Source organism: Meriones unguiculatus, chromosome 18 (assembly GCF_030254825.1).
Source record: "Meriones unguiculatus strain TT.TT164.6M chromosome 18, Bangor_MerUng_6.1, whole genome shotgun sequence".
Taxonomy (NCBI): Eukaryota; Metazoa; Chordata; class Mammalia; order Rodentia; family Muridae; genus Meriones; species Meriones unguiculatus.
The window spans coordinates 33,043,479-33,115,567 of record NC_083365.1 but is presented as its reverse complement, the minus strand read 5'-3'; the positions used below and the strand labels follow the sequence as shown (position 1 = coordinate 33,115,567).

General features: G+C 38.4%; 1 pseudogene; it reads right to left on the bottom strand.

Annotated features, from left to right (window-relative positions):
* Positions 1-19,985: 19,985 nt before the first annotated feature.
* LOC110544395 (large ribosomal subunit protein eL43-like) lies at positions 19,986-44,236 on the bottom strand (annotated as a pseudogene).
* Positions 44,237-72,089: the final 27,853 nt, after the last annotated feature.

Here is a 72,089-nt window from a genome sequence, read left to right as displayed (position 1 = left end):
TTCAACACTGACAAATAATGGTGCCAGTGTGAGTAGTGCTAACAATAAAAAGGATGGACTAGCATGTCTTTACATGAGATGTGCTATTATCCTGCCAGCTAAACTCAGAAGAACTTGTAAATCCTATATTTTTTCTTGGCAAACACATATACAACACTGTAGCTTTATGGAGGTCTCCATGAAGGATGTCTTTCTGTTTCTCTTGTCTATATGCTAATAGGATTTGGCAAAGTCTAGATGGTTAAAGGCCAGGAGAGAGCTGAATGTCTTTCTGCTTCTCCAAGAAATCTGTGCTATAACAAAAAGATCTCAGTTCTGATTAGCAACTTCTTCATGGAAAACCAAGTTACAGAAAATATACAGGAATCTCCAGAAACTGACCCTTGGTGATTAATGAAAATCTTGATGGCAGGCCACATAGATTAGTAAAAACTGTTTTTTTTTTTTGTTGTTGTTGTTGTTTTGTTTTGTTTTTTATCAAAGTCAGAGATTATCATGCAAAGTTATAGCACAAATGAATCAAGAATGCATGATCCAAATAGGGGCACAAAATATATCTCTTAAAAGCAACCTTAAAGCAATGATAGTACATGAATACAAATAAGGTAACAAGAAGAAACTGCATAAATATTATATTCAATGATTTCAGAAACAAAGATACAGAATGGGACCAAATGGAAAGTTCAGGATTTGAAAACATTAACTATATAACAATGTGTCTACGGAAGTAAACAGAATTCTGTACAAAGTAAAAAGTTACTGTCTTCTTAAAATAGATTGTCAAAATACACTTTCTCAACCTCATTGTAAATAAAAAGAAAAATATGTAGATGATAGAAAAATAGAAAGGACAAATAAATATAAATATATAATTACAAAAAGTTAATAAAACATGAAAGAAAATAACAAGAAAAGGAAAGGGTACAAAAGACTATGTTACAAAATAATTAAGAAATAGAAATAGTTTGTTCTACTATCAACAATTATACTAACAGTACATGAATTAAACTCCCTAGGCAAAACACAGAATTGCTGAATGAATTTTAAAAACATTAAACTGAATTGAATTGTTAGAAAGAATTTTTTTTAAATCACATATACTATAGGAGAAAAAATATAGAAAATATATCCAATGCAACTGATAATGAAGAGAAGGCAAGGATGATTATACTTAAATTGTCACAAGAGACAAAAGACATCAATAATATAACATTATAGTTCACACCCCTAAGAACATGTGTTAATAAGAATATATACATTTAACATTAAAGTGTCAGAATAAATAATGCAAATGTAACTGGAAAAATACACAGCAACAATCAGTGATGTCAATATTCTACTTATTATCAGAACAGATCATCAAAGAAAGAGCAAGTGAGCAATATTCTAGAGTAAATGAATCTCACAGACATTAAAAAAAAAACTCATTCAATAGATATTGGCATCCAGGTGTGGTGGCACACTTCTGTAATCCTGGAAAACAGGGAGACAGAAGCAGTCAGTTCTCTGTGAGTTCAAAACCAGCCTGGTCCAAAAAGCAAGTCCAGGAAAGCCAAAGCTACACAGAGAAACCCTGTCTTAAAATTCAAATAAGACTAGGAATAAGAGTAAGAATAAAAATAAGAACCAGAAAAGCATAAGAAAAACTACGTGATATATTATTTTATACAAGCGTAAATATTTCTTAAAATGAATAACACCAATTCATAAAACAATTTGTAACATATTTAAGAAAATAAAATCATGTGCAATATATTCTCCAACCCCAAAAGAATGAAAGTAGGGAAACACAGGGGCAAGATGGCGGCGCCGGGAGGACTCTCATTCTGAGCAGCAGCACAGCAAGATCAGCACAGTGAACAGCAATCAGAACTCTCAGCCATAAAACACAGTCATTGTGTTTCCCAGGTGAGAGGATACCCCACGGTGGGGGATTCAATCAGCTTTTAACTCACCCGGCTAAACCGCAGAAGAGATCCCGGTTCCGCCAGACGCTTGGCTGCCGGCCACCAGCCCCAGCCCCAGCCCAGAGCCACAAGCCAGTGTCTCTGGTCACGGTCCCAGACTGAACCTTGGGCACCACACTATCAGAGACTGGAATTTTCAGTCGAGAGATAACCCCAGGGTACAGGAAACGATTGGGACCGGCCTTAGGTCACCCAGACATCCCCTGAAAAAGACTCGGGCGGGTTCCACGGGCACCCCAGGAGCCAGCCCGGAGCCAGAGCCGGGGACCCAGGTTCCAGCACAGAGCCCTGCCTGCCTGCGCGCCTGATTCGCCGCCGGAGATAGAAACGGCGGGTCTGATCTCAGAGCACTCAGCTCACCCCCAACCTGAAAAGGTCCCCAGAAAATTACCCAGCTTAGGGAGCCACTCAGGCTCCCAAAGGCAGACACAGGCAGTTTCTGCACACCAGACAGCTGGCAGAGACTGAGCCGCCATCACACAGCTGTGCTCCAGGCACAGGCAAATTTCTGTGGCCAGCCAGCTGGTGGACACTGAGCAGTCTGCACCAGGGCAAAAAAAGACACTAGGAGTCCGTGTCTCCAGAGAATCCACGGGGAAGGAAGGAAACTGTACTGATCTAAATCACCCAATCCTTCCCTAGAAAAAGTCTAGCAGTCTAGTGGGGCCGAGGCGCCAGCACTCAGCTGTGCTCCAGACACAAACACAAACAGTTGAGGCGCGCCTGATGTCCAATTGGGTCACAGCAGCTGATCATTAAATTTGCAACAAGAAACCCAGAAACAGGGCAGCTGCCCTCAGGACTTCCCTGGGTGAGAGGAGAACCCTCTCGACTAACAAAGACCACAGTTACCACTCAGGTCTATATCCCTGAGGTGAGCAACTCCTGAAAAAACACCAGCCATCCAGGGACTATACCCAAAAAGCTGAGAAGACATCCTTCAGGAAAAACCAGCTTTCTGCAAAGGGGATTCTCTCCACCACAGGATCCCCAGGAACCACCAGAAAATAACCCCAAACTCCTAAGATAACACAATGGGTAGAGGCCAGCATAAAAGCTCAAGCAACAAAAGACAGAGCAATATGGCATCTCCAGAACCCAGTTACCCAGGGGCAAGTAGCCCTGGACACCCCACCATAACTGAAATCCAAGAAGATGACCTAACAAGTATGCTCATGAAGATGATAACAGAGGAAACAAATAAGATACGTAAAGACATAGAGGAAGATAAACTCAAACAGAATATTGCCATCCGAAAAGAAATAGAGGAATCTGCAGCCAAACAGTTTATGGCCTTTAGAAAGGAAATGCTTAAAACACTGAATGAAATGATAGAAACAGAGTTGAAGGAACTAAAAGAAAAACAGGAAAGTACAATCAGACAGGTGAAGGAAGTAAACAAAACAACTCAAGACCTGAAGATAGAATTGGAAAAATTAAAGAAAACACAAATGGAAGAAATAATGGAAAGGAAGAATCTAGGGAAGAAAACAGGAACTACAGAGGTAAGCATAACCAACAGACTACAAGAGATGGAAGAAAGAATCTCAGGTGTAGAAGATACAATGGAAGAAATCGATGTATCTGTCAAAGAAAATGTTAAATCCGAAAAATTCCTGACACAGACCGTCCAAGAAATGCAAGACAATATGAAAAGACAAAACCTAAGAATAATAGGTATAGAGGAAAAAGAAGACTCCCTTCTCCAAGGCCCAGAAAATATTTTCAACAAAATCATTGAAGAAAATTTCCCCAAGCTAAAGGAGAGGCCAATTAGAATACATGAGGCCTACAGAACACCCAACAAATTTGAACAGAAAAGAAAATCCTCCCGCCACATAATAATCAAAACAGTAAGTATACAGAACAAAGAAAAAATACTAAAAGCTGCAAGGGAAAAAGGCCAAGTAACATATAATGGCAAACCCATTAGAATCACACCTGACTTTTCAACAGAGACTATGAAAGCCAGAAGGGCCTGGACGGATATCATGCAGACCCTAAGAGAACACAGATGTCAGACCAGGCTACTATACCCAGCAAAACTCTCAGTCCTCATAGATGGAGAAAACAAGATATTCAATGACAAAAACAAATTTCAACAATACCTACAAACAAATCCAGCATTACAGAAGACACTGGAAGGGAAAATACAACCCAAGAAAGCTAGCTACATTCAAGAAAACACAGGAAATAAATAACCTCACTTCAGTAAAACAAAAAGCAACCAAGCACACAACCTGATGACCACAGCCAACATCAAAATCAAGAGATCTAACAGCCACTGGTCATTAATCTCTCTCAACATCAATGGACTCAACTCTACAATAAAAAGACACAGATTAACAGAATGGATACATAAACAAAACCCAGCAATCTGTTGCATACAAGAAACACACCTAAGACACAAAGATAGACATTACCTGAGGGTAAAGGGTTGGAAGACGACTTTCCAAGCAAACGGACCCAAGAAGCAAGCAGGAGTAGCCATTCTAATATCTGATAAAATAGACTTTCAACCAAAATTAATCAAAAGAGATGGGGAAGGACACTTCATACTCATCAAGGGAAAATTCCACCAGGAAGACATCACAATCCTGAACATCTATGCCCCAAATACAAGGGCACCCACATTTGTGAAAGAAACATTGATGAAATTTAAAGCACATATAGATCCACACACATTAATAGTGGGAGACTTCAACACCCCACTCTCAACAAAGGACAGGTCAACCAAACAGAAATTAAACAAAGAAACAATGTCTCTGACAGAGGTCATGAATCAAATGGACCTAACAGACATTTACAGAACTTTACACCCAAACACAAAAGAATTTACCTTCTTCTCAGCACCTCATGGAACCTTCTCCAAAATAGACCACATAGTGGGTCACAAAGCAAGCCTCAACAGATACAAGAAGATTGAAATAATCCCATGTATCTTGTCTGATCACCATGGAATAAAGCTGGACCTCAACAATAACAGAAATAACAAAAAGCCTACACACACATGGAAACTGAACAACTTGTTACTAAATGACAATTGGGTCAGGGAAGAAATAATGAAAGAAATTAAAGTCTTTCTAGAAATCAATGAAAATGAAGACACAATATACCCGAACTTGTGGGACACAATGAAAGTAGTGCTAAGAGGAAAGTTCATAGCACTAAGTGCCTTCAAGAAGAAATTCGAGACAGCTCATTCAAGCACCCTAATGGCTCACTTAAAAACCCTAGAAAAAGAAGAAGCAGACACACCAAGAAGGAGTAGACGGCTGGAAATAATCAAACTCAGGGCTGAAATCAATCAATTGGAAACAAATAAAACAATTCAAAGAATCAATGAAACCAAGAGCTGGTTCTTTGAGAAAATCAACAAGATTGACAAACCCTTAGCCAGGCTAACTAAAAGGCAGAGAGACACCACCCAAATCAACAAAATCAGAAATGAAAAGGGGGATATAACCACAGACACTGAGGAAATCCAAACAATCACTAGGACTTACTTCAAAAGTCTATATGCCACAAAATTTGAAAATCTAAATGAAATGGACAATTTTCTTGATCGATTTGACTTACCAAAGCTGAACCAGGACCAGGTAAATCAACTAAATAGACCTATATCCCCCAAAGAAATAGAAGCGGTCATCAAAAGTCTCCCATCCAAAAAAAGCCCAGGACCAGATGGCTTCAGCACAGAATTCTAATAGACCTTCAAAGAAGAGCTAACACCAATTCTCTTCAAACTATTCCACAAAATAGAAACAGAAGGAATATTACCAAATTCATTCTATGAAGCCACAGTCACCTTGGTACCTAAACCTCACAAAGACTCAACAAAGAAAGAGAATTTCCGGCCAATCTCCCTTATGAACATTGACGCAAAAATACTTAATAAAATACTTGCAAACCGAATCCAAGAACACATCAAAGATATTATCCACTATGACCAAGTAGGCTTCATCCCAGGTATGCAGGGGTGGTTCAATATACAGAAATCCATCAATGTGATCCACCATATTAACAAACTGAAAGAAAGAAAACCACATGATAATCTCCCTAGATGCTGAAAAAGCCTTTGACAAAATCCAACATCCATTCATGTTTAAAGTATTGGAGAGATCAGGGATAAAAGGCACATATCTAAACATAGTAAAGGCGATATACAGCAAGCCTATAGCCAACATCAAACTGATCGGAGAGAAACTTAAAGCAATCCCACTGAAATCAGGGACAAGACAAGGCTGCCCACACTCTCCATATCTCTTCAACATAGTGTTGGAAGTCCTTGCTAGAGCAATAAGACAGTTGAAGGAGATCAAGGGGATACAAATTGGAAAGGAAGAAGTCAAATTATCACTATTTGCAGATGATATGATAGTATACGTGAGTGACCCCAAAAACTCTACCAGGGAACTCCTACAGCTGATAAACACCTTCAGCAAAGTGGCAGGATACAAAATTAACTCAAAAAAATCAGTAGCCCTCCTGTATACAAAAGACAAAAGGGCTGAGAAAGAAATTAAGGAAACAACACCCTTCACAATAGCCACAAATGACATAAGGTACCTTGGAGTAACCCTAACCAAGGAAGTCAAAGACTTGTATGAAAAAAATTTCAAATCTCTGAAGAAAGAATTAGAAGAAGATATGAGAAGATGGAAAGATCTCCCATGCTCATGGCTTGGTAGGATTAACATAGTAAAAATGGCCATCTTACCAAAAGCAATCTACAGATTCAATGCAATGCCCATCAAATTACCAACACAATTCATTACAGACCTGGAAAGAAAAATTTTCAACTTCATATGGAATAACAAGAAACCCAGAATTGCTAAAACAATCCTCTACAATAAAAGATCTTCTGGAGGTATCTCCATCCCTGATCTTAAGTTGTACTATAGAGCAACAGTTTTAAAAACTGCATGGTACTGGCATAGAAACAGAATGGTGGATCAATGGAACCGAACAGAGGACCCAGAAATAAACCCACACACTTATGGACACCTGATCTTTGACAAAGACGCCAAAACCATACAATGGAAAAAAGATAGCATCTTCAACAAATGGTGCTGGTCTAACTGGATGTCTACATGTAGAAAAATGAAAATAGATCCATACTTGTCACCCTGCACAAAACTGAAGTCCAAGTGGATCAAAGACCTCAACATAAAACCAGACACATTAAATTGGCTTGAAAAAAAAAGTGGGAAATACCCTAGAACTCATTGGTACAGGGGAAAACTTCCTGAACAGAACACCAACAGCACAGGCTCTAAGAGCAACAACCAATAAATGGGACCTCATGAAACTGAAAAGCTTCTGTAAAGCAAAGGACACCGTCATCAAAACAAAGCGACCACCTACAGATTGGGAAAGAATCTTCACCAACCCTTTATCTGACAGAGGACTCATATCCAGTATATATAAAGAACTAAAGAAGCTGAAAAGCAGCAAACCAAGTAATCCACTTAAAAAATGGGGAACAGAGCTAAACAGAGAATTCTCTGTAGAGGAATACCGAATGGCAGAGAAGCACTTAAAGAAATGCTCAACCTCACTAGCCATTAGGGAAATGCAAATCAAAACAACCCTGAGATTTCACCTTACACCCATGAGAATAGCCAAGATCAAAAACTCAAGTGACAACACATGCTGGAGAGGTTGTGGAGAAAGGGGAACCCTTCTCCACTGCTGGTGGGAATGGAAACTTGTACAACCACTCTGGAAATCAATCTGGCGCTTTCTCAGACAACTAGGAATAGAGCTTCCTCAAGATCCAGCCATACCACTACTGGGCATATATCCAAAAGAGGCTCAAGTACACAAAAAGGACATTTGCTCAACCATGTTTGTAGCAGCTTTATTTGTAATAGCCAGAAGCTGGAAACAACCCAGATGCCCCTCAACTGAAGAATGGATGCAGAAATTGTGGTACATCTACACAATGGAATATTACTCAGCAATGAAAAATAAGGAAATCATGAAATTTGCAGGTAAATGGTGGGATCTGGAAAGGATCATCCTGAGTGAGTTGTCCCAGAAGCAAAAAGACACACATGGTATATACTCACTCATATAGACATACAACATAGGACAAACCCACTAAAACCTGTGCATCTAAAGAAACTAAGCAAGAGAGAGGACCCTAACTAAAACGTCCAATCCCCATCCAGAAAGGCAAAGAGGATGGACATCAGAAGAAGTAGAAAACAGGAAACAACCTAGGAACCTACTACAGAGGGCCTCTGAAAGCCTCTGCCCTACAGACTATCAAAGCAGATGCTGAGCCGGATGGGCAATTGTTGGGCAGGTGAACGGAATTCTAGGTAAGAACTGGGAAATAGTAAGAGCTGGAGAGGACAGGGTCTCCACAAGGAGAGCAACAGAACAAGAAAATTTGAACATAGGAAACTTCCCAGAGACTCATACTCCAACCAAGGACTATTCATGGAGATGACCTAGAACCCCTGCACAGATGTAGCCCAGGGCAGTTCAGAGTCCAATTGGGTTACATAGTAATGTGAAGAGGGACTGCCTCTGACATAATCTGATTGGCCTGCTCTTTGATCACCTCCCTCTGGGGGGGGGGGGAGCAGCCTTACCAGGCCATAGTAGAGGACAATACAGCCACTTTTGATGTGAACTGACAGACTAAGATCAGAAAGGAGAGGAGAACCTCCCCTATTAGTGGACTTGGGGAGTGGCATGCAAGCAGAGTGAGGAGGGAGGGTGGGATTGGGAGGAGAGGAGGGAGGGGCTTATGGGGGGATGCAGAATGAATAAAGTGTAATATATGAAAAATTAAAAAAAAATCAATACACAAATAAGCAAAAATGAAAAAAAAAGAATGAAAGTAGGTGTCAATAACAGAAGAAAACTTTGTAAATTCATGAATATGTAAAAATAAATTAGTTAAGAACTCAAAACAGGAACTAGAAAATACCTTAAAATTTACCAAGACTCATGAAATGTCACAGAAAAAGTCTTATACATAGAGTTTAGGAAATCATAAGCTTTCAAGTAATGAAAGATTCCAGATACATTATCTTTACAACTGGAATAACTAGAAAAAGAAGAATGAAATTAAACTTAGTATTAGGGAGGAGATAATAAACAGAATAGATTTTGAATGAAATAGAGAGGAAAAAAGGTAGAGAAAAATGATAAATGTAATAGTTGGTTATTTTGAAAGCATGAACAAGCTAACCCAGTGTTTAACTAGACTAAGAAGAGAGAGAGAGAGAGGAGTCGACCATTGAAAATCACTCACGGAAGAGAGCACATCACAGCTGATATCATGGAAATAAGATTACAAGCAGACACTGAAAACAGTAGCAGACTAACAGGTTGTGTAGTGTGGAAAAATAAATGAGTTCTCAAAATACATAACTATTAAAAACTTGATTATAATAAAATCTTAGACTTGAAACTGGTAAGCACATTAAAATCAGGGTGAAAAAAGAAAGAGAAAAGAAAAACAAAAATGAAAAGGAAAAGCTTTTGTAGCAAAACTCCAGAATCACATGGGTTGCCAATAAGTTAGCACAAAATTAACATCACTTTTTTCCCAAATGCTTCCAAAATTTTGAGGAGAGTGGAATATCACTAAACTCATGCAGGAACCTTAACCAAATTAAGATAAAGTCACTTCAAACAAACTGGAGCCTGATATCCCTAATGAACATTCATAAAAGCATTCTCAAATACTAGGAAACTGATTCTAAATGAACATTAAAAATATGCACAATAACAAAGTGGGATTTTTCCCAGGCATACCATGATAGCTACCTGCAAATACAGAGACTATTACTGGCCTTATCAAAAACAACAAGCAAAATATAACTCACAATTGGATTCAACATCTACCTGTAAGGAACAAATTCTAACGTTCTTAGAAGAAAACTTTTAAAGTGTTGGTCTTAAGAACGATTACTTTCAAATGACCCTAAGAATACAGAAAACAAAAGCAAATATAGATTAATGACACTCTATCAAGTTAAAAGACAGACTTCTGCATAACAAATGACCAGAGGTAAAATTACTATGGCTCTAGTAGAACACATTATTTATAAATTGTGTTTCAAAGGCGGGACCTGGGGCATCAACCCGCATGCAATCAGACATGCTCTTCTCTGGGTCCAAAGCGGCTGACCCTGATGCTCTTTGGGTGGATGACACCTAAATGAACATCTGTACAAAGTCCCAATTTATTTCTAATATCAGAGATCAGACCTCTACTCTTGCCTGATGCGTCTAAAACAAAAAGGGGGAACTGTAGAGAGCTGCGGAATGCTATGCCTTAAAGATGGAGCTGGTTTCCGCCTTCCACCTTCCCGATGGTGAGTGCTCTCTGTCACGAACAACTCCACATTTGGCTAAGGCCGAGGATCTGGCTTGCTTCCATGTATGTGGACCTATCTGCATTGCCCCTGTGGCACGCCTGGGTTGCTACCCAGAGGCTATTTAAGCTGTGGGCTGGCTTTCCCCGGGGTCCGAGGATTGTTCAAGGTTCCTGAATAAACTGCATTGAAAAAAAAAAAAGAAGATAAACAAGAAAGAGGACACGGGGTAAGATGATCAATCCTCACTTAGAAAGACAAATTGGAGGTGCATTGTATCTAGGAGAAAACAGTAACAGGACAGGAGCCTACCACAGAGGGCCTCTGAGGGACTCTAGGTAGCAGTGTATCAAAACAGATACTAAGACTCATAACCAAACCTTTGGCAGAGTGCAGGGAATCATGTGAAAGAAGGGGAGTTTGTATGATGTGGAAAGGATAGCAGCTCCACAAGGGCCAAATATATCTGGGCACAGGGGTCTTTTTCTGAGACTGACACTTCACCAAGGACCATGTATGGATATAACCTAGAACCTCTGCTTAGATGTCGCCCGTGGTAGCTCAGTAACCAATTGGTTTCCCATAGTAAGGGGAACAGGGACTATTTCTGGTATGAACTCAATGGCAGGATCTTTGACCTCCCCCCCCAGGGGAGGAGCAGTCCTGCTAGGCCACAGAAAAGGACTTTGTAGCCAGTTCTGAAGATACCTGATAAAACAGGATCAGATGAAAGGGGAGGAGGTCCTCCCCAGTGGACTTGGAAAGGGGCAGGGAGGAGATGAGGGAGGGAGGGAAGGTTTGGGAGGGAATGAGGGAGCAGATACAAGTGGGATACAGAGTTAATAAAATGTAACTAATAATAAAAATAAAATAAAATAATAAAAAGTGAAAAAAGAAACCATCACACAATCAGTTGTTCTTAGGCTTCTTAAAATGCAATCTGTCCATTTTCACCTAGCTTTGTTTTTTATGTTGTGTTTTTGGTTTTATTTTAGTTTCTTTAAAAACAGTGTTTCAAAACGTAGCACCAACTGTACTGGCATGCACTATGTTGGCCATGCTGGGCTGATCTTCCAAACTCAGAAAGATCTCCCTGCCTCTGCCCCCTAAATGCTGAGAATGGAGGTGTCCACCACCATATGCTGCACTAACATTATTTTTGAACGACAAACTGAAGTGAAGTCAGGAGAGGAGGCTCAGTGAATAAGAGCATGAATTCTGTGACTGGTTCTTTGACTATCTCCCCCTGAGGAGAAAACAGCTCTTTGCCAGACCACAGAGGAGGACAATGCATGCAGCCAGTCCTGATGAGACCTGACAAGCTAGGGTCATATGGAATGGGAGGAGGACCTCCACTATCAGTGGACTTGGAGAGAGTCATGGGAGGAGAAGAGGGAGGGGGTAGGATTTGGAGGGAATGAGGGAGGGAGATACAGCTGGGATACAAAGCAAATAAACTATAATTAATATAAAAATTAAAATTAAAAAAAGACTGGACTTGACTTGAGTTCTTGGACTTGAGTTCAGTCCCAGCATCCATAGAAGACAACTCACAACCACCTCAGATCCTTATCCAGTGTATCTGACACTCTTCTGGCCTCTACAGGAATGTATGTGCATTGTGTGTATGTTACATGTATACATAAATAAAAATAAATATTTAAGAAAAAAAAATTGTGTTTCAAAACAAGTTAATATCTAAAATACATAAGTGACTCCCACAACTCTATAGAAATTAACAATCTAAGAAAATAGGGTAATCAAGAGGGAGAACTTTGGCTAAAATGCTCAATCACCATCCAGAAAGGCAAAGAGGATGGATATCAGAAGAAGGAGAACACAGGGAACAACTTAGGAGCCTGCCACAGAGGGCCTCTGAAAGGCTTTGCCCTATACAGACTATCAAAGCAGATGCTGAGACTATGGCCAACCTTTGAGGAGATTGCAGGTAATCTTATGAAAGAAGTGGGAGTTAGTAAGACCTGTATGGACAAGAGATCCACAAGGAGAGCAACAGATCCAAAAAACTGGGCACATGGGTCTTCCCTGAAACTGATAGTCCAAACAAGTAGCATGCATGGAGATAACCCAGAACCCCTGCACAGATGTAGCCCATGACAGTTCAGTCTCCTAGTGGGTTCCATAGTAATGGGAATAGGGACTGTCTCTGACATGAACTGATTGGCTTGCTCTTTGATCACCTCTCTCTGAGGAGGGGAGCAGCCTTAGCAGGCCACAGAGGAAGACAATGCAGCCACTCATGATGAGACCTAACAAACTAGAATCAGAAGGAAGGAAGAGAAGACCTCCCCTACCATTGGGCTTGGGGAGGGGCATGTGTGGAGAAGGAGGAGGAAGGGAGAGATTGGGAGGGGAGGAGGGAGGGAACTACAGGGGGGATACAAAGTAAATAAAGTGTAATTGATTTAAAAAATTAAAACAAATAAATAAATCATGAGAAAAAAATAGAAAATAGGGACAAGGGACATGAATAGACATAAATTTCAATTCCAAGAAGGCATAGAAATAGCAAAGAAGTATATAAGAAAGAGCTCAAAGTCACTTGACAGAGAGGTACAAAAACGAAGGAAAAATGGTATGTTGCTTTATGCCTGGTAAAGTGGATAGCCATTATCAAAAAAAAAAAAAAAAACACAACAACTCCTCATAATAAAAAGGAGAATATATAACTTAGGATGGTATGTAGAAATGCAAAAGAATGAGACCATTATTGAAAATAATATAAATGTAACTAAAACTGTAAGAATAATACTTTCATATGAATCAGCTACTATCTTGGGTATTTATTTAAAAGATTAAAACACTATATTAATGGGAAATTTGAACTACAGTGTTTATTTCTGCAACACTCACAAGGTTTAGGAGAAGAAAAGGATTCTGCATTAGTAATTGCACAAAGAAATGGCAACATACATATCTCCATAAAGACATAAAGTGCAATAGATGGTAATACTATTCAGTCTTTTAAGAAATGAAATCTTATTGTATAACAGATATGAATCATGACAGCATAATGCAAACAAAATAGTTACAAAGGGGGAAATTAATGCATGATTTCACCTATGTAGGATACCAGACCTTTTCAAACTCACAGAAGCAGAAAGTCAAATGAATTATGGTTTCCTGGGACTAGGAGCTGGGGAATAGAGCAGGATTTGTTCAAATACATATGTAGTTTTAACTAAGAAAAAGGTTTTTAGCTCTGCTGTGAAACAATGTGCAATGCTATCAAAGTTGCTCAAAGATTGTTAAGTGGTTATTTCACAGGTTTTCCTTTCTATATACAAATAAACAACACACCAGCATGTGCAGTAGAAAAAAGAGAATTTGGCATGCAGAGACCAATGTGCCAACAAAGGACTGTGCATGGAGAGGACTTAGAAGCCCTGCTCAGATGTAGCCCATAGGCAGCTCAGTCTCAATGTGCATTCCCTAGTAGAGGGAGCAGTGGCTATCTCTAATATAGACTCAGTAGATGGTTCTTTGAAAATCTCCTCTGAGAAGGGGGAAAGGGGGAGACAGTTTTGCCAGGCCACCTAGGCAGACAATGCAGCCAGTCCTGATGAGACCTGATAGACTAGGGTCAGAGGGAAGGGAGGAGGACCTCCCCTATCAGTGGACTTGGGGAGGGGCATGGGAGGAGAAAACAAAAGGACCTTGGGTCTGGGAGGAAACTAGGGAGGGGGTTACAGTTGGGATACAAAGTAAATAAATTATAATAAATAAAAAATAAAGAAAAGAGAATTTCCAGTAACATTTATTTTTGTAGTTCTGACACCAAGTAACCATGCTTGTTGGTTCTTTGTTTTTTGTTTTTTGTTTTGCTTATTTTTTTATTTTTTTAATTTTATTTTTCTTTTTTTTAAATTTTTTATTTAACTTTTATTAATTACACTTTATTCCTTTTGTATCCCCCCATAAGCCCCTCCCTCCTCCCCTCCCGGTCTCAACCTCCCCCCTTTCTGCATGCATGCCTCTCCCCAAGTCCACTGATAGGGAAGGTCCTCCTCTCCTTCTTTCTGATCCTTTTTTTTTCTTCTCAATGCAGTATATTCAGGAACCTTGAACAATCTTCTGACCCTAGGAAAAGCCAGCCCACAGCTTAAAATAGCCTCTGGGTAGCCAACCCCAGAGTGCCTCGTGGGCAATGCAGATAGGTCCACATACAAGGAAGCAAGCCAGATCCTCAGCCTTAGCCAAATGTGGAATTGTTTGTGACAGAGAGCACTCACCATCGGGAAGGTGGAAGGCAGAAACCAGCTCCATCTTTAAGGCGCAGCATTATGCAGCTCTCTACAGTTCCCCCTTTTTGTTTTAGATGCATCAGGCAAGAGTAGAGGTCTGATCTCTGATATTAGAAATAAATTGGGACTTTGTACCAATGTTCATTTAGGTGTCATCCACCCAAAGAGCATCAGACCCGTCCGATACCTTTGTCTCAGAGGCTGGACCTAGGGCATCAACCCGCATGTAATCAGACATGCTCTTCTCTGGGTCGAAAGTGGCTGACCCTGAGTGCAGTGCTTAGCTTCGCATCCTGAGTGTAACATTTTAGCTTTTTATGGTAGCCAACCATGCTTGGGGAGAATGTCCTGCTTCAATGGCTGTAAAGGCCTGAATGATCATGGCTGCATTATACTGTTGTGAAACTCTAATCTTGCATCTACACCACAGGCAAACCAAGAAGACCAACACCAGAAGGCCTGCTAATGCTCCCATGCCTGCCCATTCCTTCAGATGATTCATGGCTGCAGCAATCAATGATGACAATGGAAGTATGCTGGACTTTGTGTCACTAGCACACAATATGAGAATTTCTCCTGTGCTGTAAATCTGTCTAAACAATTGTCTAGCTATATTTTAGGTAATTGGACTGAAGAATTCGATACTATGATGGAGCAGCTGAGAGTGGCCATTGTTACTGCAAATTCTACCAGAGTGGACGCAGGACTAGCCACAGGATTATCATCATGGATTGCTGCAGCCATGAATCAATTTTATTTTTCTTATTAGTTACATTTTGTTAACTGTGTCCCAGCTGTATCCTGCTCCCTCATTCCCTTTCCAGCCCCACACTCCCTCCCTGGTTTCCTCCCTGCCCCTTTCCAAGTCCACTGATAGGGGAGGACCTCCTTCCCCTTCATTTGACCCTGTTTTATCAGGTATCTTCAGGGCTCCTCTGTGGCCTAACAGGACTGCTCCTCCCCTGGGGGGGAGGTCAATCTGATGCTTTCTCAGACAATTAGGAGTAGTGTTACCTCAAGACCCAGCTATACCACTCCTAGGTATATACCCTAAATTTGCTCAAGTACACAACAAGGACATTTGTTCAACCATGTTTGTAGCAGCTTTATTTGTAATAGCCAGAACCTGGAAACAACCCAGATGTCCATCAGTGGAGAAATGGATAAAGAAATTGTGGTATTTTTACACAATGGAATACTACTCAGCAATCAAAAAGGAGGAAATCATGAAATTTGCAGGCAAATGGTGGGATCTAGAAAAGATCATTCTGAGTGAAGTATCCCAGAAGGAGAAAGACAAACATGGTATATACTCACTTATATAAACCTACAAGATATGATAAACATAATGAAATCTACACACCTAAAGAAGATAATCAAGAAACCGAACATGGGCAAAGATGACCAATCCTCATTTAGAAAAACAAATGGGATGTGCATTGAACATATGACAGGAGTCTACCACAAAAGGCCTCTGAAAGACTCTACCTAACAGTGTTTCAAAGCAGACACTAAGACTGATAACCAAACCCTCAGCAGAGTGCAGGGAATCATATGAAAGAACAGGAGTTAGCTTCTTGTTTTTTTTAAATACCTGTCCTCATTTTGTAAGTCCTACATAACAAAACAAGAGATTACAAATCTAGTATTTACTTTTGTAATGAAAAACACAAAGGAAATGAAGGAGGACAGACATATATAAAAATAAACAGATGTTACTATAGAATAGGTTAAATCGAGTCTAAGATGTCAGAATATGATTTTTCACTTCATGTCATAACCGGTTATGACATGAAGTGAAAAATCATGGACATTGCAACCAGCCCTGAAGAAACCTAATAAGCTCGGGTCACATGGAAGTAGAGGAGACCTCCACTATCTCTGGACTTGGAAAGGGGCAGGAAGGAGATGAGGGAGGAGATGAGGGAGGGAGCTACAGCTGGGATACAAAGTTAATAAACTGTAACTAATATTTAAAAAATAAAAGAAAAAAAAGATGTCCTTCATTCTAAAGTGTTAGCAATATTTTGGGGGTACAGAATATATGGAGAAACCAACAGGTTAAAAATATAGCAGCTTTATTTTTAATAGCCAGAAGGTAGAAACAGCTCCAATGCCCCTCAACTAAAGAATGGATGCAGAAATTGTGGTACATCTACTCAATGGAGTATTACTCTGCAATGAAAAATAAGGAAATCATGAAATTTGCAGGTAAATGGTGGGACCTGGAAAGGATCATCCTGAGTGAGTTGTCCCAGAAGCAGAAAGACACACACGATATATACTCACTCATATAGACATATAACATAGGATAAAACTACTAAAACCTGTACATCTAAAGAAACTAATCAAGAGAGAGGACCCTGACTAAAATGCTCAATCCCCATCCCAAAAGGCAAAGAGGATAGACATCAGAAGAAGAAGAAAACAGGAAAAAACCTAGGAACCTGCCACAGAGGGCCTCTGAAAGGCTCTACCCTGCAGACTGTCAGAGCAGATGCTGAGACTTATGGACAACTGTTGGGCAGAGTGCAGGGAATCATATGTAAGAAGTGGGAAATAGTAAGAGCTGGAGAGGACAGGAACTCCACAAGGAGAGCAACAAAACCTAAAAATTTGAACACAGGGGTCTTTCCTGAGACTCATACTCCAACCAAGTCCCAGGCATGGAAATAACCTAGAACCCCTGCACAGATGTAGTCCGTGGAGGTTAGTGTCCAAGTGGGTTACATGGTAATGTGAAGAGGGACTGCCTCTGACATAATCTGATTGGCCTGTTCTTTGATCACCTCCCCCTGAGGGGAGAGCAGCCTTATCAGGCCACAGAAGATGACAATGCAGCCATTTCTGATGTGATCTGATAGACTAAGATTAAAAGGAAGGAGAGGAGGACCACCCCTATCAGTGGACTTGGGGAGGTGCATGCATGAAGAAGGGGGAGGGGGGAATGGGACCAGGAGGGGAGGAGGGAGAGGTTTACGGGGGGATACAAAGTGAATAAACTGTAATTAATAAAAATAAATAAATTTAAAATAGAAAAATAATAATAGATCCCAGAGGAAACAAAGTTAAATTTAGAATGTTTGTATCTGATGAAAGTTATGAATGCTGTGACACTGACTACATAAAAATCTGAGACCAAACTAATGAATCAGAAAATAAAATTATCTTGTAGAAGTTAACTGATTAGTTACAAAATCTGAATAGATCTGGAATCTGACTTTAAAGTGTTTCTAATCTTATGTCAAGGAAGTATCAGTAAGGAATCACAGAAAATTTTGAGAGAAAAATAGGAGAAATGTGGGAGCATTTTTAAAATCCAGTATTCTATAGCAACCATTTCAATGGGACATAGCAATGGAGGTATATGCTGTCACACCTTAACATGCACATCTCATTGCAGGGACATCTCTGGGACACACTGGAGAAAAATCTACATTCTGCACAAAACTCACTTTAGTGCTTATAAATATAGAAAGACTCAAAACAGTCATAGAGAAACTTGGCTCTTTGATCTAGCGTTAAGTGGTTAAGACTCAAAATTAAAGCAAGCGCTTTTGCAAGGTTTTCTTTATTACAGAGGACATCATCATCCATGAGTAAGCATGTCTAAAATGATTAAGGCTAAAACAAAGAAACCAATAAGATTAAGGATGAGACTGTAGCAGATTTACATGTATTAGGAAAGATTATCAATGGCCACCAAACTTCAAATTATTTCTATTAACATATTTAAATTATGCCCCCAAATAGCTAGAGAGCAAACCCATTTTACACTGGGAAATCTATAATGGGTTACATTGTAAAAATAAAAGGAAAGATGTATTTTCTTTAATCCAATGACAAGATCCATTCACTAAAAATAATGCTGTAGGTTTACAATGCTTAATTAAAACTCTAAAAAAACATGAACAATTATGAATACAATGTTGTAAGGCTGTGCTTAGTATAACATTGGAACACTAGAGCCATTCCTAGCAACATCAAAAGCAGAACAATGACGTAGGCTAGTTCCATTATTAGCATTTTCCTGGAAGATCCATCCAAATCTAATGAAATGTTTATAAGGAAAGGGTATAGAGTTATTACTTGAGGGCTATTTGATGATGTGCCCAAAATTCCAAGAAAAAAAAAATCCTTAAACTACTTAGAGTTGAGGAAGACTATCTTAAATTAACACTTATTTACATTCTTATATAAAACAATAAAAATAAATTAGGAAAATAGTACAAAGAGTTTTGATTCACAATAGTTAGAGAAATAATATAGAAACACCAAGAAAATACAAAAGACCTTTAGAAGGAAGACTACCAAATTTCCCAGAGATAACTTTTAAATATGGAATGTAGTTATTCTCATTCTGGGTGGGTGAGTAAATATTTTAAAAAGCGCATATGGAATTTTTACAGTTTTTAATATGGAAGTGTTTTTTCATTTTTTCTGTAGCATGATGGTAAACCTTTTAAATAAAAAATGAAATAGGTGCGCTGAAGTGGGAGAAAGGTTATATGAGACATAATTATGATCTAACATGTGCTTTGTCAAAGTTAAGGGATGATCTAAAATGCTGATATGTAGGCAGATCAGCTAAGTGTGGCTGTGGGTGGAGTAGAGAGAGAAAAGACAGGGAGGGAACAAAAAGGCTGGAGCTATTGCAAGAAGTGAGATGCCGGGGGATGATTATAAGAGAAGAGAAAAACTAAACTAAAAGGACAAGAAGCCAAAGTGAACATAATTTTTTTATTTTAATATTATTATTTTTTTATCAGTTACATTTTATTAACTCTGTATCCCAGCCGTGTCCCGATCCCTCATTCCCTCCCAGTCCCTCCCTCCCTCCCTCATCTCCACCGTGCCCCTTTCCAAGTCCACTGATAGGGGGGACCTCCTCCCCATTCATCTGATCCTGTTTTATCAGGTATCTTCAGGATGCTTTATTCTTGCCTATTAGACTACAGAGAGAGAGAAAAACCAAACTGAAGACAGGAGTTAAGGAATTTCATTTAGTGTACAGGATGTTCCAAAGCAGCTATGTTCTCACAATGCCGGGGTCTTCATTATGGCCCTCATTTAGATATTTATGCTAATTAATGATGGTGGAGGTACTCAAAATACAAACATTGCCCAGTAAAAGAGTACCATCAAGGGAAGGAGACAATAAACAAGATAGTATGACAGATGAGGAATAAATGGTTCTGTTGACTAATATTCTATGTTTCAAAAGAAAGGAAGAAAGAAAGAAAGAAGGAAGGAAGGAAGAAAGGAAAAAGGAAGGAAGGAAGTGATTGTGATCTTAATACAAATGATAATTTTTGTTTAATTGAATAAGCAACTTTGTCATTTCAAATGCTTTTATATTTTCATTCTTTTTTACGTAAATTATTTCATTTCCTGCAGAATATTTATGTCTTCTACTTTTTCAATTCTTTCCATCTTCTAACAGACTTAGTTGTCACATCAGAAGTGGTACTGTAGGGACAGGCCAGACTAGCCACTGTTTTTATGTAGTCACCACAGTGCCAGATACCAATGGCTTTTCTCTTTATCTTCGTCTTGCCCAGGAGGGAGCAAGTGTACTTCACATGATGGCTGATTTCTATTTTCTTCACCGTTTTGTCACACAGAAGCACCATAGTGGATCCAAAATTTCCCAATGACCCCAACCTTCTTTCTATGTTTAACTATGTTGCTAGAACCTAAACCCGAGCCTGGAGAGCACTTTCATGTTTTTCTATATCATGAATTTAATAGGTAATAGCCTCATGATTTCTTTTTGTTTAAAGATGTAGTCTCCACATGGCCCTGACAAAGTGTTAGTGTAAAAGTTGTTTGGTTTCATGGTTTCTTTAGAGCTGGAGCTCCTTAAGGGACAGAAATGATTTTGTATGAGCAAGTTCCCAATTCTAGCCCAGCCCTAGGCTTCCCTCCGCATCCTAATAAAGAAACACCAGCAATGTAAAGATGACACATGGTTACAAAATCTTTGAGTCATTACAGTAGATAGGCACAAATATATTTAGCTCAAGTGTTTCCAAAGCTGGGACACATTTGAGAAATTGAGGGTTCCTATGGTCCTCACATGACCGACAGTTCCTGCTTGGCGTCTGTGCTAATGTTAGTACACAGATAGTTAACACAAATAGGCCATGATTCTAGGTGAGTCATTAGAGGGTAGGAATTTGTAATATGAGAGCCAAAACTTTCCAACCTGCCTATTTTTAGTAGTTTCTATATTTGTGAATCTTCATTTGGGGAGCCTTCTAGAGAATTTGGAAGCACATACAAAAATCACGATGGCTGCATGTTTTATATATCAGACAATATTTTGATAAACTCCTATAATAGAAAGTAGAAACTGTCTTGCCTATGTTTCCTAAAAATAAATTAATTTAATTTAATTTAATTTAAATAAATAAAAAGTACCTATCTCTGTGTCTCTGCATCTAGATGAAATACAACTGTGTCTCCAGTTTTCTTCCTCACTGCTGGGTTGCACACAGATCAGGGTTCATTAATTTTTACATTTCAAATTTGTAGTCACGTTTTTCTAAATATTGTCTTGCATATAGAAAGCATTCATTAAACATTTTTTAATACAATAAGTGAATTAAGATGATAGTTTAACATTTGAATACTTAGGGAAAAATATAAACCACTCATTGAGACCTTCTAAGATAACTATTAATTATTCAGTGCACTGGAATGCTTGAGTTTAGTAAATGGTCAATCATTTTACCTCATTATTTTAACTTTTAATTGTCTTTGGTCTGAGTTATTGCTTAGTTGTTCTTTGTATAATCTCTTTTTCTCCTTCTGAATTATATATTAAAATTATTTAGTTCATAGTTTTAACTGTAAGTTTTGTAGACTCTCAATGTCACTTTTGGGTGTAAAAGGATGTGCGATGAAACATGATAAATATGGTAAGGGAAAGTTACTAGGACAGCCCTACATCATGCAAGTCAATGAATTACAGAAATCAATATCTGGCTTTACAATCTTTTGTTTTTCTTTCACAATTACATGGAGCCAATTTTTCTCAGCACCTGTGAGTCTCAAAATATTTCAGATGTGTTTTTGACATCACGTCTTTCTATGAGGTCTAAGCCACCCTTGACATCACTCCATAACCCTAAACTAGCTTTGATCTTGAGGTTATCATCTACAAACTAGCTTTGATCTTGAGGTTATCCTCTATAGCAACATCTCAAGAATCATAGTAGGATTCGATAGGATTGTTTTTGCCTATTTGATGTTAAACATTAGCACCCTATTGCTGAAGACATTGCACAGATGCTTTGAACTGGTTCTAAGCCTCCCTTCTGTAGTCTAGCTTCCTTGGTAGCATAAAATAGAGTTCAAGCTGTCAAGGTATGGAAGCAAATAATGGTCTTAACCAGCTCCAACACCTATGTATCGTAATAATGTTCAGCATGGCACGATATACATGTAGACATAATATCGGCACTCACCATGTTGATGTTAACCAATAGTTGTCTACTTGGACTTAAAGCTCAACCAACAGGAGGAAAATCATGTCTGGTAATAGAAACTGAGCCCACTTCCTTGAGGTCATGGACCTTAGAAAGGAACCTACTACTGTCAGATTTCTAGGTGACCATAATTCCTTACTTAATTCTAAGTATTTTCATCATATAACAGGTAACTGTCTTAAGGGTTATGCAATACATTGTGGTCATCCCTGAAACATATGCATACAAACAACAACAAAAACTGATTCAGAAGGATATAAATGTCTATATATACAAGTATATAAATATATGTAATAATAATAAAGAGTCTGTCTATCAATTTGAGATTGATGGAGAATGGAAGAAATTGAAAACAGGGAACCTAGGAGGGACTAGAGGAAGGAAGGTATGTAATTCTCATTAGTGTAAAGTACATTTTTGAAAGAAGGAAAAAATATAATTAAAGGAGAGAGTCAAGAAGATGGCTCAGCAAGTCAAGGTGTCTGCTGTGTAAGACTCATCACATGTGTTTGATTCCAAGAAAACACATAAAAGAGAGGAAAGAAATAACCACAAAGGCGTTTTCTGACTTCCATGTGCATCTTTAGAGTTTCTACTGATGTGATAAAATGCCATGAACAACAACAAAAAAAAAAAAATGGAGAATAAAGGGTTTATTTCATTTATCCTTCCAGATAGCAATAATTGAACCAGTAATCCTGGAGGAATGCTGTTTTCTGGCTTGCTCTCCAGGGCTTCTTTAACCAGCTTTGTTGTACCATGCAGAGCCACATACTCAAGGGCTGCACTGCCCACCAACATCAGTCAATTAATGAAATTCCCCACAGACTTGACCAGAGGCCAATCTGGTGGGAATATTTTCCTAAGGTTGTCTCTTTCTGAATGACCCGAATCTATGTCAACTTGACATTAAAATTAGCACATATGCACCTATATAAACATATACAGCGTAATGCAGCCATGATCATTCAGGCCTTTACAGCCATTGAAGCAGAACAGTCTCCCCAAGCATGGTTGGCTACCATAAAAAGCTAAAATGTTACGCTCAGGATGCGAGGCTAAGCACTGCACTCAGGGTCAGCCGCTTTCGACCCAGAGAAGAGCATGTCTGATTACATGTGGGTTGATGCCCCAGGTCCCACCTGGTATCAGACGGGTCTGATGCTCTTTGGGTGGATGACACCTTAAACGAACATTGATACAAAGTCCCAATTTATTTCTAATATCAGAGATCAGGCCTCTACTCTTGCCTGATGCGTCTAAAACAAAAAGGGGAAACTGTTGAAAGCTGCGTAACGCCATGCCTTAAAGATGGAACTGGTTTCCGCCTTCCACCTTCCCGATGGTGAGTGCTCTCTGTCACGAACAACTCCACATTTGGCTAAGGCTGAGGATCTGGCTTGCTTCCGTGTTTGTGGACCTATCTGCATTGCCCACGAGGCACGCTGGGGTTGGCTACCCAGAGGCTATTTTAAGCTGTGGGCTGGCTTTTCCTAGGGTCAGAAGATTGTTCAAGGTTCCTGAATAAACTGCATTGAGAAGAACCAAAAAAAAAAAAATCAGAAAGAAGGAGAGGAAGACTTCCCCTATCAGTGGACTTGGGAAGAGGCATGCATGCAGAAAGGGGGGGAGGGTAGGACTGGGAGGGGAGGGAAGAGGGGCTTATGGGGGGATACAAAAGGAATAAAGTGTAATTAATAAAAGTTAAATAAAAAATTTAAAATTTAAAAATTAAAAAGTTAATATGAAAAAAACATACATATATACGTAGTAATAATAAAATAAGTAAATATTTTTTAAATAAAAGAACTAAATAAGAAAACATCAAATGGTGCCTGGCATATTGAAATCTTCTCACACTGTCAACTATTACTCATGATGGTTTTATGGGACACTGAAATAGTTGTTACTGACAAGAAAGTGTTTATCTCTTTGCAGGATTAGGGTTTAGGGATTAAATCACACAAGGAATGAATTACGTTCCCTGAGGGAAATGATACAATTATAAAGGATGGGAAGATCACAGAGAGCTCTATATAAACATTGATTTTTTTTCCAATTTACTGACTATGAGAGCCCATAAATTATCTGAGACTGTGAATTACGACTTGTAAAATGAAAGTTGCAATATATATCTTATAGGACAGTGAAAAGGATTAAAAAGGCTATATACGTAAAAATATTGCACAATACATAACAAACATTCCAATGGAGGAAAGAAAGGAGGATGAAGAAAACTATATACAGAATTAACAATGGAAAGGATTGTAGAAGAGTAGGGTGAAGAATGCACCAGTTATAATACCATGCAACAAATTAGTCTTAAAATTAGAGGCTTATGACACTCATCGTTTCCATTTGTTGGGTCAGGTGTTCAGACAAAATCTGATTCAGAATCTCTCTTAAGTCTGCAGTACAAGTATTGGTTGAGACTAGAGTCCCGTCACAGTACATATCAGCAAAGATCCACATCCAAGTGTACTCATGGTTGATGTCCTAAATTCCTTGACAGCTATCTGTTAGTCATCCTCAGCTTCTTGCCATGGCTGCTCATGGACCAGCTGACAACATGGCAGGCCACTTCATCAGGAGAGACAAGAAGGGAGAATATACTGACTTTTATAAACTTTTCTTAGAAATGACATTTGTTGTGTTAGGTTAGAAACAGCTCATATACACAGTCCTCATACAGGGAGGATTGTGCACGGGTCATGTACCAGCACATAATGCTATTCTAGAAGCCTCCTAACTCACCCTTTCAAACTCCAATGATGGCATCTATAGGAATATGAGGTCTGCAGCCATAATGTCCACAATAATGTCTTAACAAAGTTAACATTCAGAAGAACTTACTTGACCTCTATTTCCTTCATTTCTTATTGGCAAAGGGTAAATAAAATAATTGTACATTTGGATTAGAGAAATTAACAATTTTCAACATGTAAGTTACTTAGAATATTCAAAAGTAAATCTTCAATAAATGTTCATTGTCATTGTTACCATCATTTTTATTTGTAAACTGTTGAAAACACAGACAAAAATCTACCTAATCACAGTGACAAAGAGTAAAAGAGAAATGATTCAAGTGAGTCCATCTCTTCTTGAAACATATTCTTGGGAAGACACACTGCCTGGATCTGGCTGACAGTATGTAAAGGGGTAACTAAGACATTCTGTTGAAACAGCAAGTCACATGGGAGCAAGGCAAGACAAGTTTCCCATGCCTTATGCTGGAATAAGCCATAACTCTATTGGAAAAAGGGACTTACACAGTGATTTCTCTGAGGCAAGCATGCAATTTCTGTCAAATGATGCAAGTCAGACTATTGGATCTTCCACCCCCACCCTTCGTAACAGCAAACCCTGAAATACTGGAGAAGAAATCCTACTTTTTATAAATGATAAAAGCTGTGAATTTTGCAGAGAATTTTATACATTTATTCACAGCAGAGAGATTGTGTTATTTCTAGCTCCTCATTTTTATTGTTAGTAAGCCTCACAGAATTATTGCTGGCAAAATATTTCCTTTTTCTCTTAAGTGGTAATGAATTTCCCAATGGAAATTGAATAGTTTTGTGATCTACGTAATAACTCAAATATTTAAGCATGTTGTAGTATCATATTTTAATTGTCCAATCAATAAAATATTTACATAAAAATTAAAAATCCAGATGTAAAATTGCTTAATGTACCTGAAGAATTATATAGGCAAATCAGACTCTTGAAATGAAATAGCCTGAAGGTGTCATTTTAATTATGAACTAATGGTACCAGAATATCAGTAAATGTCTAATTTATATAAATTCTGGATTATTACATGGTAGCAGCACATATAGCTTTAATAATAATGTCATTGTTGGGTCAAATACTTGCCAAATCCTTCCAATTACAGTCTCAAGTAAATCTCACATCAACTTAGGTATTACTTACAATATGTGTGTGCATGCATTTGTGTGTGTGCGAGTGTGTGTGTGTTATAATTGAACCTGAGCTTGGAAGAACTAGTCAGTATGGAGGATAGAACTATTGTGCATTCCAAGAAAGGCACCAGAGAACACAAAAGTCTGAAACAAGAAGGACGCAATAGACAATCATGGTGTTTCACACCCCACCCGTAATCCCAGTTCTCGGGAGGCTGATGTAGGAGGACTAAAACAAGTTCAAGGCAAATGTATACTGTAGAGAGACTCTGTCCATAGAAAGAAGAAAGGAAGGAAAGAAGGAAGGGAGGGAGGAAGAAAGGAAGGAAAAGAGGGAAAGATGGAGGGAAAGAAGGAGAGGTTGACGAAGAAAGGAAGGAAGAAAGGAGTGAAGAAAAACACAGAGAGAAGGAAAGGAGGAAGAATAAAAGCAAAGAATTTTACTGACAAAACTATCAATTTGTTATGGGTTCCATAACATTGACATCACTGAAAATGTGACAGAAAGGGTTATACTCAAGACACCCAGCTCTAATATTCTGCCTTCATTTTTTGCTTCATATTCTCTTCATTTTCACTGAAAATGTGACCTAGGAAGTGGTAAACCTTGGTCAGTTGTTAACAACCTGAACATCTTAACGCTGTTAAAATGCATTCCTTGCATGAGCCTTCAGCATTAACAATGGCCCAACAAGAAACCTTTACCTTGAAATGTGACCATGAATAGCCAGAGACACCAGCAAGCATTTATGTGATTTCCTCTTAATTATAAATCCTAAATTTGAAAAACAAACAAACAAAAAAAAAACACAAAAAAATGAAAAGCATACACCTCAGTCTACAAGAGCCCTCTTACTATGCAGTGGAAGTCAGTGGACAGTGATATGGTCTTCCTACAATCCAAGATAGGAGAGGATACTCTGAATTTGGGAAGTGACAGTCTATTAAGAGTTTTAACAATAAGAGAATGGAATAAATCTTACATTTGCATTGAGGGGGGAAGATAATGAATACTTCTTGCCTACTCATAAATGTCAAAAAACTTTCTAGGCCTTCTGCTTTTATTAACTCATTTTTTTTTGCAATGTAGGTATTTTTCTTTTTATTTATTATTTATTACTCTTCACTCCCCATGTTTCTCCCCTAGTCCACTGATAGAGGAGGTCCTCCTCCCTTACAATTTAACCCTAGCCTAACAGGTCTCATCAGGTTGGGTTACATTATCTTCCTCTGTGGCCTGACAAGGCTGTAACCCCCAGAGGAAGGTGATCAAAGAGCCACCCACTAAGCCCATGTCAGAGATAGCCCCTGTTCCCTTTACTAGGGAACCCACATGGAGATTGAGTCTATGAGCTACATCTGAGCAGGGTTCTAGGTCCTCTCCATGCATGGTCCTTGGCTGGAGTATTGGTTTCTTCAGGATCCCCTGGGCCCAGATTTGTTGGCTCTGTTGATCTCCTTATGGAGCTCCTATCTCTTACAGGTCTTTCTATATCCCCCTTCTTCCATAAGATTCCTTGCACTCTGCCCAAGAGGGAATATACTTAAAGTATAAACATCAAAATCGGGAGAAGACAGGAAACTGGGCAGGAGCCTACCACAGAGGGTCTCTGAAAGAATCTACCCAGCAGGGTGTTGAAGCAGATGCTGAGACTCAGTGTAGGTATTTTTAAATATAACTATTTGAAAAACTCAAAAAGAAAGATTCATATTCAAACCCACCAAAAAAAAATTAAAGCCATGCCTAATTTATTCCAGATATTAGTTGTGGTTTTCCAATACAGCAGTTTTTGAAATTACATATTGGGTTAGGGAATTAATTTATACCATTGATGGGAAAAGAGTCTTTCCATTCATGGTACACAAATAGCCTCTGGTTTAATAGTGTAATTGCTAGAGAGAAGAATAACATGAGGCTAATGATAGATTACACTATGTCTAATCAGCTGGCTCCAGGACACATTTGGATTCCTCATTGGCGTTGGCAGGTCGTTCTATTTGAGCAGTCATAGATAAAGTAGAGAGAAACTCTGGGCTATAATTTTGTGTTTAAGTAAAGTTTCCCTAGATTCTATCTATAAGGCAAGGGAGATTCAACAAATCTCTTAGGGCAGCCTCTGGTGTAGGCAAACAATTTGGCACCAAATGCAAACGCCCCCATACAGCCCACATTTGTATGCTGAGTCAAAATGCTATAGGAATATAAAGTCCTGCCCAGGCCACTCCAGAGCTCCTTGCTTGTTCTCAGAGATCCTTTTGTGAGGTTCTGTCCCAATTCCCCGTATTCAGTACTAATGGGCAGGTTTCCTTACAAGTAAAAATCATTATCTATTCTGAGATCAGGGATTTGACAGTGCCTTTCATTAGTGATTTCAAATGCACTAGACTGGATGCTAAGGCAAAAGAATCAACCAGTTCTAAAAGCAGGTAAGCTATGCTACATGTTAGCTTCTGGAAAAGGCAAGTGCAAATGAGACCCCAAAGTCCTCTGAACTGAAGAAAAAAGTTTCAGTGCGGAAAGGTGTTATTTTCTCCATTTCTCTAAGCAGCTTTTTTTTTTGTCCCCTCTTTCAGCTTTCTTGCTGATTTAAAAAGTCCCAGAATATGAATGTTAAATTTAAACATACCTTTAAAAGTTCTATAAGTAATTATACTACAGAAACATTTATATGGGAAAAGAAAATGGTCAATTAGAAATTACAGTTGTGAATACTACAGTGGGTGATGTGTCATAGAACTTACATGTGATCCTGTATGTAAAATGACATGTTTCTTGTTTTCACATTTTAACTGAAGTGCACATAGAAAAACCAATGGGGCATAAATCTCTGTGTATTCTAAATAAACAGCCAATGAACTATTAACTTAGCTGGTCTACCAGAAGCACTAAAAGCCCTTCAAAGGCTCAGCTTATCACTCCACTGAACCCACACAGCATCATATGGACGAGAGGGTGCAAGTCATTGGGAGGGTTTCCACTTCTCACCAGTTAGAGAGCTAGCTGATTCTTCACTGGCAACCATCCAAGCAGTGTAAGATACCAAAACAAAAGCTCACATGCACACTGAGTGTCTGAAAGAAACCCCATATGACCAATAGAATGTTTTTATGAAGGTTCATTTGGAAAGAGATGTTTTGAACTTACATGTATCTTCTAGGATTGTATTCTAAATTGAGATTACTATTTTTAAAATTTATTATTATATTTTTATCTTTTATTTTGCTTTTGTTAATTATAGTTTATTAACTTTGTATCCTAGCTGTAGCCCCCTCTCCCATCCCCTCCCAATCACACCCTCCCTCTCTTTTATTCTCCTATGCCCCTTCTCCAGTCCAATGATAGGGAAGGTCCTCCTCCCCTTTCATCTGACCCTAGTCTATCAGGTCTCATAAGGACTGGCTTTATTATCTTCCTCTGTTGACTGCTAAGGCTGCTCCGCCCTCAGGTGGAGGTGATCAAAGAGTCAACCACTGATTTCATGTCAAAGATGGTCCCTGTTCCTATTACTGTGGAATGCTCTTGGACACTGAGCTGCCATGGGTTATATCTGTGCATGGATTCTAGGTTATCTCTATGCACGGTCTTTGTCTGGAGTATCAGTCTCACAAAAGACCTCTTTGCCCAGATTTTTTGGTCTGTTGCTCACCTTGTGGAGCTATTGTCCCCTCCAGGACTTTCTATCTCCCCCTTCTTTCATAAGATTCCCTGCATTCTGCCCAAATTTGGCTATGAATCTCAGCATGTGTTTTGATACCCTGCTGGGTATTTTATTTCTACCAGAAAATTCTGGACAAGGTGACTACAAAAGCCTCATACTGCAAGATGAGTGAAGATGAATATAATAAAATTATAAGCATATTCATATTCTTAAAAAAGATTTATGTCTTTGGGCCTTGCTAATTCTACACACACACACACACACACACACACACTCACACTCACACACACTCACACTCACACACACAAACTGACTTACTGATACAGCTCTAGGTAAAAAGTATAGTAAGAAAAACTTAGTATCCTGGTTAGGGGCTTCACTGTGCCATGTGTAAAAGGCATGCTGAATATAGCCAGGACAGAGAACAACAAGCATTGAGCCAACCACATATGGGTTCAAAGATGTGACTGTTTCAACACTTTCCAGAGCAAAGAGAATGGAAGACAATATGAGCAAAGATAGAATTCCAAACATAAAAAAAAATAAAATAAAATAGAAATAGCCTAAGGTCTTTTCAGTTTTTCCTTCTTGACTATAAAGAAAGTAAAAGGGTAAACAAGGAGACAGATGGGAGGAGAAAAAAGGTATTGAGGGATGCTAATTAGTAAAGGTTCAATAAAATTAACACCAAAGTTTGTGAAGGAAATATAAACAAAACAATCTGTGTTTACAGGGGGGGAGGGGAGTGAAATTATTCTATTAAAGTCACCCAAGCCTTAGAATCTACTCTGAATATTATCAGTGTGGAAAATAACACAACATGCTAAAAGGAAGTAGAATGCTTTTTCTTTGGACCACATCATGTTCAGTCTACATAGTAAGTTAACTGCATTTTGTCTTTGCATTATCCCACATTAATGAAGTGAAGAGCAGTAGTTTAGTGAAGGTCACATATTTGTCATGACTGTTCTGGTATTTAAAATATGATGAGTCTGGATGTGAAATCTTTGCCAGACCCATTTCTGCAGCGTAATCATGAGAGAGAAATAAGACCTAGCCAACCAGGTGCATCTGACGTTTAGGTTCATATGAGTGAGAAGTTCAGAGAATTATTTTGGAAAGTAAACTGGAAAACATCTTGGGAACATATACTACCATATTTCAAAATTAGGAATTTTGTTTTGGTACCTAATTTATTTTACTCTTTAAATGAATCAAGATTGATGAGTTTCTAGGTGGTATAGGAATAGGAAAAGGAAGATACAAGTAGCATGTGTGGAAGGGTCTGGGGGCATCCCCAGAAAGAGCAAGAGTAAAACATAACACACACACACACACACACACACACACACACACACACACCAGGTTGGGATTAAAGAATAATTACTATACAACCCACTTTTTTTTGTAGCTTCTACCTAGCATACATGTAGAACATATTGTATTTGTTACATAGGAGGATGGATAGGGCAGGTGTAGGGGTTATTGCATGCATCTGAAACAATCAAAGAAATCAAATTCACATAAAAGAATCAAAAATCTTCACAACTAACAAACCTGCAAGGAACCCTGGGTGAAACAGGTAGCTTTGTTTGTTTGTTTGTTTGTTTCAGTTTTTGGAGAAAATATTAAATAAGGTTTAGTTAGAGGGTTCATTGGTAAATTTAAGTTTTTAAAAATCACAGAATAAACTAATACCCATGCACAATTTAAAATTTGGATGCCCCACTCTTCTCTGTCACTATAAATTTACATTAGGTATAGTTTGAATGTCAATATGTGAATTTAATATTCAGTTACTTGTTATATTATGAAGAATGTTACCATTCCAAGACATTTCACTTTCCTAATCTATGATACTTCTAATACATAACAAGGGGAATAACAGTTTCCTTACGCTAACCCCCAAATATAGAGTATTCTGGATTATCCTGGTGAACTTAATAACCACAAGGGTCCTTTAAAGTAGATTAAAATGACAGGGATGGAGATCAGAATCAGAGAAGTGAGGTGCTCTGCTTCTGGTTTTGGAGACAGAGGGGAGAATCTACATCTCAATGAAAGTAGTTGGTCTCTAGCACGTAAAAATGGCCAAGAAGCATATTTTCCTCCAAAACATCCTGGAGGAGCAGCCTTTCTAATATCTTCCATTAAACCAGAAAGACTCCCATTTAAAATTTCTCATCTTCAGAATGGAAAGACAGTAAATTCCTACAACCACTGACTTTGAAGTAATTTGTTACAACAGCAAGAGGAAACTAATACAGACATTCAAGTCCACATTAGAGGATTGGTGTCCTAGCAGTCTGTTAGAACCATGAAACAAGAAAGGTGCCTGTCGTGCTAAGGAGGCTCATTGAAAAGAAAGGGGCCCCAAAATCCAAACATGAGGTTTGTACATCACATGGCTAATATTTATATTGATGTGCTTGCATGTTGTTTATTTGGTGTGTGTGTGTGGTGTGTAAATGAATGTGCATGCAAACATGCCTGTGTGTTTGTGTGTGCATATGAATGTGTACATGTCTCTATGTGCATATCTGTGTTTGTGTATTTGTGTGTGTGTATTTGTGTGTGCGTGTGTGCATGTGTATATCTGTATGCAAGCCTGTGTGTGTGTGTGTGTGTGTGTGTGTGTGTGTGTGTGTGTGTGTTGTATGCCTAATCAGTGGCTAGTCACTGACTATCTGGAATCCTCCTTCTTTTTTTATCTGTGCTACTGATTCCAAAACATACCAAAAGGATCTTGCTGTGTGGGCTCCAGATTGTGGTGTTTTTCTCTATTGTGTGCATCGCCAAGTCACTTGCTGCTTCTGGAGGATATTTTCATTTAAAAAAAATCAAAACCCATATTTTTGGTTGCAGGTTTGGTTTTTCACTTTTTTGGCTTTAGGAAACCATTTCAGGAATTACTAAAATATATCACATACATAGAGAATGCTGAGAAGTGATTCCAAGTTAGCGGCTACTTTATTGTTAGGTCCATTAGGCTGCACTGTTTGCCCTCCATCCCAAGAAAAGATATCTGAAGAGCCTGGAGCAAATATAAGAACTAAAACCACAGATACCTGCATTGACGGCACAGCAAAGCAAAGGCTCCCACTACTACTGCTAAAAAAACCTGAGGATAGCTAACAGGGCCACATTGTTTCCATGATGCTATGTAGGAACCTAAAATGTTTCTATTTGTCTGATCACCTAAAATCCAAAGTATCCTGACAAAAAGAGGCTATCTTGAAAAAAGCATGTTTCTTCCTCTGTTCATTGCCTCACTGGTGTCATTTAAAGGAATCTGTGATATTTCTTGCTGTCATTATAGCCCTCCAAGGACGTGTGCTTTTACACTAGACCATAACCTGTAACATTCTGTCATGGCTCTGTTTCGTTCGTGGTCCTGTTGGGGAGACTTATTAATCATTTAGTTCCTGCAAAGTGCCATCTCTCAAGTTGGGCTGAATATAAAGGTTGGCAGGAAATGACCTGAACAGAAACATTTTGTCCCTTTCTTGTCTCTCACTTCCCACACCTGCCCACTCTTTTTTCTTGTAAACATCTAAAATGTGCACGTTAAAACTCTTCCCATCTCTTTCCACCAACGAAAAAGCACATGAAATTTGGGATGTTGGCATCTTTTGTAACCGAGTGCCCACACTCATTCTATAGGCAATAAATGGCAACCACTCAAAGAGTACCTGATCTAGAGTTTGTGGAATCTAGGCTTTGTGACAGCTGAATATATGAGATTTTTCTTCCACATGCCTCTGACCTTTACAGGGAGACAGACATTTCAGTGGTAATGAAATCTGCAGTCTCTGTTGACAAGGAAATCATTTACAAATGACAATTTTTATCACATAGTAAATTGTCCCAAATGCAGCCAAGAGAATAGTACTTTTGTCAACTAGAAGTTTCAGCATTGAGTTAAATCCACCAATAAAATCTTTAAAAACAAAATAAAGTAAAAACAGAAAATTCTTTCTTAACCTTATGTCATCTCTGAAGTTCAAATATTGACAGATTCTTTCTGCTCAAAGAAATGTTCCCTTGCTAGATTGAGATGACCTGCGTTACAAATTCTATCGATTTGTATCAAAATGATGTAATTGGGGATTAGAAAAATGGTGAGTTAGTGAAGTTACAGTAAGGTAATGGAGTAGACATGAACACAGTGTATTAGAGTCATGTAGGAAATGTCACAGAGAAACTCAATTCTCTTCAATCATATATACCAATTAAAAGAAACTAAATCACTCTACTATTACAATAAACATCTTACTGCCTAGTAATGTGTGTATATATCTCCTATAATTATTTTTTTTTCTTTTTAGTATGAGAACCAAATATAATGGTAGTGACAGACAAGTTTGGATCATATGTTTGAAGACTTACTTTGAAGACTTACTTTAAAAAGCAGGATAAACAATTGACTGCCTTACATGAACTGAGACATTTTGCCCTCTGGGAAATCATTTTAACTGCATTCTTTTGTAGGTGACTTAAGTCAAAATTAGAAGAGGCAACCTGATATTCCTTTCCATCTACTGATAATTTATATTTGTTCGTAACCGTTTTGATATTGGATTTATTTGTCAATTGCTGGTGGAGATAAAGAACAGCAAATTTTAAAAGCATCATGAGAAATATTGACCAAAATACAGGATGCTTCATTTTAGGGATCTATGTGTGTTGTCATAAGATGCCAAGAATATACAAAAAGAAGGTAGCAAAAGGATTATATAAGGACAAATATTTCAAAATTAGTGGCAGACAGCTATGTGGTACACCTTTCTTCTTTTTACCTATGGTCACAAATAGTGGTTGTCAGCAGTAAAACTCAAAGACCAAAGAATGCACATTAGTAAAAAGTTGTTTTTGCTATCACTTTGTTATTAATTACATGGGATTTGTTCAGAATTGGAACTTCTGATCTAGACAGGGAAATTTTAGTTCCCGAGTTTCAACTAACAATTGATAAGGCTATATAAAGGATAGAAGTCTTTGCTTTTATTACTTTCCCCCAGGCTCCTCAAAGGCCATGATTCCTCAAGATAAAGTTCTGGTATAATAAATGCAAGAAACATTCAAAAAGTTCTATTATATGCCTGATGTTTCTTGGAATAGTAGAGTAATTGTCTAATAAAAATGATTTATTCAAAATTAAATGAAGGTATACCCTGTGTGTCTTTCCACTTCTGGGATACCTCACTCAGGATGATCTTTTCTAGGTCCCACCATTTGCCTGCAAATTTCATGGTTTCCTTTTTTTTAATTGCTGAGTAGTAATCCATTGTGCAAATGTACCACAATTTCTGTATCCATTCTTCAGTTGAGGGACATCTGGGTTATTTCCAGATTCTGGCTATTAAGAATAAAGTTGCTACAAACATGGTTGAAAAAATGTCCTTGTTGTGTAATTGAGCATCTTTTAGATATATGCCTAGGAGTGATATAGCTGGATCTTGTGGAAGCACTATTCCTAATTGTCTGAGAAAGGTCCAGATTGATTTCCAGAGTGGTTGTACAAGTTTACATTCCAACCAGCAATGGAGGAGGGTTCTGCTTTCTCCACATTCTCTGCAGCATGTGTTGTCACTTGAGTTTTTTATTTTTTTTATTTCTATTAATTACACATTATTCACTTTGTATACCCCCATAAGCCCCTCCCTCCTCCCTTCCCGTTCCTAACCTCCCTCCCCCTTTTTCACGCATGCCCCTCCCCAAGTCCACTGATAGGGGAGGTCCTCCTCTCCTTCCTTCTGATCTTAGTCTATCAGATCTCATCAGGAGTGGCTGCATTGTCATCTTCTGTGGCCTGGTAAGGCTGCTCCCAGCTCAGGAGGAGGTGATCAAAGAACAGGCCAATCAATTCATGTCAGAGGCAGTCCCTCTTCCCATTACTATGTAATCCACTTGGACACTGAACTGTCATGGGCTACATCTGTACAGGGGTTCCAGGTTATCGCCATGAATAGTCCTTGGTTGGAGTATGAGTCTCTGGGAAGTTCCTTGTGTTCAAATTTTCTGGTTCTGTTGCTCTCCTTGTGTGGTTCCCTTCCTGGCTCTAAGATCAACCATCAATAAATGGGACCTCATGAAACTGAAAAGCTTCTGTAAAGCAAAGGACACCATCATCAAAACAAAACGACTGCCTACAGATTGGGAAAGAATCTTCACCAACTCTTTATCTGACAGAGAACTAATATCCAGTATATATAAAGAACTAAAGAAGCTGAAAAACAGCAAACCAAGTAATCCAATTAAAAAATGGGGAACAGAGCTAAACAGAGAACTCTCTGTAGAGGAATATCGAATGGCAGAGAAACACTTAAAGAAATGCTCAACCTCATTAGCCATTAGGGAAATGCAAATCAAAACAACCCTGAGATTTCACCTTACACCCATCAGAATGGCCAAGATTAAAAACTCAAGTGACAACACATGCTGGAAAGGTTGTGGAGAAAGGAGAACCCTCCTCCACTGCTGGTGGGAATGTAAACTTGTACAACTACTACTCTGGAAATCAATCTGGTGCTCTCTCAGACAACTAGGAATAGCACTTTCTCAAGATCCAGCCATACCACTCCTGGGCATATATCCAAAAGAGGCTCAAATACACAATAAGGACATTTGCTCAACCATTTTTGTGGCAGCTTTATTTGTAGTAGCCAGAAGCTGGAAACAGCCCAGATGCCCCTCAACTGAAGAATGGATGCAGAAATTGTGGTACATCTACACAATAGAGTATTACTCAGCAATGAAAAATAAGGAAATCATGAAATTTGCAGGTAAATGGTGGGACCTAGAAAGGATCATCCTGGGTGAGCTCTCCCAGAAGCAGAAAGACACACACTGTATATACTCACTCATATGACATATAACATAGGATAAACCTACTAAAATCTGTCCATCTAAAGAAACTAATCAAGAGAGAGGACCCTGACTAAAATGCTCATTCCCCATCCTGAAAGGCAAAGAGGATGGACATCAGAAAAAGAAGAAAACAGGAAACAACCTAGGAACCTGCCACAGAGGGACTCTGAAAGCCTCTGCCCTGCAGACTATCTAAGCAGATGCTGAAACATGTGGCCAACTGTTGGGCAGAGTGCAGGGAATCATATGTAAGAAGTGGGAAATAGTAAGATCTGGAGAGGACAGGAGCTCCACAAGGAGAGCAACAGAACCAGAAAATTTGAACACAAGGTTCTTTTTTTTAATAATGTATTAATAACATTTAATAACAGAAAAATTTAAAACCACGATAAAACATTATAACCAATAAAACATTACACACAGACATGTTATAAAGTTAAGTGAAATGACTGGTTTCTATAGGTTATTTGAATTATTTCTTTTTTTTTCCTTTTTTTTTTCAATGCAGTTTATTCAGGAACCTTGAACAATCATCTGACCCTGGGGAAAGCCAGCCCACAGCTTAAATAGCCTCTGGGTAGCCAACCTGCGGGTTGATGCCCCAGGTCCCGCCTCTGAAAAAAAGGTATCAGACGGGTCTGATGTTCTTTGGGTGGATGACACCTAAATGAACATCAGTACAAAGTCCCAATTTATTTCTAATATCAGAGATCAGACCTCTACTCTTGCCTGATGCGTCTAAAACAAAAAGGGGGAACTGTAGAGAGCTGCGGAATGCTGTGCCTTAGAGATGGAGCTGGTTTCCGCCTTCCACCTTCCCGATGGTGAGTGCTCTCTGTCACGAACAATTCCACATTTGGCTAAGGCCAAAGATCTGGCTTGCTTCCATGTATGTGGAACACAAGGTTCTTTCCTGAGACTCATACTCCAAACAAGTACCATGCATAGAGCTAACCTAGAACCCCCGCACAGATGTAGCCCATGGCAGTTCAGTGTCCAAGTGGGTTACATAGTAATGGGAACAGGGACTGCCTCTGACATGAATTGATTGGCCTGTTCTTTGATCACCTCCTCCTGAGCCGGGAGCAGCCTTACCAGGCCACAGAAGATGACAATGCAGCCACTCCTGATGAGACCTAATTGAATAGGATCAGAAGGAAGGAAAAGATGACCTCTCCTATCAGTGGACTTAGGGAGGGGAATGCATGGAGAAGGGGGATGGAGGGTGGGTTTGGGAGGGGAGAAGGGAGGGTCTTATGGGGGGATACAAAGTGAATAAAGTGTAAAAAAAAAAAAAAACACAAAACAGGGAAATCATGAAATTTACAGGCAAATAGAACTAGAAAAGATCATCCTGAGTGATGTAACATAGAAGCAGAAAGACACACATGGTATACACTAACTTATAAGCAGATATTAAGGGTATAATATACGATAGCCATACTAAAATCTAGAGACCTAAAGAAGGTAAACACTAAAGAGGACCCTATGGTGGATGCTTAAATCTCCTTCAGAATGGCAAACAGGATAGACACCAGAAGCAGTGGAAGAGATGAAACAGGATGGGAGCTTATTATAAGAGGTCCTCTGCAGGAACTCCACAAAGACCAAATATATCTGGGCACAGGAGTCTTTTCAGAGACTGTTTCTCCAACCAAGGACCATGCATGGATATAACCTAGAACTCCTGCTTGGATATAGCCCATCGAAGCTCAGTATCCAAGTAGTTAGGGGAAAAGGGATTGTCTCTGACATGAACTCAACTCAGCGGCTTGCTCTTTGATCACCTCACCCTGAGGAGGGGAGGGAGCAGCCTTACCAGGCCACAGAGGAGGACATTGCAGCCACTACTGAGGATACCTGATAGGCTAGGATCAGATGGAAGGGGAGGAGGACCTCCCCCATCAGTGTACTTAGAGAGGGGCATGGGAGGAGATGAGGGAGGGAGAGTGAGATTGGGAGGGAATGTCGGAGGGGGCTGCAGCTGGGATACAAAGTGAATAAACTATAACTAATATAAAAATAAAAATTTAATTATAAAAAAAAGTCCTCTGGAAGGAGGAGCCTCAACAGAGGATCAAAGCAGATGCTAAGACTCAAGACCAAACTTTGGGCAGAACTCAGGGAGTCTTATGAAAGAAGGGGGTGGGAGAAAAACATGAAGGGACAGGTGCCCCACAAGGAGAAAAACAAAGCTAAAAAATCTGAGCCCAGGAGTCCTGCAGAGATTGATGCACCAAGCAAGGACCATGAATGGAGAGGACCTTGACCTCCAGCTCTGATGTAGCCAACTGGCAATTCAGTCTCCAGTACTTCTCATCTTGTAGCAGTTCACATCTTGAGTAAATAAGTGGGCAGACATATACGAATGATGTTAACACTTTCCTTTAAAGCCTAACAGCTTTCACACACTCACGTGACCTAAATGCTTTTCATTTCTGTTACTTCCCTGATTAGGTTAAGGTCATCATTTTGATTGTTGTCATGGAAACCTCCATTGCTTTCTTCTAGTACTTTGTGATTTTTTTTCCCATTATTTTAAGGATTCCACTTTTTGCTAGATTATTTATACACCAAATGCAAGATTCAAGCTCATCTTATCGCAAGCAACAGTATACTCTTAACATTGTATGAAATGAATTTATACATGTGTAATTAGATGCTCTACAAAGTATTCCCAAATGATACGGCATATTGCGTCTGGTTTTGTTTAGGGATTTTCATAGTCTTTTGGATCCAATTAATATACTTGTACTTGACAAGATGTTTTGTCATATCTGTATGAAATCCTGGAGAAATGTTAAGCTTCCCTGTATGACAAATAAATCATAATGAATACATACTGAAATTTCTTTGTCAAACATTGATTCCCCCATCATGCATCCAGTCTCCCACCCACACTAGAGGAGTTGGCATTCTCTAAACTTTTCAAATATTTTTAAACTGCTCTGAATGACCTCAAATTGATGGTAGGGTGAGGGTGAAAGAAAAGAGTAGTGATAATGATGTAAGTCTATTGGTACTCTTGCTAGGCAGTTTGTTTTATTACCTTTCTCGCTGTAAGATCTAGCCCCAATGCTGCTTGTCTGTGAGATTTTCTCTGACATTTAGCCCATGCTACCCCTGGATAAACCACCAAAATGAATCACTCAGTTTTCTACACTTAACCACACAAAGGTGCTTCTGCATTTTATCACATTTCGTGGTGTACCACAATCCATTGTTCATCTTTCTCTCTGTTTTCTGTACCTCAAGGCCTAAGAAACTCATGACCAGATACATGTAGTATCCATCTCAGTACATGTAATATATAACAGGTTCTTGCAGAGGCCTTCTGTGATAAGTTCCTTCTCTGTTCCCTGCTTCTTCCTCTTCTGTTTGCTCTTCTGAATGATGATTAAGCATCTTTCCCTAGGGTCATCCTTGTTGTTTAGCTTCTTTAGGATTATAGATTTTAGTATGTTTATCCTATATTATATAGCTATTATCCACTTATAAGTGAGTATATTCTATGTGTGTCTTCCTGTTTCTGGATTACCTCAATCAGGAGGATCTTTTCTAATTCCTTCCATTTGCCTACAAATTTCATGATTTCCTTGCTTTTCATAGCTAAGTAGTATTCCATTGTGTAAATGTACCCCAATTTCTGTATCATTCCTCTGTTGAGGGACATCTATGTTGTTTCCAGCTTCTGGCTATTACAAGTAAAACTGCTATGAACATAGTTAAGCAAATGTCCTTATTGAATGGTGGGGAATCTTTTGGTTATATGCCCAGAAGTGGTATAGCTGGGTCTTGAGGTAGCACTATTCCTAAGTTTCTGAAAAAGTGCCAGCATGATTTCCAAAGTGGTTGTACAAGTTTACATTCCCACCAGCAAAGGAGGAGGGTTGCCCTTTCTCCACATTCTCTCCAGCATGCGTTGTCACTTGAGTTTTTGATCTTAGCCATTATCATGGCTGTAAGGTGAAGAGGGCCTCTGAAAGACTCTACCCATATGGGTATCAAAGCAGATGCTGAGCCTCATAGCCAAACTTTGGGCAGAGTACAAGGAATCTTATGGTAGAAGGGGGAAATAGAAAGACCTGGAGGGGACAGGAGCTCCACAAGGAGAGCAACAGAACCAAAAAATCTGGGCCAAGGGGAACCTGAAGATACCAATGCTACAAGCAAGGACCATGCATGGATAGGACCTAGATACTCAGATGTTGACCGTAGGCAGCTCAGTCTCCATGTGGATTCCCTAGGAAGGGGAACGGGGGTTTTCTCTGCCATGGACTCAGTTGCTGATCTTTTGATTTTAATTGTTAATGTGATCTAATCTAAATAGCAACATCTGCCTGAGAAGACAGTCTCAGCAAAGGCTTGTCTAAATTAAGATGATATGTGGAAATCATTATTGATTATACTAACTGAAATGAGGAAATCTAGCCTAAAAGTGGGTAGCACTTAGGTGTTGGGTTAAGGTGCTAAACTATATACAAAAGAAGAGAATAAACTGAGCAGTGGAAAGTTTGTATGCATTCATTCTCTCTCTGCGCTAAATTGGCGAGATGTCCAGCTGCTCTAAGTTCCTTCCTTGACTTCCCAGAAGTGATGGACTATATATTAGAATTTAAAAGAAAAAACTTTTAGCTTTTAAAGTTTATTTTGTGAGGGTGTTTTTTCACAGCAACCGAAGATAGAACTAAGTCATGTCCTTCGCAATCAAAAGAAAAGGACTGGAAAGGGTAAGAACACCAGGAGGCATAGATCTTCGGAACCATGCTGGAGTTTATCTGCTACTGTCTGTATACTGGAGCAAGAACACGATAATTCTAAGCAATATAAGAAAGTGAGTCCAAACAAGAGACCCAGAAGCCAGTAAGGTAAGAACTTCTAAGTACCATTACAACATATTCATATTTGTGCAGATATATTTATGCATCTTTTAGATATCAACAGTTTAGTTCTCCTGCCTTAATGAAAGGAAAACAATTAATTATTTATTCAGTTGTTTCATTATTTAGTCACTAATAATTAGATGCTAATATTGCTTTTTAATATTCACAATTAAGTTTATGAATAAAAATATGCTGATATTATTAAAGAATAATCCCTACTTCCAGAAGTAGAGCTATAAGCAGGTATTTTTAATTCCTGAAAGAAAGTGAGTTGTTTGTTGAGAATGCAGAACAGGCTTATTTTAGGTAATATTTATTTAATTATTTAGCTCTGTTTTCAGGGGTCTAAATAGGAATAGTGGCCTGCCATTTTAGAGATGGACCATCTAGACAAAAGAAACTCAGAATTCTTCACAATTTTGCGGCTGCAGTTGGTCTTAATCATACTTTTCAAACAAAGAATTGATGATTCCATGCAGTCTGTGGTGAGATAATCAAGTCACAATTGCCAGTTTTTATTCTAAATTTCAAAATTGTCAAATACTTCAGGGTAGAATTTGAGGACCAACCTTTTGTTTAAATGGAGTTGTTTTCTTAACAGAAGATTTTTCTGTTCAATAATTCCAAAGAGATACTTGTCCCTAGGAACCTCTGACCATGCTAAACACCATGCAAAACCCCACCTTATTCATTACTCTTAATAGACACAAATGGAAAGTCATCCAGAAATAACTGTTGTCATTCAGACTTTATGTAGAAGGTAAGTGCAGTGTGGTGCAATGAGGGGTGTTTGGGGGGGAAGGGGTTATTTGAACAGCGAATTTAATGTCTCCATTTTTATTTAGAAATACTGTGTGAAATCTAATTAACCTATTTTTAATATTCCACAGAAATTTAAATATAGAAAGGGTTCTTCTGTTGGCTTCCTGGGTATTGTAATGTTTTATTTCACGGAATGAGTTGATCATAAAACAGTGTTGGGCTTAGATGAAATCACCCTATATTTACCTCTTCCTCTTCTGTAAACTGTACTTCTGACTCTATCCAACTACTCCCCTGAAAAGTAAGGGGAAAGGATTTAACTTGAAACATCTCAAGGTCAGTTTCTGCACTAAAAGCTTTGTTTCAGACCATCAGTATATTTTATGGCTATGGTTATCTTGGAAATATCCAAACACAATCATTTAAAACATGTAAATGTTTATGAGACTTCAAAAGGTGCCCCACACATAACCATCTTAAAACCCTCTTGCTTGATGAATTCCATGACACCTACTTGCAGTCATAGCATAGCAAGAAGACGTCTTTGTATTTATTTTTACTTTTCCCTAAGTAAAAACGTTTTTCCTTGTTGCTCACCCTCCCTTTCAAATAAAGTATCCTAAAATGGAGTATTCCTTAGAACCAGCTGAGAAACACTTTTGGCATCCAATTTCTTAGACATATCTAATGTAAAATTGTAGATTGTTTCTTCTCTTGCCCAAACCATTCCAATGTAATTCAGAAGAACATACTCAGGACTGCTGATGCTGTGATTGGTGATACCTTCTTGCCATTTCTGTTGTTTGTGTGGAAAAAAAAAACAGTGAACACCCATAATAGCTACCTTAAAAATGTGTCCAATGACATTATTAATTTATTAGATACTGGTCTATTTCATTCCCTAAAAAAGGAAAACAATATTTGTATGTACTTGTCATCTGCTTCAAAGCCTAAAGACAAACAGTGGAACTTGACATTAAGCCCAAGAAAATTAGTCCCACTAGTTGAATGGTCTTTGCCTCACAGCAAAAGAGCAATGTTTATGCTCAATTTGTAAATGATAAAATTATATGCTCTACCGATAGGGATACACAACCTAATTTTTCCATACTATAGGACTATTTAAAATGTTTATTCATACAGAAATTATTAATGGACACACACTAACATTGCCAAGTTGAAATAATTACTTAACCATCAAGAGAGGTGTGGATATACATCTTCTCAGTCGATCCTCAAATAGTTAGGATGAAATAAATTTTGCAAAGGATCAACTCCTAGTTAGCTTACAAAGAACTGAACTCATGATCTCTAAATAGAAAAGTTCAGCACTGATACTGTCCAGATAATATATTGATAGACAAAGGCATTTAAAACTTATTTTGTACATCTTTCTAAATGTAACAATTATAACCTCAAATACACTCTTATATGAGTGCTAAAGTATATGGTCACCCTTGTTAAGCAGCCAATGTCTTACCTGTCAGCCTCTAGCAAAGGTCACAAAGCATTCTTGGGCAGAGATGAAAACACCTATATTTGTAAGATGCTTCTTAATTTTTTTTTCAATTGCCAGCCTTTAAATAGAATAGCTCAAAATGTCAAAATTATTCATCAAGGTGTCTGTGAAACCTACTCATGAATATGGAAATGAAGATCATAGCAGTAAGTCCAGCCAGCCATCCTCCTGGCCAAAGATTGTTCCTGTCATGGCTGCTGAGGCAGATGTTACAAACTGGCAGCCTGTGGGCTGAAAAATCCCATCGGTACTTCTTGAGCGGCTTTAAACATTTTTAAATTGGCAGGTTTCATATAAAAATACAGTTTCAGCTTTTCTTGAAAGAGCCAAATATCTGGCAACATTGACCCAAATTCTCACAGGGCAATAATAGGAAAGACATAGATAGCAACTGCCTTTTATCCACGATTCTCTCAGGCATATGACAGTCCCCAATCATTATATCATACCCAAGGTTCCCTACTCATTAACGTACCTGTCTGGATTCCATGGGCATCTGAACTTGCCACCTCAGGGTCAGAAAATGAAAGCAGTAATTGCCAAATGTGTCCTTCATATCTCTATCTATCTATCTATCTATCTATCTATCTATTTATTTATTATTACAATTTATTCACTTTATATCCCACCTGTAGCACCCTCCCTCTTTCCCTTCCAGTGCCCACCCTCTCTCTCCTCCCTTTATAAGCCTCACCTCCTCTAGTCCATTGACAGGGGAGGTCCTCCTCCTTGGCCATCTGACCCTGGTCTATCAGGTCTCATCAAGACTGTCTGCATTGTCTTCCTCTGTAGCCTGTAAGGCTGCACTCCCAAGGGGAGGTAATCAAAGAGCAGGCAACAGATCCTGCTCCCCTTACTAGGAAGCCCACTTTGAGACTGAGCTGCCTATGGTCTTCATCTGAGCAAGGGTATTAGATCCTCTCTGTGCATGATCCTTGTTTAAAGAATCAGTCTCTGTCCGCTTCCCTGGGCCCAGATTTTTAGGCTCTGTTGGTTTCCTACTGGAGCTCCTGTCCCATCTTGGTCTTTCTGTCTTCCTCCTTCTCCCTTGCCCTCTACCCAAAATTTGGCTATGAGTCTAGCATCTGCTTTGATACCATGCTGGGTACAGTCATTCAGAGACCGTCTGTGGTAGGCTCTTGTCCTGCTTCTTTTGTTCTAACACTTCAGATTTCTAGTCTGTTTGCCCTTCTGAATGAGAATTAAGCATCTTCCCTAGGGTCATCCTTGTTGTTTAGCTTCTTTAGAATTGTAGATTTTAGTATGTTTATCCTATATTATATGTCTAATATAGACTTATAAATAAGTATACACCATGTGTGTCTTTCTGCTTTTGAGTTACCTCACTCAGCATGATCTTTTCTATTTCCACCCATTTGTCTGCAAGTTTCATGATTTCCTTGATTTTAATTGCTGAGTAGTATTCCGTTGTGTAAATGTATCACAATTTCTGTATCCATTCCTCAGTTAAATGGCCTCAACATAAAATCAGACACACTAAACCTATTAGAAGAAAAAGTCAGGAAGAGCCTTGAACTCATTGGTACAGGAGACAACTTCCTTAACCAAACACCAACAGCCCATGCTCTAAGATCAACAATCAATAAATGGGACCTCATGAAACTTAGAATCTTCTGCAAAGAACACCATAAACAGAACAAAACAACAGTCTACAGACTGAGAAAGGATCTTCACCAACCCTATATCTTGACAGAGGGCTAATATCCAGAATATATAAAGAACTCAAGAAGTTAAATACCAACAAACCAAGTAATCCAATTTTTAAAATGGAGTACAGAGCTAAACAGAGAATTCTCAGTAGAGGAATATTGAATGGCAGAGAAATACTTAAAGAAATGCTCAAACCCATGTCAGTGGACTGAGGGGGGGGGCATGGAGGAGAAGAGAGAGAGAGATTGGGATTGTGAATGGAAGAGAGAGGGGGCAAGAGCTGGAATACAAAGTGAATACATTGTAATAATCAAAAGAATTTTAAAAAGAAATGCTTAACATCCTTATTCATCTGGGAAATGCAAATCAAAAGGACCCTGAGATTTCACCTTACACCATCAGAAAGGCTGAGAACAAAAATTCAATTGACAACACATTCTGGAAAGGATGTGGAGAAAGGGGAATCCTCCTCCATGGCTTGGGGTAATGTAAACTTGTACAACCACTTTGGTAATCAGTCTGGAATTTTCTCAGAAAATTAAGAATAGTGCTTCCTCAAGATCCAGCTTTACCACTCTAGGCATATATCTAAAATATGCTCTACTATAAAACAAGGTGATTTGCTCATCTATGTTCATAGCAGCCTTATTATTAATAGCCAGGATGTTGAAACAATCTAGATGTCCTTCATAGCTTAAAGTTGTCCATTTGTATTTTACCAGGTTATATGCGCTTCTTAGATTTTCAGAGTAATTTCTTCCTTTTATTTTTAATTTCTTTTCTCTTAAAACACAATATTTTCTTGGGGTCTATCATAAACCCTTTAACCTTTCCCTTTTTCTCAGAAAAATCAAGTCACATCTACAGCATCAATTGTTTTTAAAAATTCCTTAAGCAAATCTTTGGAAAGTTGGAAATTTTCATTTTCCTTGGTTTTCTTTATAAAACACAATTTTCCCAAAATTTTAATTAATTTTTTATTTTTTATATTATAGCAAGTGTAACCAAATAAAGACAAGATATAAAACATATTTTTCAAAAAATCTTTACATATACATAATATTTTATTACCCCTTAGAGAGTATCATGCAATCTATCTTTATTAAATCCTCCCTCAAGTCTTTCCAGATACATCCCTCCTCTTCTCCCACTTTGTATCATCTATTTTGTTATTTCTTTTTTTCCTCTGTTCTGTTGTTGTTTTGTTTTGTTTTGCTTAAAGACGGTATTTCACATAAACTCTCTTTGTCCTCTGACTCTTACAATATTTCTTCTCCTTCTTTGGCAATCTTCCCTGAAAATTTTAGTTAGGAGCTGCATTGTATACATATAAATTGGGGCTGGGAACCTCGGAGATCAGTTAAATTCTATATTCTGACCAGTCCAGTCGTCATGATCTGTTGATCTCTGTCTGCTGCAAATGAAGCTTCTTGATGATTGGTGAGAGCTACAGTTATATGTGACATAAGAATGAGTACTTACAAATCTATGCAAGATTATAATAGTTTAGGAAATTAGAAGAAGGTAGGTTGTCCTCTACTTTCTATGGTCTCACTAGCTATAGAGTTCTTTAACCTGCAGTGCCAGGCATGGCCTTCCTAGTGACTTTTAATCTACTTTTTGATGTATTTATTTATTTATTTATTTATTTTTCTTAATTACAGTTTATTCACTTTGTATCTCACCTATAGCTCCTCCCTCTTCCTCTCCCAGTCCCACCCTCCCTCTCTCTTCTCCACCCATGCCCCTCTTTCAGTCCACTGAGAGGGGAGGTCCTCCTCCCATTCCATCTGATCCTAGTCTATCAGGTCTCATCAGGAATGGCTGCATTGTATTCCTTTGTGGCCTGCTAAGGCTGAATCCCCCTGAGGGGAAGGTGATCAAAGAACAGACCAATTTGTTCATGTCAGAGATAATCCCTGTTTCCATTACTAGGGAGCCCACTGAGCACTGAACTACCACGGGCTACATCTGTGCAGGGGTTCTAGGTTATCTTCATGCATAGTCCTTGGTTGAAATAGCAGTCTCAGAAAACACCTCTGTGTCCAGATTTTTTGGTTCTGTTGCTTTCCTTGTGGAGCACCTATCTTCTTCAGGAATTTCTATCTCTCCCTTCTTTCAAAAGATTCCCTGCACTCTGCCAAAGTTTGGCTATGGGGCTCAGCATCTGCTTTGATACACTGCAGGGTAGAGTCTTTCAGAGGCCCTCTGTGGTAGGCTCCTGTCCTGTTTCCTGTTTTCTCCCTCTTCTGATGCCTATCCTCTTTGCCTTTCTGAATGAGGATTGAGAATCTTACTCAGAGCCCTCCTTCCTGATTAGCTTCCTTGGGTCTACAATTTTAGTATTTTTATCCTATATAGTTTATCTAATATCTACTTATGAGTGAGTATATACCTGTGTGTCTTTCTGCTGCTGGGATCTCTTAATCAGGATGATCTTTTCTAGTTCCCACCATTTGCCTGCAAATATCATGATTTCCTTGTTTTTAATTACTGAGTAGTATTCCATTGTGCAAATGTACCATAATTTCTGTATCCATTCCTCAACTGAGAGGCATCTGGGTATAATTAAGTAACTAGTGGCATCTGGGTATAATTAAGTAACTAGTGCCACTGTTTTCAATACCTTGAAAGGGTGTAGTCTCTCAATTTTGGTTTAGGAAAGTAAAGCAAAAACGAATTTGAAAACTCAGGTCAGTTGGCATTCCACAATTACCTCTGTGTGAACCAATGGAGAAGAGAATCTAAGTGGGGTTAAGTGTATTGATTTTATTCCAAAGGGAGGATGAAAAGAACTTCAGAAAAGCACAAAAGTAAAAAAAAAAAAAAAAAGTCCCTAAAAATGTGGAGAAATAATATAGGCACTGCATTGGTATTAAGTAAACATAACATAGCTCAGGATGCATGACTCCAGGGCTGAAAGGTCAGAGAAGGGTAAGGAGGTTGAGAGTTACTGCCTATAGGTTAGACAGCCTGGAGGTAGTTCCTGCCATGTCTTCATCATGGGAACCAAGTTCAGCTTCTAGTCTTTTTTTTTTTTTAATTTTATTTTTCTTATTAGTTACATTTTGTTAACTCTTGTCCCCGCTGTATCCCACTCCCTCATTCCCTCCCCAACACCACACTCCCTCCCTGGTCTCCTCCCTGTCCCTTTCCAAGTCCACTGATAGGGGGGACCTCCTCCCCTTTCATTTGACCCTGTTTTATCAGGTATCTTCAGGGCTGGCTGCAAAGTCCTCCTCTGTGGTCTAACAGGACTGTTCCTCCCCTTGGGGTGGGGGAGGTCAAAGAGCCTGCCCTTGAGATCCTGTTAGAAATAGTCCTTGTTCCCCTTCCTTTGGAAAACTACTTGGTTACTGAGCTACCACGGGCCACATCAGAGCAGAAGTTCTAGGTTATATCCATAGATGGTCCTTGGTTCAGTGTTAATCTCAGAAAAGACCCTGTGCCCGCCTCCATTGCTGGTGGGAATGTAAACTGGTACAACCACTTTGGAAGTCAATCTGGTGCTTTCTCAGAGAATTAGGAGTAGTGCTACCTCAAGACCCAGCTATACCACTCCAAGGTATATACCCAAAATTTGCTCAAGTACACAACAAGGACATTTGTTCAACCATGTTTGTAGCAGCTTTATTTGTACTAGAACAACATTTATTGATTTGTAACATTTATTTATTTGTAACATTCCATTTATTTGTAATGGAAACAACCCAGATGTCCATCAACGGAGGAATGGATACAGAAATTGTGGTAATTTTACACAATGGAATACTACTCAGCAATCAAAAAGGAGGAAATCATGAAATTTGCAGGCAAATGGTGAGATCTAGAAAAGATCATTCTGAGTGAAGTATCCCAGAAGGAAAAAGACAAACATGGTATATACTCGCTTATATAGACCTACAAGATATGATAAACATAATGAAATCTACACACCTAAAGAAGATAATCAAGAAAGTGGACAAGGGCAAAGATGATCAATCCTCATTTAGAAAGACAAATGGGATGTGCATTGAACGTATGACAGGAGTCTACTGCAAAAGGCATCTGAAAGACTCTACCTAGCAGTGTTTCAAAGCAGACACTAAGACTCATAACCAAACCCTCGGCTGAGTGCAGGGAATCATATGAAAGAAGGGGAGTTAGTATGATATGGAAAGGATAGGAGCTCTACAGCTTCTAGTCTTAATGGCACAATGATCCATCTTCTGTGAATGTCACTGATGGAGAAGAATCTCAGAGCACTATCATATAGAACATATACTTTAGAGTAAAACATTCATTGGATTCATTTACTCATTCTGCTGCTTTAGTATCTGAATAGCTACGTACAATTGCTTAGCCTTTATAAGACCTACATTCCCTATTTGTAGAATTATATCATTACTCAAAATAATATGAGAGTTATTATTATTTGTAAAAATATACTTAATTAAGACCCAGGGACTACTGTAAGCACTGTGTGAACTTTTATCTTCAAAATATTATGCTATGTTGGCATTATTATTAGTATACCATACGGAAAATGGATCTGAGGAATTTAATTAATTATCAGGAGTCACATAGCTAGTTATTAGTAGAGCAACAATTTTAATGTGGACAGTCTATTGTCATAGCCCAAACATTTGAAGCATTATGTTCAAGATTGGCCAGTGTCCCTAAGAGTGACACAGCTAGTCATGTTATAAAAATACGTTGCATTTGATTTGTGATTATATATTCAATCCACTTCAAGGAACAATCCTGAAGATTGATAGCTAAGGTTCTATATGTTTAGAGGATCTAGAAAATTGTTGCTGTTGATCTCCCTCAAATTATTAAAAGGTTAAGTTCATTCTTCAATAAAAAACAAACAAACAGGTTTATCCAGGTATTTTAGTCAACCAACCACAGCACTTCTTCCAGGCAAATTTATAATTAAACTACACTATACAGGAAAAAATAGTTTCAAAAAGAAAAAAAAAAAGAACTAGGGCAAAAATAATCTTGTTTCAAGGGATAAACATGATTGTTATTGGAAAAATACTTAATTGTGAATTAATCTCAACTTGATCCTTCTAGAAATGTGTTTATCATATTACACATCAAAGATTTTGCTGCAATATATAGATGAAGAAGGAAAAGTACAGCAACCCTGCGAAGGTCATAATGGGATTACTGGTGTTTTATTTTTATCTTTAAAAGAACTAAGAAAACATTTGTAAAGAAAGCCATAAAATGTCTTCCTTTCTATCTAAAGCTTTTGGATTTTCAGAGTGACACTTTATTTTGCCCTCTGTGTTCATATTCATTTTCAGGATCCTTGTGTATAATATCACCTTATCTATAAAGGGAACACAGAGGCCTCCTCAAAGCATTAGTCACTGCACCTTGGGAACATTCTTCCTCTTCTGCACGGCTTAGGGTTGAAGGATACACATGTACTTATTATTGAAGTACACATTTGCTCCTAATTCACCATCTAACACCCAGACTTCAACTTCTTTTTTCATACGGGTTCTCTAGGCATGAACAGGTGTTGCTGTTATTGTTGTTGTTGTTATTTTTCAAATACCAATAGTCTCTAATATAACAAACATCATTTTCAAAGAGATTAGCAATATAATGGAAGTACTTATTTCTCAAATGTTTTTATGTCTATAAAACCCTTATTAATCTGATAAAACAGGGCCAAATGACAGGGGAGGAGGTCCTCCCCTATCAGTGGACTTGGAAAGGGGCAGGAAGGAGACCAGGGAGGGAGTGTGGGGTTGGGGAGGGAATAAGGGAGTGGGATACAGCTGGGACACAGAGTTAACAAAATGTAACTAAAAAGAAAAATAAAATAAAAAACCCTTATTAACACCTTAACCCTGATGTTTTCAAAGCTTAGATTTAAAAAAATGTTTGAAAACCTCAGTTTGGGTTAGTTTTCTCTCTGACATTCAATTGTACTTTTGTTTCTCCAGAGTCCAGGCAGAAAAATTTAGTCCTCAATTCACCATCAGGAAAAGTTACATTGTAACAGATGGAGACCATTACAGAAAGCCAGAACCAATTAAAATGCAGAGTTGTAGAGTCCAACCCCAAAGGATGCATTTATAACACAACACTCACACCTAAAGCTGCTCTAAAACTGTATCTCCTAGAAATATTAGGAGCTGTACCCACCACTGTCTAAACATATACTGAACAAAAAAGAACATCAATGTAGTGAAAATCAAAATGGTGAAAGTTTAAGAGTATTTAAACCTATAGAAAGAACTACAAGTATTGGGAAAGGTGAGAGCAGGAGAAAAAGTCTTCTAGAGAAAAACCACAGAGCACCAGTTGGTTCTCCGACAGTCAGCACTGAAAACACATATACAAGTGACATACATATTAGACAGCTTGGATTCACATATTTAGCATCTATACACACATATACATACATATACATTACATACATATACATCATATACACACATACACACACACACACACACACACACATATATATATATATGCAAAAGAAGAAAAAATAGGTCATGGACTTTAAAGAGAGCAAAGGCGAGTAGAACATTAAAGGGCTAAGAGGGAGGAAAGGGAAAAGAAAATATATTATATTCTAATCTAAGAAAATTTAAAAGAATATTTAAAAACCTGTACCTTATGCACTGTACTAACAAAGCTCTAATACTCTAATACTACAGTGGGCTTTTGAATGACATGGTATGAGTCAAAATAAGAGATGCCACTTATGTGATGCATGACCTCAGAAAAAATCAGTAATCATCTTACTTTCTTCTATCTAATGTGAATGTAAATGTACTTAACATGGAGTAAGGATGTCAGTCAAAGGTCAAGTGTTTACCCAGAGTATGCAAGGCCCCAGACTCCACCCTTAAAATCTTAAAAAGAAGGAAGAAAAGAAAGAAAGAAAGAAAGAAAGAAAGAAAGAAAGAAAGAAAGAAAGAAAGAAAGAAAGAAAGAAAGAAAGAAAGAACGGAGGGAGGGAGGGAGGGAGGGAGGGAGGGAGGGAGGAAGGAAGGAAGGAAGGAAGGAAGGAAGGAAGGAAGGAAGGAAGGAAGACAAAAGAACGATTCTGGGGATTAGACCTTGAGATTTGATAGCGTGTCCCTACTTCCTGTCTGCTCTATGCTTCATGGCTATCAACTCAAAGAGACTAGAAGCTTCTCTCTCTGGCTCAACATACTTTCCCACCAAGATGAACTGTGCCCTTCTTAAACTGTAAACCTTTCCTCCATTAATTTACTTCCTGCCAAATATTTGGTTATACAAAGTAACTAATAAAGATAGCTGCACATCAATTTTGTGATTATTGTATAAAGTGAGGTCATGATCATGCTAAGGTACGGTGGAGGAGATGGGTTTATGGTTAGATATGAAGGAGAGTACAGCCAGAGGCACCAGGAAGAATCCAGAGCAGAGAGAAAAAGTAGTAGACTAAACATGGCCAGCAGACTGGACCAGGCCATGAGAGAATGTGGGGAGAGTAAGAGAGGGAGAGAGGAGTGGGAGACAAAATGTACACTTTGGAATATGCCTGTAATAGCCTTTTCAGAAAGGATCAGCTCAGGGTGACAGCCCGCCCCTGAATGTTTGGTGACACCATTCCAAGTGGTGGGTTTCAGAACTGAATCAAAAGGAAAAAAATAAAAATAACCCTGCATGCTTTTTGTTCTTTGTTTGTTGTTGTTGTTGTTGTTGTTTTCGGCTTCCTTGTCCGCTTAGATGCGTGCTATTCTGCTCGCATGCCTTCCCTACAATAGTCATCTGTGTTTCCTTAAACTGTGAAGCAAAATAAACCTTTCCTTCATCAGGTTAAAAAAAAAAAAGCCAAGAGGAGGTATGGCCGAAATGGCAGGATTGTATAGGATTAAGAAGGTGGGGAAAGAAAAGCCTGAGCTGGAGCTGCTTAGGATGGGGGCAGGGTTAGAAGAGCCAACATGAACTCTGTAGGATGCACTTGCAGTGTTGACAGAGCCCAGAGACCAGCATGCACTTTGGTATGCTAACAGGCACCACAGTTAGCCACTGGGCCCAAGTCTCTTTTGGAGCTGAGAATTTTTAAATGAGTTAATAGAAAATCTTCAAACCAGTGAGCGATTTCTCCCTTGGGTCCCTATCCATCAGATAGTGGTTTATCATTTTCCTGGGTAAGTAATTCTTCAAATCTTGCCAACAATGATCTCAGTTAAGCATTTCTTTTTTTCATCAAATTCCTGAACACAAGAGTCTTGCTCTTTGTTTTCTTTTTTTTTTTTTAGCATGCTCCTGCCACTGACTGCCCTGCCATGATGCAATATATTAAAAAACAAACAAACAAACAAAAAAAAAATACACCCACAGAGGAGGACATTGCAGCCAGTCCTGATGAGACCTGATAAGCTAGGGTCAGATGGAAGAGGAAGAGGATCTCCCCTATCAGTGGTCCTGGAGAGGGGCATGGGAGGAGATGAAAGAAGGAGGGTGGGATTGGGGAGAGGGCTACATCTGGGATACAAAGCAAATAAGATGTAAAAAATAAAAATTTAATTAAAATATTTTTCTCCATGAATTTTTCCTTGTAAGCATGAACTCTCAGAAATGAAAAATAAAAATAAAACAAACAAAAGAATTTAATCCAATCACTTATATCCTTATACTTTTTAACAAAGCTTCAAAATCCTATTGTGGCAGACTGCTGCCTGTCTCCCCTTTGTATTTGCTTGTTAAAGAGGCTGGTACTTTCACACTCATCTTGTGCAATGCAGTCTGATTATATAAGCAGAGATTACTGGTGGGGCTTCCCAGAAATATGTCAGAAGTGACCGTCATTGAAGACAGACCTTTGCAGTTTCTCTTTCATCTTCTTGTGTCTCAAATATGGATGTGACCCCTGACTATATTGGGCCACAGGGACAAATGCTTCATTCTAGGAAATAGAATGACATAAAATACTGGGAAATATGATAGTGCCAGAGAGCTCTGCTCCCTTATGAAATTGTCATTACCATTCAGGCTGGAGTAGACTTTTTTTTCAGCCAGTAAAGGCTAATTTAGGATCAACATAATGTCTAAATATTTAATCCTCACTTAAAGTATATTACTCTAATTGAACTAATTTTTCTGAGACCACAGTATAAATTTCCAATGTGGACATCCCATTTTCTGGCCATACTATCACCTTTTTTCACAATTATCCAAATTTGAGTTCATTTCACTTTTAAATAATTTGACTTGGGATATCTGACTTTGTTAATTTTTATAAAATAATTTCAAGTAATTGCATTTATTTTGTGGTGTGTGTGTGTGTGTGTGTGTGTGTGTGTGTGTGTGTTTGCGTTTGCACGTTCACACTGCCTAGGGAACTAGTCTGGAGGTTACTGGAACAAGTTGAGAGAGTCAGTTATCTACTTCCATCATGTGGCTCCCGGGAATCAAACTTAGGTCAACAGGCTTGACAGCAAGCACCTTTACCCAATGAACCATCCTGTGAGTCTTTTTTTTAAACATTAATTACAGTTTATTTACTTTGTATACCAAGTTGTAGCCCCCTCTCCCTCATTCCCTCCCAATCCTACCCTTTCTCCCTCATCTCCTCCTTGCCCCTCTCTAAGTCCACTGATAGGGGAGGTCCATCTCCCCTTCCATCTGACCCTAGTTTATCAGGTCTCATCAGGACTGGCTGCAATGTCCTCCTCTGTGGACTAGCAAGGCTGCTCCTCCCTCTGTGGTAGGGGAGGGGGCATTCAAAGAGCCAGCCACTGAGTCCATGTCAGAGACAGTCCCTGTTCTGCTTACTTGGGAAACCCACTTGGATACTGAGCTACCATGGGCTATGTCTGAGCAGGGGTTCTAGGTTATCTCCACACATGGTCCTTGGTTGGAGAATCAGTCTCAGACAAGACCCCTGTGCCCAGATATATTTGGTCCTTGTGGAGTTCCTTTCCTCTCCAGATCTTACTAACTCCCTCTTCTTTCATATGATTCCCTGCACTCTGCCCAAGGTCTTAATGTTTGTTTTGCCTGTCTCTTTTTATCATCATGTATAGTTCATTAATTCAGGCTCACATTTTATAATCCCTCAGTATATCTAACTTTCTGTTGTTCTTTAAATGTCCAAAGTCCTGCTCTTTGGACCTTTAAGTTGACATGCCTGCTCCCACAGCATATGGAAGAAAGCATATAAGAAAGAACATGGGTACATTTGAACCACCTGTGACTTCAGTGATAAACCGATTTCCTGATTTGCCTCAAATTCCACTTCCTGTTTTAGCCCAAACCTTTGCAAACACGTACACTGTGAGCTGTCTATATCCAATTGCCATCTAGTCTTATAAAGCCTGATCATATTTCAGGGCTTTTGACATTTGCTTTCTGACTCATCCATAATTTAGAACCTCCGTTTAGTTGTGCTTCAGCTAAAGTTAATACATCCCCCTTTCTAGTCAAGCGCCAGAGATTTTGGTGATCCTTAGGTCCATACAGGTGTGACAGCCATGTGACTATGAATCAAGAGTGTTTCTCCAGAGTTTCAAAGTAAGTCACTCATTCTCTGAGCTACATAATAATTATGTTAATTATTTCATAAGGAAGGATTGTACTGGTGGCCCAGAATAAACCATTACTACTAGCAAGAATGAAAATCTAAAATCTAACCACATAAATGACAACACAGTGGAGAAAAGGCGTGCATTATTTGTGAAAAATCTATTTATCATTGCTCTAATGTCTCCTAAAATTTCTTGGGGGCAGAATCATCCTGTGCTAGGTTTTGAGTGTAAAAATTTTTCTAGTATTATTATTTCCATTTTTGTCATTTCTTCTAACAAATGATTTGTTACCTCTCTTGAGGCTTTGAAATTGAATGAATAATTATACTCAACAATGTATTGGAGTAAATATTTTGTTTATACCATGATATTTTTATTTATAAATAAATCTATCAACAGCCATTTAATATAATATCTCATATCCTAGAAAGAAAATTGTCCCAATTGTCTTCTTTGAATACCTACTCTGACATGCCCTGACCTGTCTTCTAGTTCCATATCTCAAATTAGAACAAATTAGTTATTACTGTTTGTAAATGGAACTTTTTGATGAGAGTTGGACAATAGTGGTTATCTCTAAAACAAAAGCTGTCTATTATTTTAAACAATTGCAGCTATTGACCTCTTCCATAAAGCTTGCCAGAAGACCCTAGTCCCAAATGTTCTTTCCCCTCTCAATTTACATTTCCAATTCACACACATACACACACACACACACACACACACACACACACATCCCAAATCACTGTTGGTCTGGACCATGGCAGGTGTGCCTAGGTACTTGAGAATATAGGGAATAATTAATATATGGGTGACCTAATGAAGATATAAGGAAATAGAATCTTAAAAATCATCATTAAGGATAATGAAATGTCAATCACACAAAATTACCATTCAGCTATGTAGGGAAAATAGAGAAGACTGAAGATCAAGAGTACATTCTTATAAACTATAGTCATTGTTGATACAATATTCCATTTCCTGAGAACTTTATTCCATGTCTATTTAATCTTACTTAAAATATAACGTAAATATTTGGACTATCTAAAACATAATATCTAACTGACACTAACTTTCAAAGGGTTTCTACCTCAATATGCATCTACATTGTTATCTATTATAATTGGCAGGGTAAGTAGCAGCTTAAGAACATCTGAATGGTTGGGCATTAAAGTACTACGACAGATGTATGGATCAAGTGAACTAAGGAAACATTCATGAATGTCTGAAAGAAATATTAGGACAACGAGCAGTAGAAAGTAGATAAGTTGGTCAAACTGACCAGGCAGCTAGGAAAATCTTGTGCTTAGAAAGTCTTGAGAATTCAGTCAAGAGATTTGCTCTGTTACCTAGGCAGCATTTCTAGCTGTTAAACCACTTCCTAATCTGTTTTTATTAATGTTAGGTTACCGGAGACATGATCATTTGGGAGACATCATATTTCCTTGTGCTGTTTCACCAGGCATCCTAATATAAAGTTCTCTAGTGTCTTAAGTCAGGGCAAGTGTTTATATTCTTTGGGCTTAAAGAATCACACACCCACACACACACCTATACACACACATACACACATACGCACACACACCGTTGGCAAACGAAGAAACAACTACATCCTTTAACCAGGTGCTCCTCCAGCCTGACGTTAGTGACCATCACCAGGACATCGTTTGCCACCAAACACACCTCACCAAAGTCTCATATTTCCACGGTCACCAAAGTCTCATAGTCTCTTCTGTTCACATGTACTGTACCCTTAGAAAGCCTGTGCCTTCACAGCCTGCTCTCTTCCTTCTCTATCCTGATAATCTTTGTATAACATCCACCCCTCATAAGTCTCTCAAATGAGGTATGATTTTGTGGTGTGATTTTTGTAGCATTCTTTGGCCTTCTGATCACTGCAATAACACTAACACACACACACACACACACACACACACACACACAGACTTCCTAGTATAAAAAAGAATGAGTTAAAAATAGTTGAAGACAAAAAAACAAAAATAAATAATAAGTAGTTGAAGACAATGTTTTATAGGCACAGATTTGAAATAGTTCACTAACATTCAATAATTAAAATATATTTCTGAATTTCTTTTTTTTTTTCTTTTTTTTCTCTCTTTTTTTTTCAATGCAGTTTATTCAGGAACCTTGAACAATCCTCAGACCCTGGGGAAAGCCAGCCCACAGCTTAAATAGCCTCTGGGTAGCCAACCCAGGCGTGCCACGTGGGCAATGCAGATAGGTCCACATACATGGAAGCAAGCCAGATCCTCAGCCTTAGCCAAATGTGGAATTGTTCGTGACAGAGAGCACTCACCATCGGGAAGGTGGAAGGCGGAAACCAGCTCCATCTTTAAGGCATAGCATTCTGCAGCTCTCTACAGTTCCCCCTTTTTGTTTTAGACGCATCAGGCAAGAGTAGAGGTCTGATCTCTGATATTAGAAATAAATTGGGACTTTGTACCGATGTTCATTTAGGTGTCATCCACCCAAAGAGCATCAGACCCGACCTATACCTTTTTCTCAGAGGCGGGACCTGGGGCATCAACCCGCATGTAACCAGACATGCTCTTCTCTGGGTCGAAAGCGGCTGACCCTGAGTACAGTGCTTAGCCTCGCATCCTGAGCGTAACATTTTAGCTTTTTATGGTATCCAACCATGCTTGGGGAGAATGTCCTGCTTCAATGACTGTAAAGGCCTGAATGATCATGGCTGCATCCCACTGTTGTGAGACTCTAATCTTGCATATATACCACAGGCAAACCAAGGAGACCAACACCAGAAGGCTTTATTTTAAACATGATAAACATTTACAATGTTGGATCACTAAGAAAAGTATAACATGGTTTTTGATACAGTTACAAAGTAAGGGAGTGATGTATATAGAAAGCTAAAGCTAGACTATCATCAAAAATTAAAAAATAAGGATGTTTTGGTACTTGTTAATCGGTATTACTTCAAGTTTTAAAAAATATTGTCTAATTTTTTCCAGGATAAAATGAATTCTCAATGGCTAACCTAGGAGTTTATCTTATAATATTATTTAAAATGTTTAATTATTTTTTGTACTGTTGCCTTTTGGGACCTGCCCATGTCTCGATTTTCTCCGAGAGACATTGAATATCCTGGGTGGTAACTAATATAAATGTCTACCATTCCCTTGACAGCATACAGAAATGTCTGCCTTTAATTGTATTATTTTAAGGCATACAATTATGAAATAAAATCTACCTCAGATACAACAGAATATTTCTTAACCATTAAATTAAGCCTTTTTATTGTCAGTGACATGAGAAAAGGAAGTAGAATGTCATTAAGTCAATGATTAACATAGAGGATAGTAATTTGCATTTGAAGTGCAGAGCACATTTCATTCACTCAGAGGATTAATAACCATATTTGTTTTCTTTCCCCATAAATTACTAGAATTCAAGAGGCATGGTAATTATGAGTGGCCTGACTGCTTTCCATGTTTCTAGACTTGGCTTTCAGAAGCGCTTTCAGCACTTAATCCAGCATTTAAACAAGCATGCATATTTGGGTTTCAATAGCACACACAAAATCCAACTTCAATTTAATTATACAATAAAATAGATTGTAACATTCAGTTGCTTTTCCTATGTGAAGTTTTATGATGAGCTTGTAGGGGCCTCGGTTATGAAAGACTTTATGAGCCAGATTCTCCCAAACCCCAAAGAGTTGTGAGTAGAAAAATATGAGTTTTCTTTTAGTGAGGACCCAAAATATGTGCACATGCACATGTTGATAGCCACTTCTCCAAAATGACTGTACTATTCTTACTTCTCTGATGGTACACATAAATAGATAAAAATTTCTTTACTATCTGTATACCATAAATGTGATGTGTATGTATTTTCATAGAATATATTTATTTATATAAGACACCAGACACTAACACACACACCCACGTATATATGTAAACCATACAGAACATTTACCTGATTAACACAGGAGAAACATCATGAGGTCATTTAATTATTGTGAGGTCATCCTGCGGCACATTTACACAAACTTGCATGACTACAATTATCACTGTGTGAGCTGATCTCGGCAGTCACTGTAACATACGTGATGTAATATATATGCTTGCATGATTATATAAGAACATATACACATATATGTATATATGTATGTACATATAGTGCATGTGCCATTTATTCTTAAATGAATGCATGCACTATCTCAATATAGAATTGTAATGGTTATTTTAAAGAAGCAACAATGAAAATAACTTCACTTGCAAGCATCTAGCACAAAATAAAGAAATATATCAGTCGTTAGCACTCAAAAGAATAAATGCAGCGTAGATAATATTAACTCTCTTACTTAAAATACTAGGTTAATTTTGGCATAAATCCCAAATATCTGGAAAGGATCTCTGAGTGCTCTCATTATCAATTACATTTTATTTCAAGATAAAGTGTAATATCAACACAGCTTCTGAAAGGTAATGCAGTGGTCTCCAATAAACTGTTTTGAATAGCTGTTAACTAAGCAAGACATAATTAAAATTCATAACTGTAAAATGGGTAAATATATGAAAAACAGATAAGATAATGTGTAAAAGGAAATTTAATATACTTCTATTTGATGTCAGTAAACTAAAGTGTACGTAAAAAGTAAATTATCAAATATTAGAATTCATATTTAGAGCTATAAAACTTATACATGTAAAAATCATTATATATCATCAAATATCTATAATGTTCAGGAAACCACTACTATTAATTTAAAAAAACATCAACTAAAAGGTTATGAAGAAAAAAACAAATTTAATCTCATGTTTTAAACAAATCCGGATATAATAAAATATAAATTTAAACTGATGCAATATACTAAACTAATTATGATAAAATTAAGAAGACTGCATACTTGAGTGATAGTGCACCAGAAACATTTCATAATCTTTAGCACATAAAAAGAGTTAATAAAAGCTAAAATCAATTGAATAGGCATTGAATTCAGGAGATTGCAATAGGAAAAGATAATAAAGCCAGATAAATGCAAAATCATTAAATAACATGAAATGAAGAAACGAAGAAATATAGAGTATACTGGACCTAATAATTTTCTCTCAAGGAAATAACTATCCCTAACCTCGAGAAAATGTGTAACACAAATACACTAAAGCAAAGATAATAATGCTAAGTTTTAAGAAAAGAATGATGGCCAGGTCTTAACAAATGGCTTCTCATACATGTCTTTTAACTAAAAAGTCAGTTCAGTTCGAACAACCATTCATATCCCAAAATCCCTTTTACGTGAATTAAGTAATCCGAGAAATATATTATTGCGCATATGTGGAACACAAAAAAAGGAAATGTCATAAAGGAAATATATAGGCAGAACGATCAACAACACCCACATTCACTCTTTCCTAAGCCCGATCACCCACAATATCAACACCTTCCATGAGAAGGATCCATCTTGCTATGATCCCCAGGATTATGCGCACACTCCCCGAGAAAGGACAGCATCTAGACAACCTTTTTAATCCTTATCTTCCAATCAGTCTTCAAACTAAACAGCCACAGACTCAATCCGACCTTCAAAGTACAGACTCCAAGCCAGTGCCAACACAGTATGCCACCTGACAGACGTCGTCTCATTCCTGTTGATAGACCAAACCATCCAACTGGCCTTAGGTACCAAGATAGCCCCTGCCTACTCTCGGGAGAGCAAGCCTTGCACCTTGCGTGGATAGTACAATTGAGTTCTCCCTGGTGCAGCTGATGCAGACAAGCCTCCCTGAGCACATGAGTGTGAGAGATCTTGCCCCACCCCTTGGTCTTTGCAGCATTCTGGAGAGCAGGCCCCACCCAGAGGGCACAGTAGAGCTGGCTGGATGTCACTAGTGCAGAAGAGCTAACCTACCCCATTCTAGAACAGTGCTAAAGAGCTGGGCATGTTGGTGTGGGTTCAGGAGAGCTGGCACCCAAAGTGCAAACACCAGAGAGCCAGTTCTGCCCCTTGCAGGCAGCTGCAGGAAGAACTGGACCTTGCTTAGTCATAGCTGCGGAGTTGGTGGACTGACCAAGTCAGCTACCACCCAGGCCCAGATCCAGGGCTTTGAGTTGGCCCACCCCAACATTTTTGAACTGCTGGAGCAAGTGAAAGGGCCAGTCCTGAAGATCCAAAGCTTCAGGATCTCCGTGACAGAGGGCCACAACAGGATATCCAAGAGGAGCACCAGGAAGGATCCAGAGGCCTCAAACCAGACACCAATGACTGTCTGCAATGAACATTTGCATATATATACACACACATACATACTGTGTGATATACTGTGACACACAGAAACTTCCACAGTGAGGTTCTGTTTGTTTGTTGTTTTTGTTTTCTTTCATGGGGAAGGACATTGCAAGAACTGAGGGTGGATAGGGAAGGACAGGGAGATGAGTGGGACTGGGGTACATGATATGAAATTCAAAAAGAATCAATAAAAAGTTAAGAATGACTTTTTGTTTTTTAGTGTGGCCTGACATTTATAGGATTTTCTGGGCCTTCTTAAACAGGAATACATAATTTAAAATGAAACACAGTATGAAATATTCATTTAGAAGAACAAGACATCACAATTTGCATACATTTCAAAGCTCCCACAGGAAGAAAAATAAAGAAAGAAAAACATTATAAGGATTAAAGTTACAAATATTCCCCATGAGTAGCTATCCAAGGTCCATTCTGTGATCTCATGTTTGCACAGTTGTTCTACAAGAGATTCTTAAGAGGGACTGCCTTAAGAAGGACTTCTCCTAAGGAGAGTTTGTAGAGACTAGTGGAAGTTTTTGTTTATTCAGACACACAGAGACTAAAGCAAGATGTATAGGTTATTAAAACCCAAGAGAAATAACTCCAATAAAGGAACAAAAGAAAAAATAAGTGGCAGATCCTTAAAAATGAGTATCTACAAACTTCCTGACAAAGGACTCAAAGTAACTGTTCCAAAAGAGCTTAGCAAAATAAAACAAAATAAAAATTACATAAAAAGAATTAAAAAAAAGTCATGTGTGAACAAATCAAGAGAAAAACATATGAACTAAATAATAAAAACACAAGTTCTAAAGCTGAAAACTGTCATGAATGAAATAGAAGTCTTCAAGAGTAAGCATAATCTTATGGGAGTGTCAGCCGGTTTAGAGACAAAGGATCAACTAAGCAAAGGTCATATGAACTCACAGAGACTGAAGCCACAAATACAGGGTCTACACTGGTTTGCCCTAGGCCTTCAGTATATATATTATAGCTATAAGCTTAGCATTTTTATGGTATTCTAGAGTGTGTAAATGAGTGGGTCTCTTATTTTGTGTCTGCTATTGGGACTTCTGTTGGGTTGCCCCAATGTGATGATTTTTGCTTTATCTTACTATATTTTGTTTTGTATCTCCAAGAAGCCTATTCTTTTTTAATGAGAGACCAAAAGTGGAGGGAATCCAGAGGGGAGGGGAGATGGGAAGCAACTGGGAGGAGTAGAGGAAACCAAAATCAGAATATACTGTATAAGAAAAAAGAAAAGAATATATTTTCAATAAAAGAAAGAGGATACATGAATTTTTTAATCTTCAAATCGATGAAACATAAAATTACATTTGTCAAGCAATAAAATAACTGAATGTTTAAAAAAATCAACAGTAGATAATTTGGAAAACAACAAGAAAAAGCAGTTCTATGAAAATTCTTAAAGATATAAGCTTATTTTTTTTTCAGCAGAAATACTACAGAGAAGCAGAGGTGGGATCATATATTCGCAGATTATGAATAACTAACTGCAATTGAGAATACCACCTCAGAAAAATCACTCTTTCAAAAACTAAGAGAGCTGAAAGATTTTCCAAGCCAACAAAAGGGTGAGCTATTTTATAAAACTTAATTATTCTTTACAAGAAATGCAAAAGAAAATGAAGTTGAAGCATAAAAAAAGTGAAAAATATGAAGCTCACTGAATGATAAAATCACAGTTGATCATATGCACACTGATATTACCATTGGTACTAGAAACAAGTATGGCAGTAGTAGTTTATTTAAAATAGATAAAATAAAATTATGTAAATTAGGGCATTAATAACAAGTGATCTGAATCAAATTGCAGTTTTATAGTATGGCCCAAAGTAGTTTTGTTTGTTTGTTTTTCATTAAAATACATTCAAGTCAGGTATGTAGTGTTCGTCCATTCTCTCAGTATCCAGGAGGTTAAGGGCAGAAAGATTACAGGTTCAAGGGTATACAGGCCTAAATAATGAGTTCTAAACATATGGAGATCCTGTCTCGTAACTGAACCAAAAGAGGAAAACAAATGTTATGAGAATATGATGTCTATGTAAGTTTTAAGGTAACTAAGAAAAGAAGAATGTGGTACACACACACACACAAAAAAAAAAAAACAAAAAAAAAAACAGAAAGTAATCGATGAATAACACCAAAATTTAATCAAGCTCTGAAGGAAAATGCTGTTAGACAAAGAAACTAAACATCAGAAAATCACTTCCGAAGTAACAATATCAGGGGGTTCGCTGTGAGATTGTATCTCCTAGTAACATTAGAAGCCCTACCCATAAAGTCTCAACAATGTCACCACCAAAATGAGAGCTGACAAAGGATGACACCAATGAATATACCAAACTAGATGGCGAAAAGCTCGTGAACCTCAGTCCTCCATAAAGAGCTATAGGCAACAGAGTGAAGCTGGGCTGATGGAAGTGGTCCTATCCAAAGAAAACCAATTGTCTCCTAGTGTCAAATGGTCAGCCCTGAGACATTCATATAAGTAACATTATATGGACTCAATAGGTTATATTTAGGAATATATATGTCTAGGTAAAAACGCACACCACATATATATACAGTAAATAAACTGTAACATATGCAGTAACAATAAAAAAAACTGTAAATTTGAAGAAGAGGGCAGAATATGTAGAAGAGGTTGGAGGGAGGAAAAAGAAGACAAAAGATAATTAAGTTATCTCAAAAATAAAAATATCTAATAGCCAGAACTTGGAAACAACCCAGATGTCCCTCAATGGAGGAATGGATCCAGGAATTGTGGTACATTTACACGATGGAATACTACTCAGTTATTAAAAACAAGGAAATCATGAAATTTGCAGGCAAATGGTGGGACCTTGAAGAGATCATCCTGAGTGAGGTATCCCAGAAGCAGAAAGACGAACACAGTATATACTCACTTATAAGTGGATATTAGACTTACAAGATAGAAAAACATACTAAAATCTCTAAACCTAAGGAAGCTAAGAAGGAGGACCCTGGGGTAAGATGATCAATCCTCACCCAGAAAGACAAATGAGATGGACGTTGGAAGTTGGAGAAAACAAGAAACAGGACAGGAGCCTACCATAGAGGGCCTCTGAAAGACTCTACCTAGCAGTGTATCAAAGCAGATGCTGAGACACATAACCAAACTTTGGGCAGAGTGCAGGAAATCACACAAAAGAAGAGGGAGTTAGTAAGACTTGGAGAGGACAGGAGCTCCATAAGGACCAAATATATCTGGGCACAGGGGTCTTGTCTGAGACTGATTCTCCAACCAGGGACCTTGCATGGATATAACCTAGAACCCCTGCTCGGACGTGGTCCATCGCAGCTCAGTATCCAAGCGGTTTTCCTAGTAAGGGGAACAGAGACTCTCTCTGACATTAACTCAGTGACTAACTCTTTGACCTCCTCACCCCCCCTTGGGAGGAACAACCTAGCTAGGCCACAGTGGAGACATTGCAGCCAGTCCTGGTGAGACCTGACAAGCTAGGGTCAGATGGAAGGAGAGGAGGACCTCCTCTATTAGTGGACTTAGAGAGGGGCAGGGAGGAGATGTGGGAAGCAGGTTAGGGTTGAGAGGGAATGAGGGAGAGGTCTACAGCTGGGATACAAAGTAAATAAACTGTAATTAATATAAAAAAACAAAAATAATTAATAATAAATAAATAAAATAAATTTTAAAAGAGGTAATAATTGAGTGTCTTTACCTAGGATAATTGCTTTAAATATAAGCATTAAATATAAGGATTAAATACTTCAGCTAAAAGAAGTACAGGTGAATTTTTTTTAAAGCTAGAAGCTCCAATTATATACTGTCTATGAAAAAAATGCAGCCTTAAATCTATGTGTAAGTTAAAAAGTAAAGGAGTGGAATTATTAACCCATAAAAAGTGTAACCGAGCAGAAGCAGAGATGGTGTGCTGGTCTTCCTGCTGTTTCTATAACTTGCAACACATGTCCTAATAAATAGAAATGCTTTTGCTCATAATTTTAGAGGCTAGAAAATCTGGTATCAAACAGTTGGTACTTCCTAAAGGTTTTCCAGATACATTATTGAAATATATTATATACTAATAATAAAATAGGAGAAGGGGAAGGGTGGATTAGACTGGCAGGAGACAAGAGAGGGGGCTGCAGTGGGAATACAAAGTGAATAAAATATAATAAATAAATATATAAATACAATTAAATTTAAGAAAATAAGAAACATCTTTATATACCAAGTAAAAGGAATATTCAACATTTAGGTAATCATTTTTCTCATTTATGAAATAGTTCTGAGCTCTACAGATACTTCTAATGATAAAACATAAAGTATGCATTTCCTGAGAATGGTAAGTGTATAAGTGTCTTATTAAAACATGTATTTAGAGGTCCTCCGTGTCAGGCTCCTGACTTGTTCCCTCTTTTCTCCTTCTTCTGACGACCATCTTCTTTGCCTTTCTGGATAGGAATTGAGCATTTTAGCCAGAGTCCTCCCTCTTGATTAGTTTCTTTAGGTGTACAGATTTTAGTAGGTTTATCCTATATTATATGTCTATATGAGTGAGCATAGACCCTGTGTGTCTTTCTGCTTCTGGGACAGCTCACTCGGGATGATCTTTTCCAGATCCCACCATTTACCTGCAAATTTCATGATTTCCCTGTTTTTTATTTCTGAGTAATATTCCATTTTGTAGATGTACCACATTTTCTGTATCCATTCCTCCACTGAGGGGCATCTGGGCTGTTTCCAGCTTCTGGCTATTACAAAGGCTCTACCCTGCAGACTATCAATGCAGATGCTAAGACTTATGGGCAGACTGCAGGGATTCTTAGGAAAGAAGCGGGAAACAGTGAGATCTGGAGAGGACAGGAACTCCACAAGGAGAGGAACAGAACCAAAAAAATCTGAGCACAGGGGTCTTTCCTGAGACTGATACTCCAACCAAGGACTATGCATGGAGATAACCTAGAACCCCTACACAGATGTAGCTCATGGCAGTTCAGTATCCAAGTGGGTTCCATTGTAATAGGAACAGGGACTGTCTCTGACATGAACTGATTGACCTGCTCTTTAATTACCTCCCCCTGAGGGGGAAGCAGCATTACCAGGCCACAGAAGACAATACAGCCACTCCTGATGAGACCTAATTGACTAGGATCAGAAGGAAGGAAAAGAAGACCTCCCCTCTCAGTGGACTTGGAGAGGGGCATGCATGCAGAGGGTGGAGGAAGGGAGGGTTAGGGATGGGAGGAAGGAGGGAACCACAGGGGGGATACAAAGTGAATAATGTGTAATTAATAAAGAATTAAAAAAACATTTATTTAATGTCCTAATGGATTTGATTTTGAAATAATTATTATTTTGAATTTATAAATGCCATGCAAGTCAGTCAGTGTAACAAGCCTAATTTCAAGTGAATAAAAATTAAATTCAGAATTGCTACTCTGAGTTAAACTCTAATGACATGTCTATGTTATTACATGCATTTTGTGTATGTATGGGAGCATGTAATATGTGAATGGTCTGTACATGGCAGGTGCATGTATGCTTGTGTAAGTATGGATTGATATGCACCAAAAAAAGTCAAGTGTCTTCCTCTACCACTCTCTGATTATTTCTGTTTCTTTAATTTTTAACTAAAATAATGTCAGTCATTGATCAATTAAAATTGGTTGTCCTCATCATGTACATAAACATACTGATCATTTAACTTTCTTCTTCTATTTTTCTCACAATTTTCTTCCATATAATTTACTGTGTATTAAGTTCATTTTTTCATCTCCTTTCTCTGTTGCCTTTATGAAAATTCTATATCTAGAGATTTTTTATACTATCATTCTTTTTTATTAATTTTTTAATTTTTTATATTAATTACAGTTAATTCATTTTGTATCCCAGCTGTAGCCCCCTCTCTTGTTCCCTCCCAATCCCACCCTCCTTTTCTCATCACCTCCCATGCCCCTCTCCAAGTTCACTTACAGGGGAGGTCTTCCTCCCCTTCCATCTGACCCTAGCTTTTCAGGTTTCAACAAGACTGGCTGTATTGTCCTCCTCTGTGGCCTGGCAAGACTGCTTACCTCTCTGGGGGGGGGGGGAGTGGGGTGAAAAAGAGCAAGCCAATCAGTTCATGTCAGAAACAGTCCCTGTTCCCCTTACTAGGGAGTCCACATGGATACTCAGCTGCCATGGGCTATATCTGAGCAGTGGTTCTAGGTTATCTAGGTTATATCCGTAAGTGGTCCTTGAATCAGTCTCAGAAAAGACCCCTGTGCCCAGACTTTTTAGTTCTGTTGCTCTCCTTGTTGAGCTCCTGTCTTTTCCAAGTCTTACTATCTCCCCATTCTTTCATAAAATTTCCCGAACTCTGTCCAAAGTTTGGTTATGAATCTCATCATCTACTTTGATACACTGCTGGGTGGAGTCTTTCATGAAATTTTCAGGAAAATAATGGGATCTAAAAAGATTATCCTGAGTAAGATATCCCAGAAGTAGAAAGACACACACAGTATATACTCATTTATAAGTGGATATTAGACATATAATATAGGATAAACATACTAAAATCTGTATACCTAAGGAAGCCAAGCAAGAAGGGGGACCCTGGGTAAGATGATTACTCCTCACTAAGAAAGACAAATGGAATGGACATTGGAAGAAGGAGAAAACAGGACACAGGACAGGAGCCTATCAGAGAGTGCCTCTGAAAGATTATTTTCATTATTCTTAAGAACAATTATCTAGAAAATAGAGAACAGAAATATACACCAGATATCCACCAAACAGTTTTCATTGCAAAAATATTTATTATCACTGTGCATACTTATGTATATGTATGACTATATAGTATACATGAGTGGGGGGTGCACATGTGGAGGCCAGAAGATACTTTGTGTAGTCAGTTCTCTTTTTCCACCTTAATTTGGTTCTGGATTTCTAGCTCAGGTGGCTAGGATTGCAGGGCAAACTTTCTATCTGCTAAGGTATCTTTCTGGGCCCCCACCAAGAATTTAAGTGAATAAACAAGTTAATGAACAGTAGCAATTGCTGAACCTCTAGTCCCAGAAATATGAGTCATTGAGTCATATTAAAGACAACAAAATTAAAAAAGTCTATGAGCTAGCTTGGATTCCCAAAGCCAACAAACAGCATAATAAAGTTTATCATGACCTAAATGCTCCTTGAAATTCCTAATATCTTCTCCATTCCACGCTTCCACTATAATCTACTTTAAGGTCAAAGCCTTAGTCTTAATCCTCTTTACCCAAACTGGCCAAGCACAGTGCTTCTTATAGTATGAAAACTGCTCAGGAATACTTGTAGGAAAAATTAGCATCCCTATTTATTGCTTGTGTTGGGCCAATTCCTGGGAATAATTTTGTAGATTGATTGCCTATGAGACAGAAATTATGTGAATCTTCTCTTTCAGAGGCAGCTTGTCTTAAAATGCCCACACAAATGTTAGGAGGCTGATGAGGAAACATTGTATTTTGCTGTATGCTTTCAGGATACCTATAGGTAAACATGATACTGGAGGACACAAAGTATGTTGAAAGGCCAACTCAACACCCCCCCCCCCCCTTATTTATAAAAGGAGAAGTAGGAAAGTGAAGAATTAGATGCTGGGCTACTACTGCAGGGAGAGGAAAGGTTAATGTTCTAACCAGCTTTTTACTGCATGGCAAAGAGAAAGCACACAGCCACTAGGACCCAGGCGTTGTGTTTTGCAAGAGGCACAATCACTCATCTTATAAATTCTATTATCCTGTTTTAATCATTTCTTTGATCCTAGGATCCAAGATGACTCATTAATTTTTGTTCAGGGTCCGGGCCCTCTGATGAATTGAAATAAATTCCAAGTCACTACTTACAAGTTTTTCTTATGTTGTACAAAATTAACACAGAATATTTGTGTTTTTAATGTTCCCTGTCAACATGGTTCCCAGGACCTTCTCTGAGGTGTTCCCTGTATTTAAGAAGATTCCCCGAGAGTTAATAGCTAGTAGGTCCCTTTGAGTGTACAAAGTACGCTGTTGTTACAGGGTAGAAAAATGAAGAGAATTTGGACAGAATTGTCTAAAGCAAATGTGTTCAGAGCGGCTATTGACTTGGAAAGAAAGCATTGCATGTTGACTATCCTCTCCAATAGATGTTGGGCCAAAAAATCAGATATCCACTTTTTTAAGTGCCTTCTTTTTTATCATTGGAATACAATTCAGTTTGTTACAGTTCTCCAAAGGCAGATGACATAAGAATCATTGTGACCCCTCTCACCCCAGGTCTTATTTCTACTATCATATTTCTCTGCCTCTATCCTACCTTCTTCTCTTTCTTCCACCTCTTCCTCTCTCTATCCTTTTTCCCCTTCCAGGAGAGATTTATGTATTCTCCCTTGGATCCTCCTTATTATTTGTATTCTTTGGTTCTCTTTCTTGTAGCATGTTTTTCCTGTACCATATCACCAAAATCTACTTATAAGCAAGTACATACCATGTGTGTTTTTCTGGGTCTGGGTTATCTCACCCAGGATCATCTTTCCTAGTTCTATCCATTTGCCTGCAATGGATGGGAAGATAGAATAGCAGAGGTAGTGGATGAAGAAAGGGAACACGGGGTGCTGAGAGCAAAGAGGGTGGAGAACCGACCTTGGGAGGCACAAGGGCGAGAGGAGAGAAGAACTGTAGACAAGAGAAACTGAGAGTGTGGTTATCTCTGTGATAAGCTAGAGACCTAAGCCAGGGTAGGCTCATGGGAGGATATGAGGAGCACTCAAGCAGAGATTCCTAATACCACAGGCCTTAGAGACTGAAGATTACACCCACTAGCTAGACTAGACTCCTAGAAAAGGGAGAGGAAAACCAACCCACTCCAAAAATTTCAACCCCAAATTTACCCTGCCTTCAAGAAGTACAGGGATATTGATAGAGCAAAGATTGAGGGAATGCCCAATCAATACCTGGCCCAACCAAAGACCCACCCCATAGGAGAGTGCTAACCCTTGTCACTATGAACAATGTTTTGCTAAACTTGCATACAGGAGCTTGACAGAGTTGACCTCTGAGAGGCAGTACTCAGAAGCATCTAAAAAATGTAGCTGATGAGCAGCTTAGGTTTCATGTGGGTTCTCAAGGAAAGAAAGTGGGGACTGCAACTGACATGGACTTTACTACCAACTTTTTAATCGCTTCCTCCTGGCGCAACTGCCTTGCCAGGCCATAGGGGACTAGGGTAAGTTTAGTCCTGATGCAATTTAATGAGCTGGGGTGGACAGGAATGTGGGCTCCCCTCTTCTGAGGAATGGGGGAGTGGAGAGGGGAGAGTAAGGGAGATGGGGCTAGGAGGTGAGGTGCGATGGGGCTACAATCAGGATGTAAAATGACTAAAATATAAATAAAAATTTTTAAAAACACCACTGTCAAAGTTGATGTGTTTGGAGATAGGGAAAAATAATGAATAAATGGATATAACTCATGGCCAAAAAAAAAAAAAAATCATTGTGACCTTCTTCTTACTTTACAAAGAACATTGTGGTTCTTCCATGTTAGGCCTGGATGTTTGAATTCTAAATAATGTAACAACCGCATAATTTTCTGCTTCGTCATGAGACTGGAACTTTCAGTTAGCTCGTGGTTCTTGAGATTCAGTAACTGACCTGGCCATATTACCAGAGTCTGGAACTCTAAAGTTGAATAAACAACATATTTTACACCCCAGAAAACTATCACATTTCTGAAATGTGATGCAAGAAGCAGACATTTGGTAAGTGTCGATTTGATATATAATTTAGACTTGCCGTCTCTAACCATACAGTCCATGTATGCCAGAATCCCCAAAACATATCTCTAGCCAATGTTCCACAGCAAAATCATTTCCAAAGTGACAGAGAAGTGTGACAGGAATATCAGTACAAGCTGAGAAGATCACTTTACACAAAGTCAAAACTATG